Genomic DNA, 72089 nt, shown 5'->3' with positions numbered 1-72089 from the left:
TTTATATAGATATGTATAAGAATAAGTCATTAAAGAATAAGATGTTACATAAAGTGAAGAGTCTTCACTTTAATGGACCATTAAACTCATAAGTTATGAAATGAAAAGTCTTGAATAGTTTCAATACTTACCCTCAAGTTTGGAATTTGTACAGTCTCACACATTAATACTTTAATTTCCAAATTGAACCTTAGAATTTTAAAAGTTTAAAATTCAACCCTTATACTTCTATAATATTAATAGTTTAATTATTATATATATGTATAAGAATAAGTCAGTGTTACTGTTAGTAGGCCTCATTCACGAAGTCGGTCTATAAGGGGGGTATAAGGTTGTTGCCTATAAAATGGCAGCTTAATGGGTGTCTACTCTCACCCACCGCTTCCTTGACTGGTGGAGGGTCGTTAGCTGAACGGGTAGGATAAGACTTTAACTCTCATTAAAAGTATAATGAATTATAAAGTAACTATACATTATTAATTCCCAATCTTAGTTACTTTAGGAAAATGTGAAAAAGGTGCTAGCCCATAAAATTACACTTTGTACCTTACCAAGTCGTTAGTGGAGCGTGTGTGGTTAACCGGCACACTAACAAGGACTAGTAAGTGTGGCAAAGGGTAACTTGACTTTATTATAGATCGGTGGAGCGTGTGTGGTTAACCGGCACATCGATTAGGTAATATAGTGAAGGGTACCAAGTCAATTTGTATGGTTATTCACACCTTGTTTGTGATCCTCGGCATCCCAGTCACAAACTTGAGATGGCACAATCGAGATTTAAACATGCCATTGAAAAGTTCAATGTATCTCAAAAGATCTAGGAGTTTCAAATCCATTAAAACCTAATAATAAAATATTTCGTTCTTATGGTGGAAATTGGTAAATCGTCATTTACCTACCTTCAAATATTTTATAGCTTGGATTACGGCATCCCTCTTCCAACTATAAATAGTTTGTTGGATCCTAGCCTTAATATTTCATTTGGGTGACTTATTAAGGACTCTTAATCTTTGCCTTTCTTTTCTTTCAGATGTCTTCCAACAATGCTTATGGCTCAAACCCAACAGGCTCCTTTTCCCTTATGAACTTGTGTGGGAAAGTCACTTTTGATGGATCCAACTTCAATGAGTGGATCAGAAACATCAGGATGATTACCCGCTATGAGGACAAGGAGTATGTTCTCGATAGGGAGCTTAAGGTTGTGAATGAAGCCACTGCTACTCCTGAAGAGTTTGCGGAGTTTGTTGCACATGAAAAGGATGCTACTAAAGTAGCATGCATCATGATGGCCACCATGACTCCTGAACTTCAAAAATCCTATGAAGATTTCTACCCCTATGAGATGCACCAGGATCTGATGGAAAGGTACCATCAGAGTGCGCGTCAGGAGAGGTATGAAATCATCTCCTCCATGATAACAACCAGAATGAAAGATGGTGAACCCATCACCGGTCACATGCAGAAAATGCAAAGGTTCGTTGACCGGTTATTGAAGCTCAATGTGGACTTTCCTGAAGAAATGGCGATTGACATCATTCTCCATTCCTTACCTCCAAGTTATGATCAGTTTCGTATGACTTATCATATGAACAAGGAGGAAGTCACACTGAGTAAACTTCAAGGACTTTTAAGGACAGCTGAAAATGGCCTTAAGAGTAAAGCGGTTGTTACTTCTACTTCTACTCCTTCAGCAGCCCCTGTTCTTGCGATTGGGTAGGGAAAGGGTAAGAAGAGGAAAACCCCTTCGAAGGGTACCAAGGGTAAGCCCCTTGATGGTTCCTCTTCTAGTGGGACAAAGAAACGTCCCATCACTCCTTCCTCAAACCCAAAGGAAGCACAATGCTTCTATTGTCAAGAAAAGGGGCACTGGAAGCGAAGCTGCCCCAAATACTTGCAAGATGTAAAGGATGGGAAAATTAAACCCACCCATGCAAGTATTTATACAATATTGTCTAATAACTCATCTAATGCTAATTCTTGGGTGCTTGATACAGGTTGTGGTATTCACATTTGTACTGATTTGCAGGGCCTAAGAAGAAGTGAGCAAGTGGAGCACGTGAAGATAAACTTAGTCATGGGCAACAGGAAAGCATCACATGTCACCAAGATAGGAGTTTATTCTTTATTGCTAAATAATGGGTTAATGTTAGATTTGAATAAATGTTGTTACTCGCCGGAAATGGCGAGAAATATTATTTCTTTTCATGGCTTGTACAAACAAGGGTTTACATTTTTATTTGATAATAATAATGGTGCTATTAATGTTTACTACAATGATGTATTTTACTTTAAAGCATTACATTGTGATGGTGTATATGAAGCTGTGAATGTTGTAGACAATCTAGGAAATAATGTGTTGTATATTGATTCTTCGAATAGCTTGGATAAAGCATCCTTGTGGCATTGTCGTCTTGGACATGTCAACAAGAAGCGCATAGGCCAACTCCAAAAGGCTGGAGTCTTGGAATCATTTGACCTAAAGTCGGATGATAGTTGCGAGTCTTGTTTACTTGGAAAAATGACGAAGTCACCCTTCACAGGTACTTGTGATAGGGGTGAAGGTTTGTTGGACCTGGTACACACAGATGTGTGTGGGCCCTTCAGAGTTACTACAAGAGATGCTAATCGCTATTATGTGACTTTTATAGATGATTATAGCAGATATGGATATATCTACTTAATCAAGCATAAGTCAGAAACCTTTGAAAAGTTCAAAGAGTTTAAGCAGGAAGTTGAGAATCAGTTGGGTAGGAACATCAAGATGCTCCGATCCGATCGGGGAGGAGAGTATCTTAGCATTGAGTTCCTTGACTATCTTAAGGGATGTGGGATTGTCTCACAATTGACACCTCCCAGAACACCACAGTTGAATGGTGTAGCTGAGAGGCACAATCAAACCTTGTTGGATATGGTTCGTTCCATGATGAGTCGAGCTTCGTTACCAATCTCTTTCTGGGGGTATGCCTTAGAGACTGCTGCCCATATCCTTAATCTAGTCCCTACTAAAAAGGTTGCCAAAACACCTCACGAGATGTGGACTGGGAAAGTTCCCAATTTAGACCACATCAAGATTTGGGGTTGTGAAGCTTTCGTGAGGCGTGAGACTCATGATAAGCTTGAACCTCGAAGTGAGAGGTGTATTTTCATCGGCTACCCACAGAGATCCTTTGGTTACCTCTTCTACAGACCCAGTGATAATGTGGTCTTTGTAGCAAGAAGAGGAGTCTTTCGTGAGAGAGAATTTATAAGCCAAAGGGACAGTGGGAGGCAAATTGACCTTGAAGAGCTTCAAGAGTCAAGCGGTGAAGGAACCTCAAATACTATCAACCAACCTGAGGAGGAAACTCCTGTTGATCGGATAGATGAGTCTGTACCTCTGAGGCGTTCCACTAGGGTGAGGAACACACCTGATTTTTATTATGGTTATCACATCACCACTGAAGGTGATACATTTATTAGTGATAGTACACTAATAGATTTGGATGAACCTAATAATTACAGGGAAGCCATGGCAGGCCCCAAGTCTGCTAAATGGAAGGAGGCTATGGACAGCGAGATTCAGTCCATGTATGACAATCAAGTGTGGAACTTGGTTGACAATGTACCAGGTCGTAAGACAGTTGGGTGCAAATGGATCTTTAAGAAGAAGACCGACATGGATGGGAAGGTATACACTTACAAAGCGCGACTGGTTGCGAAGGGCTTTACTCAAACTCCGGGAGTTGACTATGATGAGACCTTCTCACCAGTAGCGAAAATTAAGTCTATTAGGGTCTTACTGGACATAGCTGCATTTCATGATTATGAAATATGGCAAATGGATGTCAAAACCGCTTTCCTTAATGGAAAGTTGGCTGAGGATGTTTACATGGCTCAGCCAGAGGGTTTTGTCGATGCTAAGTACCCTAATAGAGTGTGTAAGCTTGAGAAATCCATTTATGGATTGAAACAAGCATCTCGTAGATGGAATCTTTGCTTCGACGAGAAAGTCATAGAGTTTGGTTTCTCGAGGAGCGAAGATGAGTCCTGTGTATATGTCAGGGCTAGTGGGAGTATAGTCAGTTTTTTGGTGTTGTATGTGGATGACATACTACTCATAGGAAATGACGTCCCAACCTTGCAGGAAGTGAAGTCCTGGCTTGGGAAGTGTTTCGCTATGAAGGACCTTGGAGAAGCTGCCTATATCCTAGGGATAAGGATATTAAGAGATAGGAGTAAGAGACTAATTGGACTTAGTCAAAGTACTTACTTGGATAAGGTGCTGAAGAGGTTCAGCATGCAAGAATCCAAGAAAGGGGAATTACCCATCCAGAGTAATGCCAAGCTGAGTAAGACTCAGAGTCCGAGTACAGAGGCTGAGATAGCTGAGATGAGTCATATACCATATGCTTCCACTGTGGGCTCTATCATGTATGCTATGACTTGTACTCGCCCTGATGTGGTCTTTGCTTTGAGCATGGTCAGTAGATATCAAGGGAACCCTGGCAAGGCTCACTGGACTGCGGTAAAGAACATTCTCAAGTATCTGCGGAGGACTAAGGACTGGGTCCTTACCCTCGGAGGCAGTGATGACTTGAGAGTGGAAGGATATAGCGATTCTAGCTTTCAGACTGATGGGGATAATTTCCGCTCTCAGTCAGGCTGGGTCTTTATCCTAAATGGAGGGGCAATTACTTGGAAAAGTTCCAAGCAGGAGACAGTAGCTGATTCTACTTGTGAATCAGAGTACATAGCAGCGAGTGAAGCAGCAAAGGAGGCGATATGGCTAAAGAACTTCATCGGAGACCTTGGAGTTGTACTAGCTATAAAGGAGCCAATGGAGATTTTCTGTGACAGCGAAAGTGCGGTTGCTTTGGCTAAGGAACCAAGAGATCACGGGAGATCTAGGCACGTTGACAGAAAATACCATTTCATCAGACATCGAATAGAAGAAGGACTCCTCGTGGCTAAGAGGGTATCATCAGATGAGAACCCAGCAGATCCCCTCACGAAGGGACTGAGTAGGGTTAAGCATTTACAGCATGCGAGGCGCATCGGGCTGAAGGATGATATTAGTTTCAATAATTAGATTTCTGAAACTTGTAAAATGTAATTGACATTTTGATGATTAAATAAAAGTTGTTATTTATTTATGAGTAAAGTGTTACTATATTATGTTAATCGTTTACTATGGTTTCAATTTTGCATGTTTTGACTTCCAGAATAATTATTTTATTCGAACTCTCCACAGTCGGTCATATGTCGGAAGTAGATATGAATCAAGACTGTCATGAATTTGGTTTGTATGATATGTCTAAAGGGTATTAGACATAGCAATATTTGCTGCAACATTCATGAGTGCTCATAAGTTCTGAGTATTGGATTCAACCCACGCTCACTTGAATCACTTCATGGAATTTATCTCGAGTGATCGTGAGACGGTAATATCATATAAATCTTTAAACCTAGAGATATGAGTTGTTGACTATGAGTTGGTTATCCATTGATTGTACGAAAACGCATTGGTAATTCGATGTTATAAAACGTGCTTTTGTGCATAATTCAACAAGTGGTCAGTACAAGCATATGAGTCGAAGTTTATCTGTTCCTTCTAGAAATAGAAGCGATATCTGGGCCCCTCGATGATTTGGTTTTGACTTATGTACCAGGCCCGGTCAGAACCTAATTGATGTGTTCAATTTAGTTCTATGTCGAAACAAATCAGAGATCGAGAAACAAATGCTGGACAATAAGTAAGACCATGTTCCATGTGTTTGTCCGGCTGATATCTTGAGAGCAGAGGATTATATGATCACTTATCTTAAATGGCGTATCATTATTATCTCAGTTCCGAGAGACTTTGAAAGAGCTACGATTGCTAGTCGGATCCTGAAGTCATATCTGCAAATATAGTTATTAGACTTATCCAAGTGGGAGACTGTTGGATATAGTGTCTAAGTCCATAACTTTATTTGGTATGTACTTGACCCGACCCGGCATGGTCCATTTGGGTTGCATGGCATTGCAATACTTGGATAGACTAAATGAGAGAAAGGACACTTGTGATTATTAATATATTATAAGTTCTAATATATTAATAATAGTATTATTTAATTCGTATTGATCAAGTATTAATTTAGAATTAATTTGGTGATCAAAATGAGACTAATTAAATACATAGGGTTGATTATGACAATCATCTAATCTTTTATGGTGGATTCATGATCCATGGTTTATTGTGATTTGGAGCTCCATGGATATGGGAGTTACAAACCCATGGATCATTAGAAATCAAGAGTCATGACAATTAAGGGCATTCATGTGTAAACCCTAATTGTGACAACACTATAAAAGGAACCCTATAGCTAGCAAAATCGGCCACTAGTTGATGCTAAGAGGGCATAACCAATTTTGAGTGTTAGTGACATTCTCTCAAGTTATTCCAAGTCTTGTGGTGTTGTGTGAAGCATTTGAGGCACAACATTTTGTTGGGTTATGAGCATTCTAACACTCCTAAGTGTACATGCAACCCTAAATATTTTGGATCTATGTTTTCTCTATTATACATACAATTATGAACATCCAAGGTATTATCCTAATCTAGCATACAAAATAATAAATATAACAAGATAGAATACATACCTCTTTGATGTAGAATGTCTTCGTGAAGCTTGAGTGCCTAGTGCCCCAAGTGTGACACCTCAAATGGTTCACACAACACCAAATACACGTGGAATAACTTGAGAGAAACTTGAACACTCCTTGAAATCGTCTAGCCCTCACACTCACACATTAGTGCACGATTTCTTGAGCCATGGGATTCTTTTATATGGTGGCTATTAGGGTTACACCATGTAACTCATAACTTTACCCATTCCTTATGCTCCATGGATTTTAACCTCCATGGAGTATCCATGGGTCACCCCATGGACTTAGTCCAACATAAGGAATCTTGGATCACAAGCCCACATATATAAGAATGAATGATTTACACAATCAACCCATATATTTAATTAGTCTCCTTTTGATCACTTAATTAATTCCAAATTAATTCTTGATCAATACTAATTAAATAACCTTATTAATATATTAGAACTTATAATATATTAACCAACCTTAAGTGTTATTTCTTTCATTATAGTCTATCCAAATGCATGATGCCATGCAACCCAAATGGACCATGCCGGGTCGGGTCAAGTCTTACCAATTATAGTTATGGACTTAGACATTAATCCAACAGTCTCCCACTTGGATAAGTCTAAAACTATTATTGCGTATGACTTCAGGAACCGATCAGCAATCGTAGCTCTCAAAAGCTTCTGTCGAACTCTGACCTTGTCGATGAACTCTGACCTTTATCAATGACTTGTCCATTAGATAAGGGATCATATATTCCTTCATTCTAGATATCATATGGACTGAGACATGGATTATCAATCATTCTCTCTGTCCATTTGTTGTTTCCCGATTTCCGATTCATGATGACTGACTGATTGAACAAATCAAATCAGTCCTGGCTTGGCCAAGCACTCACATGTATCATCTTTAAATCATCGAGGGGCCCACAGATATCGCTTTTATCCCGAAGGTAAAAGGAATGGATAAACTTCGACTCATATGGCTTGTTCTACTACTTGTTGAATCATACACAAAGGCACGTTTTATAACATCGAGTTACCAATGCGTTTTCGTGCAATCAATGTATAACCAACTCATAGTAACAACTCATATCTCTAGGTTTGAAGAATATAAGATATTATCGTCTCATGATCACTCATGATAAAATCCATGAAGTGATTCAAATGAGCGTGCGTGGAATCCAATACTCAGAACTTATGAGCACTCATGAGTGTTGTAGCACCACTTTGTCCACCAACTTGGACCTCTACAAACCAACCCATGACAGTCTTGATTCATATCTACTTCCAACATATGACCGACTGTGGATGGTTTGAATAACTTAATCATTCAGGAAGAGCGACTTAGTTATTCTGGAAGTCAAAACATGCAAAGTGAAACATAAGAATAAATGAATCAAATATGGTATCAAACCCTATGAATATAAATAAACACTTTTATTTACCACCATACTGATTACTCATTATTCATTGTTTCGGTTTTATCAACTTTATACTTGAATTTAAAACAATAGGTGTCCCATGCTCCAAGCATGTACACTATGTTTTCTAAACACTAGTCATGCCATACACCAAGTATGCATACTATGTTTGTCTATGATCTTTACTTTGTAAAATAGATCAATTGAACATCACTCCAATGATCCTCTTTTCACAGTCCCAAATCCTTACTGCAAATGCAAGAATTCCAAATTCATGTCATTTACTGAAATCTGTTTGATTCTAAACGTATATGCATTGATCCTCTTAATGATTATGCACGAAGTCGGAAAGACTTGACAACAATCATTATAGAGCATTCCAAAGGAGATCAGCTCCTTGGAAACATCCTTCTTTCATTAAGTTTCCTAATCTTACACAGATTGAATAATTTCTAACTTTGAAACATTTCCATATTCCATTTTGACTATCACTTCTGAACAAGAGTTGCCTCCTTACAGATTATGTCAATATGGTCCTTCCAGAATTAACATTATACTTCCAACTTTCCTTGAGCAACCAATCTTTGGTAAACCTTAGATTGTCCTCGACAATTGCTTAATCATTTTAGTCATATCCAATTCTAGACTTTTTCCCTTCATAATGCCCCAGGCATTTGGAAAATTTTAGAAAGGATGAATATAGCACATGTAATCGATCCTATATCCGAAGCATGTGGGACACGATTCATGATGTCTCACATAAAGACTAAACCAGTCTTTTGCTATAATATTTCCATTTCAATTTGCCAAGTTCTCAAAATTCAGATTATGAAAAGTGATGCCGTAATCATAATCGAATTTTAGAACGCAAATAATGGACCCATATATAGAATTTCCTTATGTTGAGCCATTCCAACATGAAATTCATATATATATATATATATATATATATATATATATATATATATATATATCCTTGATTAAATACGATTAAAATCTCAATCTAAGCTTTTAGAATTGAAATGAAGTATAATTTCCTCTCCCTTAATTATAGCAAAACAACTTTTTCAACCCCTGCAACCTCACGAATTGAAACTTTTGTTTTCTATAATTAACATTGCTAACTTGCAACCTTTGTCATAATTATCATGCTCCCACTAACATGATGATTATTAGCATAACACTTATGCTCCCACTAGCTTTGACATGTACTCAGAAATCAGCTGACTTTCTTACCAAAGTTCAGATTTCTGATAGTAGATTGTTTTGATAAAACTTTATCAAAATCATACACCTCTCTTAGATAGCTCACATGTGTGTCTAAACAATTTTAGAACTATGAAAAGGGATTCCGTAATCATAGTCTCAATTGTTTAGACCTTTGCCACTTCTCACAAGTCCATGTTAGTGTGCCGGTAAACCACACACGCTCCACTAACGACTTTGAGAATGCAAATATCACAATTGCTATCTAGCTAAAATCTACTAGTGAAAGTGTTTCCTCACCATCATTTTCATGAATCGGAGAGAAACCTTATGACACTTAGATTTAATAGTGTATGTGTTCTTATCCATGTGAATTTTTCAAAACCATAATCACAAGACAAGGTTAGTGACAAATCCAAACTCATATTGATTAAACTTGTGCAATCTTAAATTCTTGCCATTTGGCAGCTCAGGTGCCTGCCATTGCTTCCAAGTAGTTGTGCAACCAATTGAGAACTCTCGGAACTCCTATGCAAAGCCAACTTGAATAGGCACAAAAATTTCAACACGATAGGTTATAAACCTCAAGTCGTGTGCTAGTGAAGGACTTTAGGTTTTATTCTTGATTAAGTCTTGAAACTTTCAAGAGCTTTAAGACTCCCACTGTCCTCTTGACATATAAGACTCCCTTGTCAAATATTCAAGAGATAGTGCGGATTCTTTATCAAGACTAACACTTTACACAATTGGCCTAAGTTGGTCTCTGTTTTATCCAAAACATCACAACTTACCAATTTCAAATGTACAAGAGTAGATAACCTTTTACTCTTACATTTGACTAGTGTTAACAAACTCTCTTTAATATATGTCACTCAAGTTACAATCTTGGAGTATGACTCTAAGAATTGTTTTGGAACGAAGTATGACTCATCTTTTTGATTTAACCATTTCAACAATTCATGACTCCTCTTCTTAGTCATAAGAATGCACTAAGATGACTTTAGAGGACCAATTGTGATATGGTATCTTAATCATTAAGATGATCATAAACATAATACTAAAGTACTCTCCCATCTTTTCAGATTTGAGAAACTTTTATCTTTCTGCCATACTTTGATTCTTCTTATTCGTTCTGTCTCACATTGAAACTTCTTCAATGCTACAGACTTATACTTAAACTTATAAGTGATGGGTTTTTGAGCATTTTAACACTTCCTAAGTGTACATGCAACCCTAATAACCTTGAATCTATGTTTTCTCTATATACATGCAAATTTCTTTTTCAAGGTTATTTCCTAACTAGCATAGCATGGGGATTACATAAAACATAAAACTAGTAGAAATACATACCTTGTTGTTGCTTGGATTCCTTCAAGACTTTGTGAGCCTAGCACCCCAAATGTTGTGCCTCAAATGCTTCACACAACACCACAAGACTTGGAATAACTTGAGAGAATACTTCTAGCACTCAAAATCGGTTATGCCCTCTCTAGTAACACTAGGTCAACTAGGTCCACATTTTGCTAGCCATAGGGTTCCTTTTATAGTGTTGTCATAATTAGGGTTTACACATGAATGCCCTTAATTGGCATGACTCTTGATTTCTCATGACCCATGGGTTTGTAACTCCCATAGACTATCCATGGAGCTCCATATGGTTAAAACCAAACCCATAAACCATGGATCATTAATCCACCATAAAAGAATTGATGATTGTCATAATCAACCCTATATATTTAATTAGTCTCACTTTGATCACTAGATTAATACTAGATTAATACTTGATCAATACTAATTAAATAATACTATTATTAATATATTAGAACTTATAATATATTAATAATCATAAGTGCCTTATTCTTTCATTTAGTCTATCCAAGTATTGCAATGCCATGCAACCCAAATGGACCATGCCGGGTCGGGTCAAGTACATACCAAATAAAGTTATGGACTTAGACACTATATCCAACAGTCTCCCACTTGGATAAGTCTAATAACTATATTTGCAAATATGACTTCAAAATCCGACTAGCAATCGTAGCTCTTTCAAAGTCTCTCAGAACTGAGATGATGGTGATACGCCATTTAAGATAAGTGATCATATAATCCTCTGTTCTCATGATATCAGCCGGACAAACACATGGAACATGGTCTTACTTATTGTCCAGCATTTGTTTCTCGATCTCTGATTTGTTTCGACATAGAACTAAATTGAACACATCAATTAGGTTCTGACCGGGCCCGATACATAAGTCAAAACCAAATCATCGAGGGGCCCAGATATCGCTTCTATTTCTAGAAGGAACAGATAAACTTCGACTGATATGCTTGTACTAACTACTTGTTGAATTACTCACAAAGGCACGTTTTATGACATCGAGTTACCAATGCGTTTTCGTGCAATCAATGAATAACCAACTCATAGTCAACAACTCATATCTCTAGGTTTGAAGATTTATATGATATTACCGTCTCACGATCACTCGAGATAAATTCCATGAAGTGATGCAAGTGAGCGTGGGTTGGATCCAATACTCAGCCCTTATGAGTACTCATGAATGTTGTAGCAACCATTGCATTGTCCAAAGCACTTTAGACAAATCATACAAGCCAAATTCATGACAGTCTTGATTCATATCTACTTCCAACATATGACTGACTGTGGATGGTTTGAATAATATGATATATACCATAACATAATTATTCTGGAAGTCAAAACATGCAAAGTGAAACATAAGAATAATACTAATCTTATATGGCCCCAACACTTTGAGTGTAAATAAAAACACCTTTTATTTAAGCACCATATTGATTACTCATTATTTATGTTTCGATTAATCAACTTTATGCTTGAATTAAAACATTAGTTGTCCCATGCTCCAAGCATGTACACTATGTTTTTCCAAACAACAATTATGCCATACTCCAAGTATGCATACTATGTTTACATATAGTCCTCTCTTTGTGAAATAGATCAATTGACAATATTCCAATGATGCTCATTTCACAATTCCAATCCTCGTTGTAAATGAAAGAATACCAAACTCTTGCCATCTACTGTAATCTGTTAGATTCTAAACTTATATGCAATTATCCCCTTGTAATGACTATGCACAGAAGTCACAAAGACTTGGCAACAGAAATTACAAAGTATTCCAATGGAAAACAATTCCATGGAAATGAAGTCTCAAATTCAAAGTACATTCCTTTGAACATCCTTCTTAGCATTAAGTTCTTTAATCTTACACAGATTCAAAGAATAACTTCCACCTATGGAGACAATTCCATATTACCATTTTGACCATCACTTCTGAACAAGAATTGCCTCTTTTCAAAATATGTCAATATGGTCCTTACTCTATACTTCTAATTGTCCATGAGCAACCAATCTTTGGTAAACCTCAGATTGTCCTCGACAACTTTGCTTAATCATTTTAGTCATTTCCAGTTCTATTCCTTTTTCCATCTTAATGCCCTAGGCATTTGGAAAATTTAGAATGGATGAATATTATAGCACATGTAATCAAACCTATACCCAAAGCATATGGGACATGATTTATGCTATAAAAATTTTTATTTGCCATGTTTTCATAATTCGAACTATGAAGAGGGATGCCGTAATCATAATCGAATTTTGAGAACGCAACATATATAGAATTTCCTTATGTTAAACCATTCCAACATAACATTCATATATATTCTTGACTAAAGTAGATTAAATTCTCAATCTAAGCTTGTAGAATTGGAGTGAAGTATAAAATCCTCTCCCTTAATTATAGCAAAACAACTTTTTCAAGGCGAATTGAAACTTTTGTTTTCTATAATTAACATTGCTAACCTGCAATATTTAACATAATCGTCATGCTCCCACTAGCATAATGATTACCAGCATAACACTTTATGCTCCCACTAGCTTTGACATGTACTCAGAAATCAATTGGACTTCTAGAAATCAATACTTTATTGACTTTCTTACCAAAGTTCATATTTCTGATACTAGATTGCTTTGATAAGACTTTATCAAAAACGTACACCTTTCCTTAGATAGCTCACATGTTTGTCTAGACCTTTTGCAATTCTCACTAGTTAGTGTGCCGGTTAACCACACACGCTCCACTAACTATATGAGAATGCAAATATCACAACCGCTATCTACTTAAAATCTTCTTAGTGGAAGCGTTTCCTCACCATCATTTTCATGAATCGAAGAGAAACCTTATGACACTTAGATTTTATGGTGTATGTGTTCCTATCCATGTGAATTTTTCATAACCATAATCACAAGACTAGGTTAGTGACACTTCCAAATTCATATGGACTGAACTTGTGCAATCTTAATTTCTTGCCACCTGGTAGCACAATGCCCACCATTGCTTCCGGGTTGTTATGCAAACAATTGAGAACTCATAGAACTCACAAGCATAATCAACTTTCAACTGGAATAGACACAGAAACAAGAATATGTCAACACGATAGGTTACAAACCTCAAGTCGTGGGCTAGTGATTAACAAAACTCTTGATTTAGTTCTTGAAACTATTTCAGAATCATTTAGACTCCCACTATCCTCTCGACATATAAGTCTTCTCTTTGTCAAGAACCATTCCTTAACAATACAAATATTCAAGAGCTAGTGCGGATTCTTATCAAGTTAAACACTTCTCACTATTGGTCTTAGCTGGTCTTTGTTTTATCCAAAACATCACAACTTACCAATCTCAAATGTACAAGAATAGGAAACATCTTACTCTACATTTGACAAGTGTTATGAACTTTCTAAAGACTATGTCACTCAAGTTACAATCTTGGAGTATAACTCCAGGATTTGTTTTTGGCACGAAGTATGAATTATCTTTTGATTTAACCATTTCAACAATTCACGATTCCTCTCCTCAGGCAACAAACACACTAAGGTGTCCTTAGAGGATCAATTGTGATATGGTTCCATAATCACTAAGATAATCATAAAACAAAATACACAAGTACTCTCCCATCTCTTCAGATTGGAGAAAATTTTATCTTTCTGCCTTATTTGATTCTTCTTATTCATTCTGCCATACATTGAAACTTTTCCAATGTTTCAGAATTACACTTAAACTCGTAAGCATAACCATATTTACTAAACTTTAGTAAATCATAACGAATAATCTTATCTATCTTTGTGGTGGACCTGACCAGCACACAACCAAGTGTACCCAATCTTTTAGTCCTTCACTTGACTCACATGTACATGTGAACAAGGAATTAGTCTTAATTTCCCAAAGATGAAAACTTCTCATTCATCATACAATACAAGTTGCATGATTCCAAGTTTCTATCTAACTGAAACTTGGGCGATGAGAATCTTTCCTTATTTGGTAAATTATGATACTACCACAAATGAAAGAATCAAATCCATTTTCAAATATTGCTATTAATGGAAACATATAATCAACAATTTTTCACAAATGCCATTGTAAGGATACTTAAAATAAATAAAATCAAAACTTTTCTTTATTTTAAAACTTTGCGGAAAACTTATCCTTACAACCCATATGAAAACCTTGTTGTTATCTATTCCTAAGCAATATGTCTCAACTCTTAAGTAATAGCTCAAAATTCTGATCACCGAACCATGCGATCAAAATCCCTCTTCGCGATCAGAATCAGCATATACTTCCTTTAAGTTTCTTCACTTTTCTTTGATTCTTAAAACATCAACATGTGACCCAGTCACATCATGCAATAAGAATCTCAGAATAGAAACTTAATAGAGTCAGACAATGGACTTTACCTGAAGTAGAGTCAAACATTTGACTTTACTATCCTTATGGACTTTTAGGTAAATTTGGCAGCTTCGCAACCAATGCCCTTCCTTTGGCAACATAAACATATGGACTCTTTGGAAACGGTACACGGGACTATCACAGACTTAGCCTTTCTCTTTACCATTTGGTCAACCGAGTTGACTATGGCCAATCCCTTTCAATTGGGAAGAGAAAGTTTTTCTGGACTTCCAATGTTACCATTGTCAATGTCCATGGAAGTTTGGGAAGTTGATCTTCCAATCAAATTTTGCTTTACCAATGCTCCAAATCATTGCTGATTCAGCATCATCAAGCAAATAGGTAAGATCATTAAGGGTCATGCCGTGATCTGTTACCAGGGAGTGACCAAGTCAACAGCCAGCTACCTTGAGACTTCGACACCCTACTCTCCCGGCTTGTCAATATGTGACTTAATCTCCAAGACCTAAGCACATATAGACTTTGTTTGCCAATAGGGATTGAGTGACTTAGAACTTATCATGTCTTGAAACTTGTGGGATAAGGAGATTTATTGGAGGAGGTGGAGGAAGTGAAGTATGATTTCCAGTCCCACTAATGCACAACAAAGGGATTGATCTTTCACCTTGGTTGCCATTTGGGATATCATCTTCATTAGGAAGCTTGTTCCTAAAGATTTGGGAAGACCATAACTGTCTAAACTAGACATCTATAATGGGAGAAATTCAAGTTAGTTGGTTTAAAGTCCTTAATATAACACCCAATATGAAATATTAAGGCTAGGACCCAACAACCTACTTATAACTGGAAGAGGGATGCCGTAATCCAAATTATAAAATAGTTGAAGGTAGGTAAATGACGATTTACCAATTTCCTACCATAAAAACGAAATATAATTAAGTTTTTAATTGGATTTGAAACTCCTAGATCTTTTGAGATACATTGAACTTTCAATGGCATGTTTGAATCTCGATTGTGCCCTCTCAAGTTTGTGACTAGGATGCCGAGGATCACAAACAAGGTGTGAATAACCATACAAATTGACTTGGTACCCTCAACAATATTACCTAATCGATGTGCCGGTTAACCACACACGCTCCACCGATCTATAATAAAGTCAAGTTACCCTTTGCCACTCTTACTAGTCCATGTTAGTGTGCCGGTTAACCACACACGCTCCACTAACGACTTGGTAAGGTACAAAGTGTAATTTTATGGGCTAGCACCAATTTCACATTTTCCTAAAGTAACTAAGATTGGGAATTTATAATGTATAGTTACTTTATAATTCATTATACTTTTAACGAGTATTTAAAGTCGTATCCTACCCGTTCGGCTAACGACCCTCCACCGATCAAGGAAGCGGTGGGTGAGAGTGGACACCCATTAAGTCACCATTTTATAGGCAACAACCTTATACCCCCCTTATAGACCGACTTCGTGAATGAGGCCTACTAACGGTAAGAATGACATATTCTTATACATATCTATATAATTAAAATTATAATAATAGTATAAGGGTGTATTTTAAACATTTAAAATACTTGGTGGTTTAATCTATTAATTAAACTATACTTAATTTAATTAAACTTAAACCATGTCTTTATGGAATTATTAACTCTTTTAATTAAACACTTTAATTAATTTAATGAAGTCCATAAAGCTTGAATTTTACCTTTAAAAAATTCTAAGAGTTCAATTTGGAATTAAAGTGTAAGGCTTTTCAAATTCCAAAACTTGAGGGCAAGAATTGAAACTATTCCAAGTCTCTTCAATTTGTAACTTATGAGTTTTAATGGTTCATAAAATGAAGACTCTTCATTTTATGAAACCTCTTTAGTTCTTTAATCATAATTAAAAGAAGTGACTTTTGGTTATCCATAACTTGAGGACAAGTTATGGACACCATCATTAGCATTAAGATCATGAATTAAACAAGCATGTAAGTTACACAAAATTCCTATGATCTTCTAAAAACTCATAAGAACAAATATGCATATCAAACAATTTCAAGGAAATCATATAAACATATACAATACTTGAAAATTGATAAAAGTCATGTAAAATGGGTTAACATAATCATTATCATTTTGAAAAACAGATTTTACAAGTCCAAAACAGATTGGGATAATGATCTTAATCCATTTCCAGCAACAAAACTCGAAAAAACTGCCCAGCACGCTCCTACTCACCGAGTGCATTATTCTACTCGGCGAGTAGAATGAATTTGTTCATGGACTCGGCGAGTCCTCCCCATGGACTCGGCGAGTCCAGTCGTCAGAGTGCAGAATTTTCGTTTTTTAAGCAGTTTTGCATCAAGTATACAGAAAACAATCCTAGGCTCTGATACCACTGATGGGTTTTTGAGCATTTTAACACTTCCTAAGTGTACATGCAACCCTAATAACCTTGAATCTATGTTTTCTCTATATACATGCAAATTTCTTTTTCAAGGTTATTTCCTAACTAGCATAGCATGGGGATTACATAAAACATAAAACTAGTAGAAATACATACCTTGTTGTTGCTTGGATTCCTTCAAGACTTTGTGAGCCTAGCACCCCAAATGTTGTGCCTCAAATGCTTCACACAACACCACAAGACTTGGAATAACTTGAGAGAATACTTCTAGCACTCAAAATCGGTTATGCCCTCTCTAGTAACACTAGGTCAACTAGGTCCACATTTTGCTAGCCATAGGGTTCCTTTTATAGTGTTGTCATAATTAGGGTTTACACATGAATGCCCTTAATTGTCATGACTCTTGATTTCTCATGACCCATGGGTTTGTAACTCCCATAGACTATCCATGGAGCTCCATATGGTTAAAACCAAACCCATAAACCATGGATCATTAATCCACCATAAAAGAATTGATGATTGTCATAATCAACCCTATATATTTAATTAGTCTCACTTTGATCACTAGATTAATACTAGATTAATACTTGATCAATACTAATTAAATAATACTATTATTAATATATTAGAACTTATAATATATTAATAATCATAAGTGCCTTATTCTTTCATTTAGTCTATCCAAGTATTGCAATGCCATGCAACCCAAATGGACCATGCCGGGTCGGGTCAAGTACATACCAAATAAAGTTATGGACTTAGACACTATATCCAACAATAAGTATAACCATATTTACTAAACTTAAGTAAATCATGACGAATAGTCTTCTTGATCTTTTGTGGTGGACTTGACCAGTGCACAAGAATGTGTACTCGATCCCTTAGTCCTTTCTTTATTCACATAAGGAATTAGTCTTAATTTTCCAAGCTGAAAGTTCTCATTCATCATACTATACAACTTGCATGATTCCAAGTTTCGGTCCAATTGAACCTTGGGTGATGAGAATCTTTCCTTATTTGGTAATATTAGACACTACCACAACCGAAAGAATCAAATCCATTTTTCCAATATTGCTATCAATGGAATCTTATAAGCAACAACTTTTCACAAATGCCATTGTAAGGATACTTAAAATAAATAAAATCAAAACCTTTTTCTTTTATTTTAAAACTTTGCGGAAAAACTTATCCTTACAATCCATATGAAAACCTTGTTGTTATCTATTCCTAAGCAATATAAATATCATAACCGAACCATGCGATTGAAATCCATCTTCGCGATCAGAATCAGCATGTACTTAATAGAGTTAGACAATGGACTTTACCTGAAGTAGAGCCAAACTTATTGACTTTAACATCCTTAGGTAAATTTGGAAGCTTCGCAATCAACGCCCCTTCCTTTGGCAAAATAAACATATGGACCCTTTGGTAATGGGACTATCTCAGACTTAGCCTTTCTCTTTACCATTTGGTCAACCGGGTTGACTATGGCCAATCCCTTTCCATTGGGAAGAGAATGCTTTTTCTGGATTTCCAGTGTCACCATTGTCACTGTCCATAAAGTTTTTGGGAAGTTGATCTTCTAATCAAATTTGCTTTACTATCGTTCCAAATCATTGTTGATTCAGCAGCACCAAGCAAATAGATATGATCATTAAGGTTCATGTCATAGTCGGTTTCATAGTAGTCCCAAAGGAACTCACTATGTGACTTAGAAAGTGATTGAACATCCAACTTTCTCAAGACTTTGACACCCAACTCTCCCGGCTTGTCAATATGTGACTTCATCTCTAAGATGTGATCACACATAGACCTTGCTTGCCATTAGGGCTTGAGTGACCTTAAACTTTTTAGGAACTTGTGGGTTAGGGAGAATAATTGGAGGAGGTGAAAGAAGTATGATATCCATGGGACATCATCTTCATTTAGGAAAGCTTGTTTCAAGAGATTTGGGAAGATCATAAATGTCTAGACCAGACATCTTTTTGGGAGATATTCAAGATAGTTGATTTAAAGTCCTTAATATGACACCCAATATGAAATATTAAGGCTAGGACCCAAAAAACTATTTTATAACTTAGAAGAGGGATGCCGTAATCCAAGCTATAAAATATTTGAAGGTAGGTGAATGACGATTCACCAATTTCCACCATGAAAAACGAAATAATTTATTAGGTTTTAATTGGATTTGAAAGTCCTAGATCTTTGAGATTCATTGAACTGTTCAAAGGCATGTTTCAATCTCGAGTGTGCCCTTCAGGTTTTGTGACTGGGATGCCGATGATCACAAAACAAGGTGTGAATAACCATGCAAATATACTTGGTACCCTTAATATTTACCCCCTAATCAGTGTACCGGTTAACCACACACGCTCCACCGATACTATGATAAATATTAAGTTACCCTTTGCCTACCTTGTTAAGTCCAGGTTAGTGTGCCGGTTAACCACACACGCTCCACTAACGACTTAAGCAAAGTGCAAAGTGTAATTTCATGGGTTAGCACCAAATTCACATTTTCCTAAGTAACTAAGATTGGGTATTAATAAGAGTTTAGTTACTTAGTATTTATCATTAATACTTTTAATGAAAGGAGAATTATAGTCCTTGTCCTACCCGTTCGGCTAACGACCCTCCACCAGTCAAGGAAGCGGTGGGTGAGAGTGGACACCCATTAAACTGCCATTTTATAGGCAGTAACCTTATACCCCCCTTATAGACCGGCTTCGTGAATGAGGCCTACTAACGGTAAGACTGACTTTACTCTTATACATATATATAAATATTATTAACTTATAATATTATAAAGTATAAGGGTTGAATTTTAACTTTTAAAATTCTAAGGGCTAACTTGGAATTAAAGTATTCATAAGTGAAAACTTTTCAAATTCCAAAACTTGAGGGCAAGTTTTGAAACTATTCAAAACTAATTAATTCCATAACTTATGAGTTTAAAGTAGTTTTAATTAAAAAAAAAAAAAAAAAAAAAAAAAAAAAAAAAAAACTCTTCAAGTTCCATATCTTGAGGACAAGTTATGGAAGACTTTAAACTAATTAATAAAAAAATAACTTTTTTTTATTGTAACTTAGGGAACTAATTAAGGTTACACTTTTTTTTTAATTTAATGAAGAGACTCTTGAACCTCCATAACTTGAGGACAAGTTATGGAGTCATAAAACCATTTAATTAGAACTAGACTCTTCATTTTGTAACCTTTGCCAACTTTTATGAGTTTTATGATTCTTAAATGTGACTTTTCATATAACTTGAGGACAAGTTACAAAAACACACTTTGGAATCAACTCTTAGATTAAAATGGATTGAAAACAACTATTTCACACAACTTTTCTATTAATCTAAGAACCTCATAAGAACAAGATAATTCAAATCATCAATCTTCAAGAAATTAGCATGAACATACAAACTAATACAAATCTTGAAATTATGACAATTATCTTAGAAATTGGATTAGCATGAACATTACCACATCAAAAACAAGTTTATAAGTCCAAAAACATCTTAGGGTAATGTTCCTAGTCCAATTCCAGCCAAAACAATCGAATATATGCATCCAACTCGATTTTTCAGCTACTTTTGCAAGTATAACAAGAAAACAAGCCTAGGCTCTGATACCACTGTTGGGTTATGAGCATTCTAACACTCCTAAGTGTACATGCAACCCTAAATATTTTGGATCTATGTTTTCTCTATTATACATACAATTATGAACATCCAAGGTATTATCCTAATCTAGCATACAAAATAATAAATATAACAAGATAGAATACATACCTCTTTGATGTAGAATGTCTTCATGAAGCTTGAGTGCCTAGTGCCCCAAGTGTGACACCTCAAATGGTTCACACAACACCAAATACACTTGGAATAACTTGAGAGAAACTTGAACACTCCTTGAAATCGTCTAGCCCTCACACTCACACATTAGTGCACGATTTCTTGAGCCATGGGATTCTTTTATATGGTGGCTATTAGGGTTACACCATGTAACTCATAACTTTACCCATTCCTTATGCTCCATGGATTTTAACCTCCATGGAGTATCCATGGGTCACCCCATGGACTTAGTCCAACATAAGGAATCTTGGATCACAAGCCCACATATATAAGAATGAATGATTTACACAATCAACCCATATATTTAATTAGTCTCCTTTTGATCACTTAATTAATTCCAAATTAATTCTTGATCAATACTAATTAAATAACCTTATTAATATATTAGAACTTATAATATATTAACCAACCTTAAGTGTTATTTCTCTCATTATAGTCTATCCAAATGCATGATGCCATGCAACCCAAATGGACCATGCCGGGTCGGGTCAAGTCTTACCAATTATAGTTATGGACTTAGACATTAATCCAACACATTTGGGGTGCTAGGCTCACAAAGTCTTCAAGGAATCCAAGCAACAAGAAAGGTATGTACTTCTACTAGTTTTTATATTACATATTCCTCATGCCATGCTAGTTAGAAAGTAAACCTTGAAAAATCAAATTTGCATGTATATTTGAGAAAACATAGATTCAAGGTTTATAGGGTTGCATGTACACCATAGGAGTGTTAGAATTCTCAAAACCCATCAAACACAACCATCAACCTGAGATTAGCCATGAACCCAAAACATGCCACTACTGATGCTTCACGTCCTCGAACGAGATAATATGATCTCCAAACTTTGCTTATCTGATTACAGCTGCCCAACGACCATTATTCCTTGCGTAAATTCTGGCTCATTCCATGATTAGAACTTACTATCCACTTGCTCTCGGCATACTATTCAAAGTTGACCCGTATTGGGAATATTCTGATTAATCCCATGCGATTTTCCCCCGCTTGGAATCATCTACACCCTGCCAACCTCGTATCCATTCGAATTTCCAAGCCATCTATGATTTCACTACTCCGAACTGCCGTCAACCTGAGCTTTGCAAGAATTAACATTTCATGACCAACCGACCTATCGCACACATATTCCAAGAATCTGGATGAAGACACCCCAATATCCTAATGAAAACTCGTTATCTCCAAGCATCTTCCACTGATACAACTTCAAAATCCTCGAGAGACTTTAACGGATGACGAAGAACGAATAATCCAACTATCGAATCGGCTAGATAACCAATCCAACGACCTACTTACCATGGAGAAATTCCCATGCGGACATGCAATCAATCAACTTGAAGGTATGAATTTGACAATAACTGATCTTACACCCGCGATTTGACAAGTCCTTCATTGCATCACAATCACGGACGATCCATATGAGTCCTGTATTCAAATCCGACACGCTCATGCTACAACTTCCTCATAATCCTTGCTGAAACCATCAAAATCAAATCGACTACTGGTTCTCCAAGTATAACACTCAGTCTTCCTCTACTTAAGGTTTGCTTTGACGTTGGTCGACATCTCCTACCTCGAAGCCCTAAACCAGCTCATCCAAATACCCTCTAAACACGAATCTCGATATGAAAAATGGCATACGAATATTCTTGAAATCTAATAACTAGACCGTCACAAGGAAAATCCTGATTTCTAGGTGAAGACTTAACTAAACCGAATACAGCGTCTCGAACACACAATCACATAATCATAAGCATAAATAATAATATAAGCATGAAGGGAGGAATGCACTACATACCTGTGATGCCAGCTGATGGAATGTGAATCTCCTCAACCTGTGACTGGAACTCTCGGCTCCTCCCTATGGCAGCCTCCACTCGGCCCACACAACTATCAGTAATCCTGCTGGTGTCCACACCGCTCCACCCGTTAATCCCGGATAATCGACCTTCTTGTGTCCCACTTGGTTGTAGTGGAAACATATCAGACTCGATCATTGGGGGCAATCCATGCTGACATGACCAATCTCGCCACACTTGTAGCAACCCATACCCCAAGATCGACATAACCTATCGTGCTGTTACCCGTACTTGTCGCAATGGCACCGACCCCGCTGGCCTCTAGCTCGTGACTCGAAAATCTTGGGCTTCTTTGATGAAGCCTCAGATGTCTACACCTGCTTTTCCTTCCTCTTCGAGAGGTGCTCCAAGTTAATCTCCTGCTCTCAGGCTCTAGCTATCATGTCCTCCAATGTCCAAAAAGATGAAAAGCTAACAAACTCTCTGATATCCGCCCTCATCATGTCGTGGTACTGAGTCTTCTTCATCTCCTTGTCAGCGAAGTACTGTGGGACCAACAAATCTCTCTCCCTAAACTATGGTGATCTCCACCATAGTCTCAATTGTTTGACGTAGGTCCTAAAACTCCATTGCCAGTTGTTGTACCTCGACATTCGGTGCAAACTCAGCTAGAAATCGCGTTACAAAGTCAGGTCAGGTAATGGCCTCAATAGCCGGTGCTCCTAGAGCATATCCGACCTCCTCCCACTAATCCCGGGCTTGCTCCTTCAAAAATTCTACAATGAATCTTACCTTTTACCCCTTGGAGCAGAAACTCGTCATCTGAGCACACTCTATGTTTGCTATCCACCGCCTGGAGGCAATGGGGTCTTTCACGTCGAAGAACTCTGGTGCCCCATATCTCTGGAAATCCTTAAACGTGAGAGTACGGGCTCTGTACTGCCCGATAGACATATTGACTCGATAAACCCGAAGGCACTCCTCCGTCATCTTGATAATCCCTTCCTTAATTATCCTGAACATCACCGGGGTCACATCAAAGATACATCGCGTAATCTCCCACGCGATGAACTCGCGTAATCCCTCATCCATTGGCTTGGTACCAGAGCCCGAACCAGAACTAGACCCCGAGCCTCCTGCTCCACCACGTGTCATCACCATTCAGATAAGCAACCATACAATGATCAAAACATACCCAAATAATCCTCATTCCACAGGCTTCCTAGATTATCTGTGACTTTCCTCGATTCGAGTATGGATCCTGTGCTTTCAGTAGTACGGGCCCGATACTACCTTCCACATCTATCCATACTTTCCTCAAGAATCATCCTGAGTCCTCTAAGTCACCTTCTCAAATTGGTATTCCATGTACCCGCTAAACAGTGCATCCAAACCCACTAAAACACTTCCTAGGCTTTCCTAGGTTCCTCACCCCACCCTACCATCAGCTTCTGAAGAACCTCTACTAATGTTAGATAACTACTTCATGAATACAACTACATGCAACAAGGCTTAGATAATCCTTCGACTAAAGGACTCAATCTTACAATGGTTAGAATCAAACGAGAGTTGCGTAATAGGGCCAAATCAATCACTATGAGATTAGCTAACCTTTGCAGCATGTAACTTGACATATTCATGAAATAATTATCTCACATCAATATGAGTCCCACAAAGAACAAATCAAGCAACATTCGGGCATCGAGTAATATAAACCAGCGCATCACCTAATCATGTCATTCTATCCAATCATCAGATATCCATACTAGCATGCAGTTCCAAAAGCTCAACCAACAATCATATAAAGGCATATCTCCTAGAATTCTATCATGCAATCCTAAGCAAATCCTTAGCCCTAATCTAGCATGTAATTCATATAACATAACAACATGTATGAGTATTTTGGGAATCACTTATTTGAGCTCGGCCGATTGCAAACATCAGACCCATATTTATTTATAAAACTCTTTTAGGAAATTCATTTTCTTTCAAAATATTACCAATTCTCAGTTTGATTTCAGACACACCCAAGAGTGTGTCCGAATCCCTCAAACCAAGGCTTTGATACCAACTTGTAACGTCCCAAAAATCCATAGTAAAATTTTCATTTTTAAAACAATAAACCATACAAACGAGCTGTTCCAAAACCAACCAAGTGAAGATATCATTAAAACATCAGAGTAAAAAACAAAAATAGGCAATGCATAAAACTATGGGGGATGTTGTGTAGTCACGTCAGGCCCTTTCCTTTGGAACCGGAAGTACCTGAAACCATAAACATGAAACTGTAAGCACAAAGCTTAGTGAGTTCCCCAAAATACCACATACCATACATAGAATAGAGATTGCCATGTGCCAACTGTAGTCTTACAATTATTATCATGCCATGAGCCGTATCATGGTCTTTCCTTGCCAAGCCGGGGGCCAAAACCCAGGTCTTATAAACAAGTGCCAAGAGCCACCTCATGGTCTTCCATGAAAGTATCATAAAGACAACTAGCATCCTACATATAACTGCCAGGGTCCAAAACCTAGTCTAACATACAATTTGTCGGGATCCATATCCAGGTCTTTCATACAATTTTTCAGGAGCCATATCCAGGTCTTTTATACAATTTCCAAGGGCCACCACATGGTCTTCCTACATAACATAATCTAGTGGACCGACATTAGTTCCTTCGACCCACAAGTACAATGAGGAGACTCGCCTAACTCACAATGCCGACTAAAACTCAACTCAATACCATGCCGGCCACAACTAACAATTCTCGCCGCCAAAAGATGGGTGCTAAGCACCTCCTACAATCCACACAAGATAAACCCTAAGTGTTCCTTCTAAAAATAATTTTTTTTACCAAAACGTCAACACATGCCAAAAGTCAATGGTCAAAGTTAAAGTCAACAACCCATAATGTCAACCAACGATCCTCACATCGTGACCAAACCTTGGTCACGTCGTGAGAGTACACTCGACCCGATTCCAACTCGACTCGCTCTAACTCAATCAACTCAGCCACGTACAAACCTTTGGGATGACCTCACTATGTGAATATCCCTCTGTCACGTCGTTAATCCTACAAAACTCAGTAGAAACAACATCTTTCATGGCCACGTCGTGACACACCTTGTGTCACGTCGTAACTACAGTCTGAAGCATAAATCCAAATATTTAAGTCCTTAATCCCTTAAGTCTTTCACTCTAACTTTTCCAAAAGCTAAATGGGACTCTAAAGGTCCATAAAAATGCTTACTTGATGGACAAGCATGCCTCATGCATGTCCTCCATCCATTTTATGTAAAAAATGAAGAAATTACACCAAAACTCATATGCATGGACCCAATCATCAACCAAATCCTAGATCTGAACATTATCATACTCAAGGGACCCTTAGAATGCATAAAGTTGCCAACTTTATGTGTTCCTTCCATTCAAACTTGCTTTAACATGAGAAACATGGGACAACAACTTAGATCTAACCACTTTAACTAATAAAGTTTGAGCCTTTGGCACTCACAAAGGTCCAAAAGCAATATGATATGATGATGTTTTTGTTTCCTTGCAAGTTCCACCAATAGAACACCTTCTTCTCTTTCTTCTCTTCTTCTTCAAGCCAACAAATGAAAAAAGGCCAAGAATCACCAAGGGAATTAGGGTTAGGGTTTTTTATGAGGTAAATAGATGTTATAGGTTGGTTATGAACCATAAAAATGACTTAGAGGGGCTTAAATACGAAGGAAACCCTAAAAGATCATGGGCTTGGGCTGCAATAGGGTTCACGTCGTGACACCTTGTGTATCACGTCGTGAGGATGATCCGAAGCGTGTTTCTCGCATTTTTCCCTTGTCACGTCATGACCACCCAATGGTCATGTCGTGACACTCGATTTTCTCCAAAAAATCAATCTTTTGACTCCTTGAAACCCTAAATCGATCCATCCGGGAAAACGGGTGTTACAAGTACTTACACTTTGGATTTTAGTTAATACTGGCACCATCACACTCGATTCGAACGATTGTTTTTTCATCCTTTTAACCTTATCTAATGAAAAAAAAAATTCAAAATTTTCCACCACAAAAATCAAATCAATTTCTATTTAAACCTTATATGTGAGTATGGATAAGAGCATACAAGGGTAGAAGTGTCAATAATCACAACAGAAGAATAATACATCTACATTTGAATTTTCATTATATTGGGTATAAGTCTATACATACATATGTATTTATATTTTCGCTGTATTGGGTAATATTTAAGGTTAAAACCTTTTATTATAAGGTAAATTGCACATTTTTTTAACGGAGTATCAAAATTGGAGAATATTGAAAACTTAATGTAAAAATTGGAAAAGATTGAAAACCTAGCGTCAAAATCGAAAAAATGAAAACATACTGTCTTTTGTGTAATTTTTTTCGCTTCTGACACGTCATCATGCCACGCAAGTGTCATATGACCAAATAGCGTCGAATTAGCATGACACGTCGGCATGCCACGTTAGCTGTGGCAACTGGTTGACCTGAAGCAAACCGGTCAACTGGCCAAAATTGCAACAAATTGAAAACATAGCGACTTAATTATAACGAAAAAAACGCAGTGTAAAAATCATAAATAATTGAAAAACTAGTGACTTTTGTGTTATTGACCCTAATTTTATTGTATAAAACTCGACGAATTAAGCAACCCCATGTGTGCATATATATAATTATATATCATAAATTAATTGAGGGTTATGAACATGGTTCTAAAAAGCTCGCCATGGCTCCGCCATGGCGCGCCATGGCTCCAAGGCTTGTATGTGCCGCCAAGCTTTACCAAAACGCCGCCTTGACTTATATATATGTATAAAAATGAATAATAGTAGAAAATACATATAAAAATATGAATTATATACAAAATTGCCGCCTTAAGTCACGCCTTACAAACGACGTGGCTCGCCAAGGCTCGGAAAAGCTTGAGGTTTGACATTGCCGCCAAGTCACGCCTTACGTTATTTAGAACCTTGGTTATGAACGAAGATGACCTCAATTCGTTTGTAAAACTAGATGCAAAATAGCAACCGAAAACTCATTGCTGCTACCTCTCATCAAAACTGGATTCATTTTTCCAAAGATGCTTTATTTATGAGTGAAGAAGGGAGAAAAATTGTATTTATAATGTGGGATATGATCATGGCTTTTATCGATGATAATTGTGGCTGAATTTGCTTTTTTAATTCATAGCATACCCCTCATTTTTATGTACTTTTTCAATGATTTCTTCCTACATATCCTCCTTCCTATTTTAAATGGTGACATGTGTCACACAAGTATGTTAAAATATTTTTATTTTCATTAGACATGACACATGTCATCATTTAAGATGGGTAGAAGGATATATAGGAAAAAAATGTAGGAGAATATTTAATTTCTCTTTTGCAATTTAACCTAATAACCAATTGTAATAACCAATTGGTGTGCGAGAGTTGCTTTGGATGCGTGTTAGGCGTGGAAGGGTGGTTTCATGGAGACTTTGTTTTAAGGGAATGTTGATAAGGTTGGAGAGACGTATGATTGGTGTCGAATGTGATCCATTTTTACCTGTCAAATGTACCTATTTCTCTTAGATCTACCATGTCATGGGGTCGTGTCTTTTAGGGTGTTCGACGATTCACATCTTATGTTTTTTTTTAATTGATCCAATCCAATCCAATATAATCATTCATTAGACATTGAATATTTTTCGAACCGATCCAATCCAATTGTCCGTGTTGAAACAAACTGGACTGTTAGAAATAGATTATGGATTGAATCAGTTTTATCAATTAGATATTTACTAGTACTATTGATTTACGTGGTTGGATCCATCAAATGTAATCTTATCTTTTTAATTTTCTTTATAAATATTAAAAAAAATATAAATGAATTATTTAATGAGTATAATATTTTATTTAGATTGGAATATCGAATGATAACCGTATGTAGTTGGTTGATAAGTAGATATATCCAATAGCAATTTGATATTATTAGTTCAGTTTTTAATGGATCTAGATTGTATATTCAAGAATAGACCGATCAAATTTGGATATTGAAGTTTTAGATTTGATTTGATCTAATTGCAATTAGATACCCAATGGTCACCTCAAGTTAGATCAATCGGTTTGTATTAGATCGATTAATTTCTAAGCAGCCATATTGTTCTTCATTTATCCTAAAGCGGCACACCACTTCATTACCACTTTATTAGAACTTCTAAAATGTCACTTGACAACCTAGAAGCTTTTGTGATCCCCTTTGTCACCAAAAATTCATAATGCTTAGAAAATGATTAGTTTATTTAAGTTTACATTTAGTCCCTATTTGATAGACATATTTTTAGGTCTAAAACAAATCTTTCTGGCTGAATGGGCTGAACAAACTGTTTGATTTGCACAAAAAAAGAGTCTTTCTCGGTAAGACATGTCTTTCCCACAAAGCCCCAAAACCATATCTTTCTGGCTGAATGGGTCGGAAAGACGATTGTGCCCCAAACCTCGCCTCTTTCTTTATTCTCTTCGACGCTTTTCATCAGACATCATCGCCTCCTCACCAAGCTCTCTACTTCCTCGTCGGTCAGCCTCCTGTTGGGCTAGTAGAGCCTTAAATAACATAGTTCAAGGGCCAATATTGAAACTTTACAATTACTTTATTCACGTGTGAAGAAGTAAATTGGTGAATGTCGGCAGAAGGAAATTTCTACGATTCATTTATTGGTGCATGGTCAAAAGGGATTCATGTACGGCAAGTTTATTTCAATAATTGTGGCTTTGTATTTCACATATATGTGAATCAAAATTAAAGTTACGGCTCTTGTTAGTATAAATATGTGCACCAACAAGCAGATAAAAAATATAACATCATAGAGAATAGATACACATAAATTAGTAAGGTATAAATTTTTGTGCAGAGCCTTAATTTTTGGGAGCCAAAAATTATGAGTGATATCTTACAGTGAGTGATCAGATTACAAGGGAAGATTTTAGCCTTGTATGATTGTAATTTCCTTGGTGTTAATAAAATCATCTCTCTCTCGTTCGCCCGTGGATGTAGGTCAGATTAGACCGAACCACGTTAAATATCGTATTCAGTTTCGTTTGCAATTTTTCAGTAGATTTATTCCGCGAATGTTACCAAAATCATTTATCATTTTTCGAAGTGCTTAACTTGTCTTGTTGCATTCCCAACAAACTGGTATCGGAGCTATGGCTGAAGATGGGAAAGTTAAGATCGAAAAATTTGATGGTCAAGATTTCGGTTTCTGGAAAATGCAAATCGAAGATTATCTCTACCAGAAGAAGTTACACCAACCTTTGTCTAAAGACAAAACAGAAGCAATGACGCAAGAGGAGGGGGACTTATTAGATCGGCAGACACTCGGTGTGATAAGGTTGTCATTGGCAAATAATGTAGCTTACAATATTGTCAATGTGAAGACAACCTACAATCTGATAAATGCGCTGTCTAATATGTACGAAAAACCTTCGGCGGCAAATAAGGTTTTCTTGATTTGGCAGCTTGTAAATCTGAAGATGAAGGAGGGTAGCTCAGTGACAGACCACGTGAACGAATTCAACTCAATAAAATCAAGATTGATATCTGTTGATATTGGATTTGAGGATGAAGTCATGACATTGCTACTATTATCACCGTTGCCTGAAAGTTGGTCTGGCACAGTGACCGCCGTTAGCAGTTCAACCGGAGGTGCCAAGCTATCATTCGAAGGTATTCGCGATTTAATCCTTGGTGAGGATGTGCGCAAAAGGAGTGCCGGAGAAGCTTCCAGTAGTCTTCTAAGTATTGAAGATAGAGGAAGAAAGACCAACAGAAGAGGTGGTGGTAGAGGAAGATCGTAGTCAAGAAAGAGAGGTCAGTCGAAGAACAGGAAAGATATTACCTGTTGGAACTGTAATGAGAAAGGTCATTTCAAAATTCAGTGCCCAAAGCCTTTGGCAGACAAAGGAAAGAAGCAAGTAAATATGACAGCAAATTATGAGGATGATGCGCTCATTTATTGTGTCGAAAACTCAACTGAATCTTGGATCATGGATTCTGGTGCGTCGTTTCATGCTAGTCATTCCAAAGAAGCAATGCATAATTTCAAGCAGTATAAAGGGAAAGTTAGATTAGCAGATAACAAGAGCCTAAATATTACTGGAGTTGGGGATGTGGTCCTCAAGTCAACTTTGGGTACAAAGTGGACTTTGAAGAATGTCAAGTTCATTCCAGACTTGAAGAGGATGTTAATATCTGTGGGGCAGCTTGATGATGAAGGTCACCATGTTACATTTGGTGATCATCAGTGGAAAGTGACAAAGGGAAACTTAGTTGTTGCTAGAGGTCAGAAACGGGGTACACTTTATATGGTGGAAGTTTCTGATGTTGAAGCACATGCTGTTGAAGAAGTTGGGGCATCCACTCTATGGCACCAAAGACTTGGCCATATGAGTGAGAAAGGAATGAAGATGCTAGCCTCCAAAGGAAGAATACTAGATCTGAAGACTGTGACAGTTGACTTTTGTGAGCCGTGTATTTTGGGTAAACAAAAGAAAGTTACTTTCACAAAGATAGGTCATCCTTCCAAGTCCAGAAAGTTGGAGTTAGTTCATTCAGATGTTTATGGTCCCACTTCAGTTTCTTCAGTGGGAGGGTCTCGATATTATGTTACTTTCATTGACGACTGCACAAGGAAATTTTGGGTTTATTTCTTGAAGCATAAGTCTGAAGTTTTCAGCACATTCAAGAAATGGAAAGTTATTGTAGAGAATGAAACAAACTTGAAAATCAAGTGTTTAAGATCAGACAATGGGGGCGAATACAGTAGCAAAGAATTTGTTGATTATTGTGCTGACCAAGGAATCAGAATGCAGAAGACGGTTCCAGAGACACCTCAGCAAAATGGAGTAGTAGAAAGGATGAACCGAACATTGAACGAGAGGGCTAAAAGCATGAGACTACATGGAGGTTTACCCAAGATGTTCTGGGCAGATTCGGTCAACACAGCTGCATATTTAATCAACAGAGGACCCTCAGTCCCCATAGGGTTCAAGATTCCTGAAGAGGAATGGCAAGGTCGGGAGATTTCGCTCAAACACTTGAAGGTATTTGGTTGTGTCTCGTATGTCAAAGTTAAAGACTCGGAGAGAGACAAGCTAGAGGCAAAGGCAAGGAAGTGCACCTTTATAGGTTACGGGTTGGATGACATTGGGTACCGCTTTTGGGATAATGAGAATAAGAAGGTTATCAGAAGTCAGGATGTGGTGTTCAACGAGAATGCTCTATACAAGGATGAACTTGCAAAGAGCTCAAATGGTGACAAGCAACCAGAAAAGAAGGATCAAGTTGAGTTAGAAGAAATCTCAGATGATGACGTTGTAAAACCTATTAGTACTCTAGAGATAGGTGAAAGTTCAGGAAGCAGTGGGAGCTCTGATGTATCTGAAGATAGTGGGAGCACAGTGGATAGTAATTCAGAGGATGAGGTTGCAGATGATGCAGAAACCGAAACTCCTATTATCCGTATATCCACTAGAGTACGAAGACCTCCAGTCAGGTATTCTCCTTCATCTAATTACTTGTTGTTGACTGAGAATGGTGAACCCGAGTCTTATCTAGAGCCCTTAAGGATGAAAGATTCCATACAGTGGAAGAAGGCTATGGAAGATGCGTTGAGCTCACTTGATAAGAACCATACTTGGTCCTTGGTCAAGCTCCCGGCAGGGAAGAAAGCACTGCAGAACAAATGGGTGTTTCGGGTCAAAGATGAGATTGATGGCACCAAACGATACAAGGCAAGGCTAGTAGTCAAAGGGTTTCAACAAAAAAGAGGAGTTGATTACAATGCGATATTCTCTCCAGTTGTAAAGATGACTACAATCAGAATGGTCTTGGGTATTGTAGTGTCTGAAGATCTCCATCTAGAGCAGCTAGATGTGAAGACAGCTTTTCTCCATGGTGACCTGAAAGAAGACATCTACATGACACAACCAGAGGGTTTTCCCACAGTTGGTAAGGAAAATATGGTGTGTAAACTAAAGAAAAGTCTGTATGGATTAAAGCAATCTCCAAGACAGTGGTACTTGAAGTTTGATAACTTCATGCAAAGGAGTGGGTACAACAGATGTGAGATGGATCACTGTTGTTACTTGAAGAAATTTAACTCCTCATACATCATCCTTTTATTGTATGTTGATGACATGTTGATCGCTGGGTCCGACATGCAGGCGATCAACAAGCTTAAGAAGCAGTTGTCCAGAGAGTTTGAGATGAAGAACTTAGGGGCTGCTAAGCAGATATTGGGCATGAGCATAGCCAGGAACAGAGTTATCAGTACACTAAAACTTTCACAAGCTAAGTACATCAAGAAAGTTTTAGAAAAGTTCAGCATGGCAGATGATAAATCCAGAAGTACACCTTTGGGAAGTCAGTTGAGACTCTCAAAGAAGAAATCCCCAAAGACAGAAGAAGACAAGGAACAGATGACTAAAGTTCCCTACGCATCTGCAGTTGGTAGCTTGATGTATGTTATGGTATGAACCAAACCAGACATTGCTCATGCAGTGGGAGTTGTGAGCGGGTTCATGTCAAATCCAGGAAGAGAGCATTGGGAGGGAGTAAAGTGGTTGCTACGCTACTTGAAAGGAACATCTGAGGTTGCCCTATGTTTCAGAAGAAAGGGTGTGATCTTAGAAGGGTTCGCTGATGCTGATTTGAGTGGATGTGTGGATTCAAGAAAAAGCACAACAGGTTATGTGTTCACGATTGGAGGTACATCAATCAGTTGGATGTCCAGGTTACAAAAGAGTGTTGCTCTCTCAACCACAGAAGCAGAGTACATGGCTATTGCAGAAGCAGCCAAAGAGCTTATATGATTGAAGAACTTTCTATCAGAACTTGGAATGCATCAGGAGAATTGTGTATTGCATTGTGACAACCAGAGTGCAGTTTACTTGGCAAAGAATCCAGTGTTTCATAGTAGAACGAAACACATTCAGATGAGGTAGCATTTTATTCGAGAATTAATTAATGACAAAACTCTAAATCTGAAGAAAATCCTTGGAACGAAGAATCCAGCAGATATGTTCACCAAAGTGGTTACCACTGAAAAGTTGAAGCTTTGTATGGCTTCAACTGGCCTTTCAGAAGTTTTAGAAAAAGGCATGGCAGAGACCGAGAGAGAGAGAGAGAGAGAGAGAGAGAGAGAGAGAGAGCGAAAGAGAGTGATAAGGAATGTTGCAATAAATGGATGGCAGAAAAAGACTATGTTATTCAAGTCTCAAAGTGGGAGATTGTTGGGCTAGTAGAGCCTTAAATAACATAGTTCAAGGGCCAATATTGAAACTTTACAATTACTTTATTGACGTGTGAAAAAGTAAATTGGTGAATGTCGGCAGAAGGAAATTTCTACGATTCATTTATTGGTGCATGGTCAAAAGGGATTCATGTACGACAAGTTTATTTCAATAATTGTGGCTTTGTATTTCACATATATGTGAATCAAAATTAAAGTTACGGCTCTTGTTAGTATAAATATGTGCACCAACAAGCAGATAAAAAATATAAGATCATAGAGAATAGATACACATATAAATTAGTAAGGTATGAATTTTTGTGCAGAGCCTTAATTTTTGGGAGCCAAAAATTACGAGTGATATCTTACAGTGAGTGATCAGATTACAATGGCAGATTTTAGCCTTGTATGATTGTAATTTCCTTGGTGTTAATAAAATCCTCTCTCCCTCGTTCGTCCGTGGATGTAGGTCAGATTAGAACGAACCACGTTAAATATCGTATTCAGTTTCGTTTGCAATTTTTCAGTAGATTTATTCCGCGAGTGTTACCGAAATCATTTATCATTTTTCGAAGTGCTTAACTTGTCTTGTTGCATTCCCAACACCTCCTCCTCCTTCCCCCTGTCGGAGCGCTGCTGCAACCACCATCTCCGCCCCACATGTAACCATCTCATCTCTTATTTATTTATTCATTTTTTTTCTGATTTGTTTCTTCTAATTGGAGAGTAGCAGATGTGAACCTTCATATGTTTCATCTTATTTTATTTCTTCTGATTTTCGAGCATAAGATTTAGGAGGACCATTTCATATATAATGTTTCAATCAAAAATTTTGATTTTAACATATATTTTGTGTAATTTTGATTTTGTATGACAATTTGTGTTTGAATTTTTAAATAATTATCATGTAATTTTGATTTTGAATGACAATTTGTATGTTTTTATAATTATTCAGCAACTTCATCAATCATAATATAGAACAACAAAGTAATATTGTTATTTTTCATCATTCAATATAGTCAGTTAGATGTACAATCAAACAACATGGTTTTTTTCTAAGTTAGTGAACTTTCCTAACAAGCACTTTCTCAGATATCACTTTCCCAGACAGCAACTATCAAACGAGTCCTTATTTTGACATGATATATTTTATGCAGAAAAAATATTGCTAAAGAATGTGGAAAAATATATATGGTTGCTATTGTAAATATACAATTGAGTATATTAGATTGATATGTGACGAGACTAAGGTGCTGTTTGTTTTTTCTGAGGCAAAATGTCTGCAGTCTGCGGACCACATCTGTAGAGCTCTACAGTAGAAGAGGTGGACCAAATGTCTGCAGTCTGAAAAAAGAAGACTGTTTGTTTTTTTAACATCTGCGAGCTACTAAAATAAACTGAAATCTAAATAAACTAATTTTTTTAAACTTCAAAGTGATTTTTTAATATTTTTATGACTTTGTTATAAATAATTAACGAATCTGGATCAACTTTTATGTGTTATTGTATAAAAAATAAAAATAAAAATGGTAAGAATTAACGTATATATTTGATAAAAACCAACAACTTTGGTTGCAAAGTTATAACTAAACATTATAATTAGTGATCAAAGAATTTGATACATAAATGGATGGAAATAAACTTCGATTTTTTCAATTAAATCCATTAAAAACGTACCATAAATATTTTCTCGAGAAATTGACGATACTGTATTAAATAATGTTTTACAAAATTTGGCAAAAAAATATAAGAATATATTATGATTTTTTTTTATATTTACATAAACAATTTCAACGACTATTATTGTAATAAATCTTTATTTATAAATTTGTCAAAAATATCATGTTTGTATCGTCGAACGTTTTTTTTAAGTTTTGTATTTTTTTTTCATATTGTTTATCATTAATAAAGTTGGAAAAAATATAAATTAAAAAAAACTTAAAAAAAATAAAGATATATATGTTTTTTTAGGCTAGAAGATGTTAGAAGACTCTGGTCCACATCTGCGCCAAGAAGAGGGCGCGCAGACATTTTTAGGTCTGCAGTCTTCAAAAAAACAAACAGTCTGTGAAGGCTAATGTCTGCGCGGCGCAGACATAAGAGGACACGCAGATCTGCAGACAAAAAACAAACACTACCTAAGTATAGTACTATCTAAGTAATTTACCAATTTAAGGACCAAACCCGCCAAGATATAAAGTTATGGGGCAAATTGTAAATTTACTCAAAACACTGCTATGTATACAGAAAGAGGTCAACAACCCTTCTTATTCAACCCCCTTCTCTCGATTTCCACTTCAATACCAAACAAAACTCTGACAGAGATTTCTTGATCGACGATGACTCATATCCTTTCAAAGGGTTTTGATTGTGATTGTTCGTTTGTTATGTTTTGTTTTTTTAATCGGTTTCCTATTCGATCTGATTCAATCTAACGAGAATTCTAGGTATTTGTTTATGGATTTTAATCTTCAATTGATTTCGTGTCTATAAGCATGTGAATCTTGTATGCTTTCCTTAATGGGGGATCTAACGCGGCAACCAGAGGGAGAAAGATCGTGAAAGAGCCAATGCTCGTAATGGCGGTAAAGGGAAGACCAAAGACGACGGATTGACCCCTGAACAACGCCGTGAAAGGTTTGAATTCTTGCCCTAGTTTTTTTAGCGATTTCGATTTGGTTGTTAATTCTTGTTAAGTATTGCGACGATTTAGTTAATCATTGAGTTTTATAGTTCAATTTAGCTTTTAATACAATAAATTTGGGATCCCTCTTCATGAGTCAACAATTAATTGTCTGGAATCGATCTATCGTTTGTCATGAACAATTAGACTATAACCTAAAAAAATCAACTTTTTCTTTTATGTTCGAATATATAAAAAAAAAATTAATCTGCAATAGTTCAAGACTATCTTTCTGTTTTTTCTTTATAATTCCATTGATCTTTTCATCTCAGATATCTTATCAGTTTGATATGTGTTTCGACTGTTTGAAACCACGATTAAAGCCTCTAATATGCTCCTCCTTAAAGTCTCAATCAGATATTAACTCAACCTGCAACTATCAATTCAATCTATTTTACTTTGTATTTTAGTAATTTTATTTATTAATTTTTCAAAAAATTGTAATTAAACTTGTGAATATACAGGGATGCAAAAGCACTCCAAGAAAAGGCTGCAAAGAAGGCATCACAGGCTGCAGGGAGTGGTGGTGATGCAGGAGGTAAAAACACCAAGAAATAACAGAGAGAGTATCATTTCATTTTTCTTTTCTTTACTGAGTGATTGTATTATCTATATTTAACATTTTATATTACTTGACATTATGGAAAAGTTTATTCTGCAGATTTATTATCATCTGAAATAAATATTCTTCTTTTGTCACATGTATTTTGTCTGCTTTATAATTTGGCCCCTTTCTTGTGTTTTGCTTTCCATGCTTTTGTATGCTTTTGTGTTGCTTCTTTCACATGTTTCTGTTTTTGTCGTGCTAACTTATTTTTTGACATGCTAGATTATAAACTACAAGTTAGTTTTTAATATATGTTTGTGTAAAGCTAGTTTTTATCTATATAAGGAAGCTATTGGTAAACAAAGAATTATTTTCATTCTTATTAACCTACAAAGTGAAGGATAAAGTTGCAAATGTAGTTAGACAAACTCATTTGTGTTAAAATTTAATTGAAGTATCAAAATAAGCAAGTCAAAAAAGTTTGGTTGTTCGGTTTAGTTATCAATAATACCATCTAGGGTAAGTTTTAATAACAAAACATCAAATGTAATTCATAGAATATAAGCCAATGTCTTATAATTATTCACAATAAGTTTTATTATTATGAAAACAATATTTAGTGGTATTGTTGCTAATAAGGCCATGCGGTGCATTGCGGGAAGCAAAAGCGGGAACGGATCCTGCACCTCGAAACACAACACCGGGCAATGTTTTAAAAACCGGTTTGAACCGGCCGATCGAATCGGTTGGACCGGGAACCGAGGAAGAGAGCAGTTCAACTATCACCGGTTTTACACCAATTTCTGAACCGGCCGGTTTTTAGAAAAAACCGGTTGTACCGGTTAAACCGAATAAAAACCATGAAAAATAACCATTTATATAATAAATTTTGGTGATTTTTTTTCAAATCTACTTTGTTTTCTCTAAATAAAAATATATGGTAAATGTTATAAAGTTTTTTTTATGTGTTTGTAATCATCTAAAACTATATTTCGTTTCGGTATTATACTTTATTTTTTTTTCACATATATGGATTAATGTAAAACATTAAAACTTATGGTTATGTGTTATTTTAATATATTTGGATTCATCTCCAACTTAATTTGATGTGTATTTTTAATGTTTGAATTTGTAAACATCAAATTCATGATTTATATATGTATGTATGTGTAAGAAAATAGAAAAAAACAAGAAAAATATAGAAAACCGGTTCACCCGACGGTCGAACCGGTTAAACCGAGAAGCGGTCATCATACCAGTTCAACTAAAAAACCGGTTTTTAAAAACATTGACACCGAGGGTGCGAGAATGGGTGTGTGGGACAGGAGGGCTTCCAGCGTTCTCTCTCCTGCTGTGATTCGTCCATGCTGTTTTCTTTTTTTCTTTCTTTTTTTGGTTGTAGCCGTTAAAAAAGGTAGACATGTAATTTTTTTTTTCACTTTTCTATATATATATATATATATATATATATATATATATATATATATATATATATATATATATATATATATATATAGGATTAGGAGTAGATCAAATGAGAACACCTAAAAGGTTGAGAACGCGAGAACAAATCACAACCTTGTAAATAATTAGATCTATGGCTATTATTAACTGGACCATTTATGAACATTTATAAAACTGATGTGCTAAATATGTAACTTTGAAATGAAAAGAAGGTACAATAGGAAATCCATATAATTTAATTAAATAGAAATTCCTATAATCTCTCTCTCTCTCTCTCTCTCTCTACTTAACTAGAAAACCCTAGTCTAATTATTTTGAAAAAACCGGCCGCACACCCCCACCTTCTTCACCACTGTTTACGTTCATCGTATTCCGCCATCCTCCATCTTCGACCATCTTTGAGCACCATCTTTGAGCACCATCTTCTACCTAGGGTTGTATCAATAAAATCGTATCCTCCTGCTCATCATCTCACGCCGCAACACTCCCTGGTATACCATCGCTGCCACCTCTATCTCGGTAATCCCCCTCCCCCTATATATTTGGTTTAGGGAGTTCTTGCTCTCTATACCTTGTATATAACATTTGTATTTGTTTAAAGTTTCTATTACGAATGTATAATCTGAATGATTATCATGCTTATTTTTCATGGATGTATCTTATGGCATATATTTCATTCTTGATAAGCAACTATTCTTTATGCTAATGGTTGAACAGTAGTTTAGTTTAGCTCTCAAATTTGACATCAACTTAGACACTGAGTAGCTCTAAATGCTTTTGCCAGCCGTGGTCGTCTCCTATCTGGTACATATACATATATAGTATTCTCTCATATGTTTTTGTTCTTACATCCATTATACATCAATTTCAGTTTACTTGGATATAACTGATTAATTTAAATCTATTTTTGGGAGTTTTTTTTTGCCCATTTGGTGTTTGATAAAATGCCACAATGAACTCATTTTAGGATTGGAATGATGGTCTCTTGTTTTCTTTTCCTCTCAGGAAATTTGAAGGGTAGTTTTGTGGCAAGTCCTATATAAGTATATATATATATATATATATATATATATATATATATATATATATATATATATATATATATTTTTATCACATCTGAAGTAGTTTGTTGTTTCACTTGTTGAATGTTACAGGTGCACTATGTGTCTTTAGGTGAAACTTCTAAAGCAAGATTAAAGTATATTCATTCAAGATATGAACAACAATCACAATGGCCGCCGCCGCTGCCGGTGGTGATAATGAATGGGAGGTCCCGACCAGGAGGCTTGCTAGTCCAGAAGCGAGATCCGAATGAAGAACAGACCCGTATAACTCCACCTACCTTAAAGTTCAGTTTTTTTTAATAGTTTCCTGCAATCAGATTATGAACACCATTTGCTGCTATCCAACCAGATTAGGAACACCAGGTTTGTTTATTGGGTCAAAAGACAAGACATATGAATTTGTTCATTGATCTATTCATCAATGAATAAGTAAAATTGGCTTAAGACGTTAAGCTCTTTTTTTAATTAACACCTTATTCATTTATGAACACTGAATATCATAGTCTGGCTTATTATATTACATTATTTTTTTCACTCATGTCTTATTCATTTATAAATATTGGGTTTTTATATTGATACAGATACAATAGCTTGATCAGATAAAAATATACACATAGAAAGAATGCTATGGAAAAGGGAAGTCGGGTGACACAAAAGATTAAGGCGGTCTGAGAAAAATCATCGCCGGACTACCGCGCCTCTGTGAGCCATCGGAGATCCACAACGAATCAATCTCTTTAACCGAGGAAGCCAAAGCCGATACCATATTAGAAATTTTTTGTCTCTTAACAGTGTTTTCTATTCATTTATGACTAAATGTGTATTCATTAGTGATTAAATGTGTATTTAAATGTATTCATAAGATTAAATGTATATTCATTAATGATTGAAGCAATTCATATTTAGATGTTTTCATTTATGGTGATGTTTCTTTAATTGTGATTTATTCATTTATGAATATAAATTAATTCATCTATTCATTCAAGATTATTACCGGCTTCATATATGACTACAAATATATATTTATTCATGCATGATTACTAATATTCGGATAAAATGATTAATGCGTCAGTATTTTTGATGTGGTTGGTAAAAAAAACTTAAAGCAAAAAAAATAAAATAGCGTTTTTATTTTAAATTATGCTAAAAACGTTTTTTAAAATCATTTTATTGATTTTGTTAGTTAAAAATAGATTATATAAGTTCTTAATATTTGGGTAAAAAATCTATTAATCATATTAAATCCCATGACTTTAAAAATTAATTAACTACTCATAAATTATCCATAATTAATTATATTGTAAAATTCCTTTTATGCCCTTATATGATGATTGGTTCACAACTGTTCTCGCGTTCTCAACCTTTTAGGTGTTCTCATTTGATTCTTTCCCTATATATATATATATATATATATATATATATATATATATATATATATATATATTACCCTTTAACACATCTATAAAAACCTACATAAACCTTCAAACCGACACCTTCTTCTATCATTTTCTTTCTATTTTCTTCAAAAAATTGAATACCAACAATTAAACTCCAAGCTCCGATAGAAGAAAAAAAAACCAATGTTTTGAGTTCAAATGACCCAACTCGAAACATTTTCGCTAACGATACATCTCAAGGGGTTTATCGTCCCTGATTAACTAAATGCTCCCATTCAATCGCCTCTACAATTCCAATATCAAAATTTTAGACAATTCTACCCGGTGCAAGTTCCAAATGTTCCTCCAAATATGTTTTCAAACTTTGTTGTTTTTCCCGATCAACGTTCGCCAAATCAACCCCAAACCCAAATCCCACTCCACCAATCTCAAACCCAAACCCAAACACAACCCTCTCACTCTCAACCACAATACCAAAGCATCGATGAGTCGGATGACGAGATTGTACGGGAAAATCAACCTACACCACCCCCAATACTGCAAAGGAAAATAACAGGTGTAAGAGGGAAGGCAGAGGTCGATATCATGGACAGGGGTGGAGCCAGTAGGGGGCTAGTGGGTGTTGTGCCCCGCCTAACTCATTTGGTATTAGTGTATTGCCAGTCAAAGCTCACCCGCAACTATATGCTCCATCTCCTTCGGTGTGCATTTAATTGTAATTAGTGTTATTGGATATTAATGTTTTGTTATACATTATTCATTATTTATTATTTAACTTTTTCAGAAAACATCAAACTTATAACGGTACAAGTAACATTCCAGTATGTATTATTACTTTCCTTATTACAATCTTTTTTTATGATATAAGACTATAAACTCACGTACATGATATAAATTACCATATTGGCATATATCTCATTCAAATGGTTTATATATATATATATATATATATATATATATATATATATATATATATATATATATATATACAATACGATGTACGTCTAAGCACCCGCTTATCTAAAATTCTAAATCCGCCAAGAAGAGCTAGTTTTGACGAAAGCTGGATTGGCATTTCAGAGGATTTAGTGACGGGAAATGCACAGTCAACAGATCATTTTTGGCTTCGCATTCTTGAGAGATTCCGCGTGGAGTTGGGAAAAGATGACGACTAGCGTACTAAACATCAACTAAATTCAAAGTTTCGAGAAATAGTTAAGGTCGTTTAAAAAATGAACGGGTTGTACAACAACCTAAAAACCCGACGGAGAAGTGGGCAAAGAGATGAAGAAATTCTTCAAGAAACTTTGTTTTTTTTTCTAGAGGAAACGAGAAAGTCATTCAAGTCGCACGATTATTGGAAATTGTTGGTTCAAATTCCAAGTAGAAAAAAATACAAGCAAGAGTTTATACTAGGAGGAGGACAATCAAAAAGAACAAAAACGGGCTCTAGTGGTTATACAACTTTCTCCGATGCTCGAGTCGGTCTAGATTTAAATGAGGATGACGAACTCGAGCTAGAAGAAATTGTCCGACCGATGGGTAGGAACAAAACAAAAAGGAAGGGAAAGGGGACTTCTTTGGGTGCATCGGATTTCAGTATGGAGTATGGACATGGACGAAATGCGGAAAATGACGGAGACATTTGATCGATATAATCTTAATTTCGCTGAACGTTTGACGTTTGATAAAGAAAAAAAAGCCGAAAAAAGGAGCGCACAGAGAGGACAGAAATGGATGATATGTGATTCTTGATGGAAAAAATTGATCATCTTTCAGGACAGGCTCTCGAGCTAGTTTTGAAGAAGAGGGAGAAGATTATGAAAAAAATATTTTCCGTAGATCGTTTCGTTTGTTTTTTAAATGTAGGTTGTTGTTGGTTTGTTTTTTTTATTTTTTTGGTTGTTTTTCTAATTATTTTAATCTTAGTTTTTTTCAATGTAATTTTTATTTTAATTAATGAAGCGGTGTTTTAATTTTAATTAACTTTTATGTTTATTACTAATTTAAAAAAATTATAAATCTTAAAAATCAATTACTTTTATTTAAAAAAATAAAGTGAAAGATTGTTCCGTTACACACCCTGGGTTTTGGTGAGGGAAAGGCTGACCTGACAGACAAAAAGTGAAAGATTGTTCGTGTACACACCCTTGGGTCTAAGAGTATCCACAATGCATAGTTCAATGAAAGAGTTGAATGTGGTGGCATGCCTAATTGACATCCAATGGATTAAACTCTACCATTATGAGATGCCATGTTGGTATTCAATGGATATAGAGTTCAAAGGCCATTGAACTCTTCAATGGAAAAAATAAAACCTTTTAACTATTAAATATATATTTTATTGAACTCTATTGAGTTTAATGCATTGTAAGAAAATTAATATAGAGTTGTATAGTAAATAAAATAATGATGTGTCAATCCATTAAACTCTAATAAGTTTAATGAATTGTGGATATCCTAACAAGGTTAGAATGAATGGTGTCATTTTTGTCACACCTTTTTGTCTGCCATATTAACAACGTCATGTCATACTTGTCACACCTATTCAAAAGTTTGCAAATAACAATGTTAAAATAAAAAATTATAGACGTATTTGATTCGATATATACATGATGAAGTTATCATTATATAAAAAAGTTATCATTATATAAAGACATATGATAATTGTTTTCAAATAAACAAAAATCATCAACTTTTATCAACCTTTTAAATCTACTGGCTTTAAATCTATTGGCTCAAAATCAGATCGGAAGGGTAAGATCCGAATAGGAGAATAACCTCCATAAGACTTTCGGGCTTTACTGATACAACCACCTTCTTTAAAACTGTAAAATACAAGTGTCTTGAACTCATTCATAACCCACGTGTCTGCATCATATATCGCCACTAGTGATAATTTTGCAATATCTTTTTTCATGTCCAAAACGTGAAGTTTCTCCCATGATTGAACTGTAAGAACCCAAATCTCCCAAGAATGAAGACTTGGTGTCATACAAGCGAACCCCAACTTGCCTTGATACTTTACGAGTTTCCTCAGTCGAGGATTTTCTGAAAAAGGATAGTAGAGGGTTTGAATAGGTGATGAAAAGGTTGTCCATTCTTCAGAATATGCATCAAATTTCAATACTTCTTTGTTCGACAATAACATGTAGATTGAGCCCCTTGTGGTGATCCATTGATAGTTAGATATGATGTAGACAGTATAAGGCAATATTACATGATCTTTTACTCTCCATGTCCATTCCCTTGAGTCGAAAATTTCACAATGATATGATGTGCATCGCCCATTTCTTGAACAAAATACAAACAAGAATCACAATTAGAGTAATTAGTTAATAACTCAGTAAAAAGAAGTACCCACAATTCCACAAATAAAACTATAAAATCTATGCAACTAACACCGAACATACCCATAATCAGTATCGCTTTTATGTTCAGATAATCTAACGATTTTGTAATGTAATGGCTTCGAACCCACCACAACCATGTAAACATTATCGGTTATATAACTGTTTTTTGGATATGGCAATGGCAAAACCTGCTTAGATGAAGGTTTACAAACATGGTAAACAATGGAGTCTTGAAGCTGTGGATGAGGACTCTCGAACACCATGATTCCTTGCTCTGAAGATGCTAGAATTCTAGCATCGTGTGGTAGAAAACCAAGATCAAGATTGTTTGATTCGGGTCCTGGTGCAAACTCGTAGCCATTTCCACCCGTTTGTATTAGAAAACCGGATACGATTTTGTTTCGTTTCTTGTAAAAGTTGAGAAAACCTGGGTCGTATGTGAGTTTTTCGAATTGTTTGTTGATACAACGCGTTATATCAAGAGTCTTTAGGGATGTTCTTGAAAGAATTTCCATGTTCACGTCGCAAGAAAATTTGGGATCCATTGGACTGCATGGGCCAATTCTTTTACAACAATTATAATTATACTTTAATGACAATAATTAACTAATAGGTAATAAAAATTTTAACAACTAAAATAATAAAATACTATACTTCTTTATCAAACAAAATCATCCTAATTTCTAATTGATTTTTCGTAAAATTTATGCTGGTTATAACATTGTGTAATTCAACCTTGTTTTGTTTTGTTCCAGGCTTTAAAGACTAATAGATAAAAAAAAACAAACAAAACAAAACTTACAACTCCGACGATGAGTACTTTGGACTTTGGAGTGGAGAGACAAAGAACAAATAGAGGTCAGCACAAGTCCGGCGGCGCGTAGAGGAAGCACCAGAGAATGACAGTCGGAGTAGTAAACGGCGCCGAACGATAGAGAGGGAAGACCGCAGGATTTCAAAGATTGAGTTAGAAAATTGTAAAATAAAACAGTTTTTTGGTTTTTGGTATCCTAATATATTTAATTTTGATTTTTTCCTTAATTTTCTGTTTTTTTTAATAACTTATCTAGTTTCCTAATTTATTAATTACCTTTTGATTTTCTTGTTTTGTGTATAATGAATGAACGTGGGGGAAGTGAATTCAAAATCATGAAAACCATTACGAGAACATAAGGTATGGGCATCGGATATTAAGGAGGAGCTGATAAAGTGATAAGCTTTTGGGATTTAATTTTAAAATCACCTATCAAATTCAATCTTATCATCGTAATCTTTTGAATTCAAAATACTGAATAATGTTATATTTTCTCAAGATCCTTCGATGGATAAATCAGGGGCCGAACCAGAAATTTTCCGCAGGGGTAGCACACATTTTTTTTACAGTAATATATAATAAAATAGCAAGAATTAAATATTACGATTTCATTCTATATGAGTTTAGGCGTAGCTAAAGTTGACACGACACCACGAAAATACAATAAACAAAACAATATTGAAATGAAATGGAAATTTGAATTCATGTTTGTGTTGTCTTGTATAAAAAAACCAATGTCATATTTTGTCGTGTTCAAATTTTGAGACGAAAATTAACACGATACGACACAGAAATAAAACTCGATAAACACAACATATAATGATTTATACAGGATGTATACACAATTAAATATTACCTATAAAATATTTTAAACTTAAATAAAACGATTTATTTCACTTGATACAAACCATGACACTTATTCGAATTTCCTTATAATTCCAATGCCAAACACACTAGAAACTTCAATCGATATGTATTTATATTTTTTATAATTCTAATAAGTGGGGTTTGTAACTTATAATATGTAATCACTCCTTCATATAAACAAATTCTAATAAGTGGGGGTTTGTAACTTATTGTATATAATCACACCTTCAAATAAACAAATAGGGCTATGCTTACTCAATGTTGCATTTAACTGGACCCACATATTTTCCACATATTTCATAAAAACATTTGATGGACGTCAATGGGCTTTTAGCCTCTATGGACTTTAAAATGAAAACATTTGATGGACCTCAATGGCCAATGGGGTTTTAGCCTCTTTGGACTTTAAAATGAAAACATTTGATGGAGGTCAATGGGCTTTTAGCCTCTTTGGACGTAAAAATCATGCTAAATAGAAGCACCACAAGTTCCGTAAATAGAAGCACCATAAGTTCGGTAAGCAATAGAACCTTAACTAAACTTTTAGAAAAAAGTTGTAAAGGATCCATGATTTTTGAGGGGTAGCACGTGCTACCCCTGCCAACCATATAGTTCCGCCCCTGGGATAAATAATTATGTGTTATTGATTCAACAATGTTTGTGAAATCCTTACAAAATCTTTTTGAGAAATTAAATATCCTCATATTTTTTCTTCCTACTCATCCTTCTACGATATCAAATGTTAAGATGTGTTCCATTTAATGACACATTTAATGAAATTAATAATAATTTAATCTATTTGTCACCATTAGGAGCATAGTAGGAAGAAAAATATTTAGAAAGAGCTAAAATTTCCAGGTATGTTAAATTAAAAAAAAATTAAGAATAAATTTCATAAATTAAGCTTTTAAATAAAGAAAAAAAGTTATAATTATGAAAACAAATATTACGTCACTAGGTGTAAGACCCATGTATTACATGAGTTCATTTTAAAGAAAAAAAAAATATTAAATTTTAAACATTTGAGAAGTTTGAATTTATAAGAAAAAAATAGAAAAATATTGAATTATTAAAATTAAATTGTTTGTTTTTCTTTTAAATTAAACAAAAAATTTAGATAAATAAATAAAGAAAACTAATAAACTTTAATTTAGAACTTTTAAAATTAGAAGGAAGTCAATTAATGAAATTGATATGCATTTATTATTACATTTATTGCAATTATTATATTTAAATATTATGTAAAAATTAATAAAATGAAAAAAACCACAAAATGCCATGTGGAAAAAAATTAATTAAAAATAACCACAAAATGAAATGCGGCCAAATCAATAAGAATGTGACATGTGACAAAAAAGTTCTTTATTTATTAGGGATGATTAAAACAAAATAAAACTAAATTAGGAAATACACAAAATGTGGAGATGCTTCAAATTGGAGATCCAAACAATGAACGTCCATGTATCCAACGTATGGATCAAAATCATACTTCACCTCGACTTCTCAGGGCAACCAACTTCTTATTGAATAATGAATAAGTTTTGGAAAGCTTTAATGTGTTAAGTAAGTACTAGATATTTAAGCAAGATCTCTTTCATCCCCTTTCCCTATTTCACCAAAACGAGATGAGAGAGAAGGGTGTGACATATGATGCTATATCAAAAAAAAAAAAATTACTTTTTAATTTATAAAAATCTCATGAAGTATACTTATATTAACAATTAACAACAAGTAGTTATCAAAAGGACCGCATAAAAGAATTATAATACAATGATCCGGACCAGCCATTACTCTCTCTCTCTCTTCTATAATTTGTTTCTTCTTTAATGAGTTTATCTGAAAGACATATAACAACAAAATGTAAGCAACAAAGAGTTTAGTGAGTAACATCGACAACATTGCACGTAATAATTACATAAATCAATTATATTCGTTTATTCAACAACCTAATAAAACCCCATAGCGCCTTTCAAACTACTCAGTAAATACTCATAGTAAGTATTACTACACAAGTTTCTTAAAATTCACAGTTAATTACACCGAATTAACTAATATTATATAAGTCACACCTCCCACTGTTTTTCAAAGTAACTCCACAATTTATCAACAATGTATTTCTCTATGAAGGCACGCTACAACAATTTTATGACATTTCCCAGGTATTACAGCCATGCAGGCTACTACTAATATACAAATTCCTAATGGTGATATTAAATATTTATCAATACCAATGGCATTTTACACGAAATGGATAAGGGTTGGCTAAATGGACACCCCATTTTACCATTTAGACATCCTATATAATTTTGAAGGTTTTTTCATTAGATATTGCCTCGAGACATCGTTATAAGGCACATTAATACACCAACTAATGTCACAAATAGATATTATGTAGTACACCATATGTCACTTTACACGTAAGAGATATTTAACCTCTATTGCACCTTATACATAAATACTACCATAAGACATCTATTATGGTATATGGAGACCATCCAAAGTTTATATATATATATATATATATATATATATATATATATATATATATATATATATATATATATATATATATATATATATATATATATATATATATATATATATATATATATAAGCTTAGGTTATTCTATTCAAACTAATTATTGTACATCTATCGTATGCTATGAGAATTACTAAGAGAATAAGTTGTTTAGCAATGCGAATACGTTCAACCTTACAAGAATATCGTCAATTTCATGCATTCTTGTTAATTATTATTTTTTTTGTTCTCATACATCGTTTTTCACTCATTTTCATTCTAACAGAATACGACCCAATAAAACATTATGACAGAAATGAGAATAATAATAATAAGTGAATAATAACCTTATAGACGATTTAATTAGTGAGAATGTGTGTTAATGACAATAGTTATGTAAGATTGAACATATTTATAGTATTTATATTATCAAACAACATATTTTCTTTATCATTCTTATAACATACGATAGATGTACAATAATTAGTTAGAATACTTGAACCTAGCTCTCTCTCTCTATCTCTCTCTCTCTATATATATATATATATATATATATATATATATATATATATATATATATATAAAAAGGTGCAATAGAGGTTAAATATCTTTTAGGTATAAGGTGACATATGGTGTACTAGATAAATACTACCATAAGACATCCGTTATATGGTATATGGAACATCTTTGGATTTAGACCATCCAAAGTTTATATATATATATATATATATATATATATATATATATATATATATATATATATATATATATATATATATATATATATATAAAACTTTGGATGGTCTAAATCCAAAGATGTTCCATATACCATATAACAAATGTCTTATGGTAGTATTGGTTAGGTTATTCTGTTTTACGTAACTATTGTATGGACGAATGAACCAATGAGAATGCAGAAAAAAAAATTGGACCAATTATTTAATTAGAAATTTCACAATTAAATTGTAATTAATTAATAAATCAGATTCTAAAAATAATGCTATAAAGGTATTTCAGTCTTTTGTGAGAGAATTTGTAACATTCCAAAAACTAGGGTAAAATTTTCATTATTAATATAGTAAAAAACACTAAGTTATCCTTTATTAAAACATTTAGAAGTATTTCAAAATAAAAACAATTATCAGAGTACCTGAAACCATGGGTTTATGTGTTGTGATCAAGTCGGACCCTTCCCTTTCGAACCGAAAGTACCTGAAACCATGGGTTTATGCTATGTGCCAAACATAGTCTTGCCATTATGCCACGGGCCGTATCATGGTCTTTCCTTGCCAGGCCGGGGGCCAAAACCCTGGGTCTTATAGACAAGTGTCAGGAGCCGCCTCATGGTCTTCCATGCAAGCATCACAAAGACAACTAGCATACAATCTACAATTACTTATCTAATTAACTACCAGAGTTCAGACTCTGGTCTTGCATACAGATTGCTAGGAGCCACCTCCTGGTCTTTCATACAAAATGCCAAAGGCCACCCCCTGGTCTTCCTATATTACTCAAACAAAATGGGCTGACATTGGTGCCTTCGACCAATAGTACAGTGAGGAGACTCACCTCGACAACTGAACCCACGAATAATTCTCTGACTGTGGAACCGCTAAAATCCCAACGTTATCAAACAAATAACACCCAATTAGCAATTGAGTTCCAATCCAAACCCAACAATCCATATATGGGGTAAAAAGACCATTTTACCCCTCACCTAGTTTGGTCAAAGACTATGGCCTAAACTCCCAATCATAAAGGCCTACAAACCAATAACCATCCAAAGCCCACTTATGGCCCAATTTTCCAAATTGGGCCCAAACCCTTACATGGGCCTTACCCTAAAGCCAAACCAAGAAAAAGGATGAGAGAGGAGAGAGGAGGAGAAGCTCTTAGAAATTCGACTTGTAGCACCTGGTTCCTGTTTGAAGAAGAGAAGGAAGCTTGGAAGATCAAGAGAAGACTAGTAGATCCAGAGGTTTTGATTTATTTCCATCCCATTCAAGGTAAAAAGCTTCAACCTTGACTTCTCATTTTATAGATCTCTTCTAGGGCTTAGATCTTATCATTTTGGGGTATTTCTAAGGCCATATTCAGATTGAGTGTGTATCATGGAGTTACACTTCAGATCTTGAACCATTGAGGGTTCCTATGGCATAAAGGTGCCAACTTTATGGCCATAGGAAGCCCATGCATCTTATAAACCCCCTTTTCATGGATTTTGGAGCAAAAAAACCCCATGCATGGACATCAAGTTCTTAGCTTTACGTATGAAATGGACCCTAGGAGGTCAGATCTATGGTTTTGATGCATTAAGACCCATTATAATCAACATTATAGTTTTGGACTAGGAGGGACTCGACGAGTCGCTTGGGTGACTCGGCGAGTCGGGACACATTTTTCCCCCAAACGTCTTCTGGAATTGGTTTTGGTTGAGTGGAAGGAACACTCATCCTGATAGGAGTTTGTTTTGGACCTGGAAATCATAGGACTTGGCGAGTGGATGAACAGACTCGGTGAGTTCAAGGCAATGTCCCAACCTCATGAAGGCGGACTCGACGAGTTCAAGGAGAACTCAACGAGTCATATACTAGACTCATTCATTCGGATGAAGATGAACTCGACGAGTTCAAGGACGAACTCGACGAGTCGGTTGAAGATGGTCCCGATGTTATGGTCGAAGGAGAACTCGTTGAGTAGAGTCGGGGTCTTAACATTTTGTAGAAGTGGGGACTCGACGAGTTGGTGGACCAATTCGGCGAGTCGAGTCAACTGGACGTTGACCTTGACCAAAGTTGACTTTTACAGGTTTTGAACATGACTTTGACTTGGATTTGGGTTGACCCTTGTAAAGGGGTTATGAGCATGTACTAGTAATCGAGAAAGGTTGTTGTGTAGGGATTGAGGAGTAGAGACAAGTTGATTCCCGTGCCGAGGACTGTACAGATACTACACGACATCGAGGTGAGTTACCTTCCAGTAGTAGTGGGTCTACGACCACAATGCCGGCCCACTAGTAGGAGTTGGTTGATAGATGATTGTTTTTGTGATAATTATCTAGGTTTGCTACTACTGATATGTGTTATGTGTTAACATGATATGATAATTATATGCTATGTTATTATGTGGTAGTGGTAGGGGGTGAGATAGTCCCCAGTTTACCGGTTGAAAGATACCGAAGGGAGGTTAGTTCCCGGCTACTGGTTGAAAGATACCGAAGGGGAGGTTAGTTCTGTTGGGTTTTGAGCATTCTAACACTTCCTAAGTGTACATGCAACCCTATTAAACCTTGGATCTATGTTTGTCTAAGATACATGCAAAATATTATTTTCCAAGGTTTATAACCTATCTAGCATGGCATGGGGTACTTTTAACCATAAAAGAACTAGATGAATTACATATCTTTTGTTGATTGTTGATTCCTTGGAGTTTGAGAGCCAAGCACCAATAATGTGAATGCCTCAAATGGAAATCACAAATCACCACAAACTTGGAAAATGTATGAGAGAGTATACTAACTCTTGATTTTGGCCACCACACTTACATACACCTTAGTGTCTTTTTCATGCAACATAAGCTTGTTTATATAGTGTACATGGTTAGGGTGAAACCCTAATAACCCATGTCTTTTCCTCTTCCAAGGATCCATGGGTAAAAGCTCCATGGATCATCCATGGACTTCCATATAAGCTTAGCCCATTCCCAAATGAGTGTTAGCCCACACTATATAAATATAATAGCCCATGATTTAATTAGTCTTCCTTTTAATCACTAAATTAATTCATAATTAATTCAAGATTAAAACTAATTAAGTAACATGACTTTATATTAATATATTATAACTTATAATATATTAATAAATCGTAAGTATACAATTCTCATAAAATTATCCATAACTAGTTCGGGTGAAGTGCAACCCAAATGGACCATGCCGGGTCGGGTCAAGTATATACCAAATAAGTTATGGACTTAGACACCTTATCCAACAGACTCCCACTTGGATAAGTCTAATAACTGTATTTGCCTATATTACTTCAGGAACCAACCGGCAATCGTAGCTCTCGAAAACTCTTGTGAACTATGAAGCGCCATTTTAGATAAGTGATCATATAATCCTCTGCTCTCATGATATCAGTCGGACAAATACATGGAACAATGTCTTACTTATTGTCTAGCAGTTGTTTCTCGATTTCCGATTTGTTTGACAAAGAACTTAACTGAACACATCAATTTAGTTCTGACTGGGCCCGGTACATGGGTCAACACAAAATCATCGAGGGGCCCAGATATCGCTTCTATTTCTAGAAGGAACAGATAAACTTCGACTCATATGCTTGTTCTACTACTTATTGAATTGCACACAAAGGCACGTTTTATAACATCAAGTTACTGATGCGTTTACGTGCAATCAATGCACAACCAACTCATAGGTAACAACTCATATCTCTAGGTTTGAAGACTAATATGATATTACCGTCTCACAATCACTCGAGATAAATTCCATGAAGTGATACAAGTGAGTGTGGGTTTATTCCAATACTCATAACTTATGAGTACTCATGAATGTTGTAGCAACCATTGCTATGGCTAAACACCTTTAGTCATCTACAATCCCAATTCATGACAGTCTTGATTCATACCTACTTCCGACATATGACCGACTGTGGAGAGTTTGAATAAATTAATTATTCTGGAAGTCAAAACATGCAAAAACTGAAACAATAGTAAATAATTGACAATGATAGTAACACTTTACTCATAAATAAATCACACATTTTATTCATCATCAAACGTCGATTACATTTTACAAGTTTCAGAAAAATTATCTAATCTGTAAAACTAATATCATCCCTCAGCCCGATGCGCCTCGCATGCTGCAAATGCTTAACCCTCGTCAGTCCCTTCGTAAGGGGATCCGCAGGGTTCTCATCTGACGATACCCTCTTTGCCACGAGGAGTCCCTCTTCTATCTTGTGTCTTATGAAGTGATATTTTCTGTCAATGTGTCGGGATCTGCCATGATCTCTTGGTTCCTTGGCTAAGGCAACCGCACTATTGTTGTCACAGAAAATCTCCATAGGCTCCTTAATAGCTGGTACAACTCCAAGGTCTCCGATGAAGTTCCTCAGCCATATCGCCTCCTTTGCCGCTTCACTCGCTGCTATGTACTCTGATTCACAAGTCGAATCAGCTACAATCTCCTGTTTGGAACTCTTCCAAGTGATTGCCCCTCCATTTAAGGTAAAGACCCAGCCCGACTGAGAGCGGAAGTTATCCCTATCAGTCTGAAAGCTAGCATCACTATACCCTACTACTCTCAAGTCATCACTCCCACCAAGGGTAAGGATCCAATCCTTAGTCCTCCGCAGGTACTTGAGAATATTCTTTACCGCAGTCCAATGAGCCTTGCCAGGGTTCCCCTGATATCTGCTGACCATGCTCAAAGCGAAGGCCACATCAGGACGGGTACAAGTCATAGCATACATGATCGAGCCAACAGCAGAAGCATAAGGTAATCGACTCATCTCAGCTATCTCATCTTCTGTACTCGGGCTCTGAGCCTTACTCAGTTTGGCATTGCTTTGGATCGGTAATTCTCCTTTCTTGGAATTCTACATGTTGAACCTTTTCAACACCTTATCCAAGTAGATACTCTGACTAAGTCCAATTAGTCTTTTACTCCTTTCTCTTAATATCCTTATCCCTAGGATATAGGTAGCTTCTCCAAGGTCCTTCATAGCAAAACACTTCCCAAGCCAGGACTTAACCTCCTGCAAGGTTGGGATGTCATTTCCTATGAGTAGTATGTCATCCACATACAGTACCAAAAAACTAACTATACTCCCACTAGCTCTGACATACACGCAGGACTCATCTTCACTTCTTGAGAAACCAAACTCTTTGACCTTCTCATCGAAACAAAGATTCCAACTTCGAGATGCTTGTTTTAATCCATAAATGGATTTCTCAAGCTTGCACACTCTATTAGGGTATTCTGCACTTACAAAACCCTCTGGCTGATTCATGTACACATCCTCAGCCAACTTTCCATTAAGAAAAGCGGTTTTGACATCCATTTGCCATATTTCATAATCATGAAATGCAGCAATGGCCAGCATGACCCTAATAGACTTAATCTTTGCTACCGGTGAGAAGGTTTCATCATAATCAATACCCTGAGTCTGAGTAAAACCCTTCGCAACCAGTCGAGCCTTATAAGTGTGCACCTTCCCATCCATGTCGGTCTTCTTCTTGAAGATCCATTTGCACCCGACTGTCTTACGGCCTGGTACATTGTCAACCAAGTTCCAAACTTGATTGTCATACATGGACTGTATCTCGCTGTCCATAGCCTCCTTCCACTTAGCAGACTCTGGGCCTGCCATGGCTTCCTTAACACTGTTAGGTTCATCCAGATTTACCAGTGTACTATCACTGATAAATGTATCACCTTCCGTAGTAATATGAAATCCATAATAAAACTCAGGTGTGTTACTAACCCTTGTGGAACGCCTCGGAAGTATAGACTCGTCAGCTGGATCAACAGGAATTTCCTCCTCAAGTTGATTGCTAGTGTCTGAGGTTCCTTCACCAATCGAGTCTTGAATTTCTTCAAGGTCAATTTTCCTCCCACTGTCTCCTTGGTTTATAAATTCTCTCTCTAGAAAGACCCCTCTCCTAGCCACAAAGACCACATTCTCACTGGGTCTGTAGAAGAGGTAACCAAAGTATTTTTGTGGGTAGCCGATGAAAATACACCTTTCACTTCGAGGTTCGAGCTTGTCATGAGTCTCGCGCCTCACGAAAGCCTCGCAACCCCAAATCTTGATATGGTCCAAATTGGGAACTTTCCCAGTCCACATTTCATGAGGTGTTTTGACAACCTTCTTTGTAGGGACTAGATTAAGGATGTGGGCGGCAGTCTCTAAGGCATACCCCCAAAAAGAGATTGGTAGCGAAGCTCGACTCATCATAGAGCGAACCATGTCCAACAAAGTTCGATTGCGCCTCTCAGCTACACCATTCAGATGTGGTGTCCTGGGAGGTGTCAATTGTGAGACAATCCCACACTCCTTAAGATAGTCGAGGAACTCAGTACTAAGATACTCACCACCTCGATCGGATCGAAGCATCTTAATGTTCCTGCCCAATTGATTTTCTACTTCCTGTTTAAACTCTTTAAACCTTTCAAAAGTTTCTGACTTATGTTTGATTAAGTAGACATAACCATATCTACTAAAATCATCAATAAAAGTCACATAATAGCGATTAGCATCCCTTGTGGCGGTTTTGAATGGTCCACATACATCAGTATGTATAAGGTCCAACAAACCCTCACCCCTTGCACAAGTACCCGTGAAGGGTGATTTTGTCATTTTTCCAAGTAGACAAGACTCACAACTATCATCCGACTTGAGGTCGAACGACTCCAAGACTCCATCCTTTTGGAGCTGGCCTATGCGTTTCTTGCTTACATGTCCAAGACGACAATGCCACAAAGATGCTTTATCCAAGCTAGTAGAAGAATCAATACATAATACATTATTTCCTAAATTATCTACAACCGATACAGCTTCATACACACCATCACAAGGTAATGCTTTAAAATAAAGAACATTATTAAAGAAAGCATTAATACTACCAACTTCATTATCAAAAGAAAAGGTAAAACCTTGTTTGTACAAAGCATGAAAGGAAATAATATTCATCGCCATTTCAGACGAGTACACACATTTATTCAAATCTAACTTTAACCCACTATCTAGCAACAAAGTATAAACTCCAATCTTGGTAACAGGTGCAACCTTCTTGTTCCCCATGATTAAGTTTATCTTTCCGTGTTCCACATCCTCACTTCTTCTTAGGCCCTGCAAGTCACAACAGATGTGGATACCACAACCTGTATCAAGAACCCAAGAATTAGAATATGGTGAGTTATTAGACAATATAGTGTAAATACCTGCATGGGATGGTTTCACTTTCCCATCCTTGACATCCTGCAAGTACTTTGGGCAGTTTCGCTTCCAGTGCCCCTTATTTTGACAGTAGAAGCATTCAGCATCTTTAGGGATGGCAGAAGGAGTGATAGAACCACCTTTGGTTCCAGATGAGGAGCCTTCAAGGGACTTTCCCTTGGTACCCTTCGAAGGGTGCTTCCTCTTCTTCCCTTTGCCTTGCCCGATAGCCAAAACAGGGGTAGTAGTAGGAGTAGGAGTAGCAACCGACTTACTCTTAAGACCACTTTCGGCAGTCTTCAGAAGTCCTTGAAGCTTACTGAGTGTGACTTCCTCCTTGTTCATGTGGTATGTCATACGAAATTGATCATAACACGATGGCAAGGAGTGCAAAATGATATCAATTGCCAACTCCTCAAGGAAGTTCACATTCAGTTTCATTAGACGGTCCACATACCTTTGCATTTTCTGCATGTGGCTCGTGATTGGTTCGCTATCCTTCATACGGGTAGTGATCATGGAGGAGATTATTTCATACCGCTCTTGACGAGCACTCTGATGGTACCTTTCCATCAGATCCTGATGCATCTCAAAAGGTAATAGTCCTCATAGGACTTTTGGAGTTCAGCTGTCATGGTGGCCATCATGATGCATGCCACCTTGGTGGCATCTCTTTCATGTGCCTGATACTCAACGACCTCCTCAGGAGTAGCAGTGGACTCATCAAGCTCCTTTAGCTCCTTATCGAGGACATATTCCTTGTCCTCGTAACGAGTAACCATCCTGATGTTCCGAATCCAATCCATGAAGTTGGAACCATCAAAGATGACCCTCCCACAAAGGTTCATGAGGGAAAAGGAGCCAGTAGGGTTAGAGCCCGAAGCATTGTTGTTGGAAGACATCTGAAAAGAAGAAAATAAGTTTAGATTAGATATATCGAATCCTTAATAATACACCCAAATGTAATATTAAGGCTAGGATCCAACACAATATATTATAACTTAGAAGAGGGATGTCGTAATTTAAGCTATAATATATTTGAAGGTAGGTGAATGACGATTCACCAATTTCCACCATGAAAACGAAATGAATTATTAGGTTTAATTGGTTTTGAAATTCCTAGATTCCTTTGAGATTCATTGAACTTTTCAATGGCATGTTTCAATCTCGATTGTGCCCTTCAAGTTTTGTGGCTGGGATGCCGAGGATCACAAAACAAGGTGTGAATAACCATGCAAATTCACTTGGTACCCTTAATATTATCACCTAATCAATGTGCCGGTTAACCACACACGCTCCACCGATCTATGATAAACATTAAGTCACCCTTCGTGATCCTTACTAGTCCAAGTTAGTGTGCCGGTTAACCACACACGCTCCACCAACGACTTGGTAAGGTACAAAGTGTGAATTTCATGGGTTAGCACCATATTCACATTTTCCTAAAGTAACTAAGATTGGGAAATTATAAAAGGTTTAGTTACTTTATAATATTCATCATACTTTTAATGAGAATTTATAAGTCCTTGTCCTACCCGTTCGGCTAACGACCCTCCACCAGTCAAGCAAGCGGTGGGTGAGAGTGGACACCCATTAAGTTGCCATTTTATAGGCAACAACCTTATACCCACCTTATAGACTGGCTTCGTGAATGAGGCGTACTAGCGGTAAGACGACTTTGATCTTATACATATATATAATAATTAACCATTAATGTTATAAATAGTATAAGGGTTGAATTTTAACTTTTAAAACTCTAAGGGTTTGGAATTAAAGTATATTAAAGTGTGTGTAACTTTACAAATTCCAAAACTTGAGGACAAGTTTTGAAACTATTCAAAACTTTTCATTTCATAACTTATGAATTAAAGGTTCATAAAAATGAAGACTCTTCATTTCCATGTAACTTATGTGTTTTAAGTGTGTGTTTAAAAGAAGTGACCTTTGGATATCCATAACTTGAGGACAAATTATGGACTCCATTAAAACACATAAATGATCAAGAATTAATCCTAAACAATTCAACAAATAATTCCTATCATCTTCTAAATTCATAAGAACATGAACATGATCATCAAAGTTTCAAGAATTATATGAACACATACAAAGCATGAAATTTTGATATAAGCTATTGTAAATGGATTAGAACAACCATTACACCAACTAAAACAAGTTTTAAAACACCAAAACAGTTTAGGGTAATGTTTCTAGTCCATTTCCAGCAGCAAAAGTCGAAAATCTGCATTCTGAGGCTCCTACTCGCCGAGTGCACGAACCTACTCGCCGAGTAGGATGAGTTTACTCATGAACTCGGCGAGTCCCCCCATGGACTCGGCGAGTTCATCAGGCAGACAACAAAAAATTCGACCTTTTTTCACTATTTTGCATCAAGTATCAAACAAACAAGCCTAGGCTCTGATACCACTGTTGGGTTTTGAGCATTCTAACACTTCCTAAGTGTACATGCAACCCTATTAAACCTTGGATCTATGTTTGTCTAAGATACATGCAAAATATTATTTTCCAAGGTTTATAACTTATCTAGCATGGCATGGGGTACTTTTAACCATAAAAGAACTAGATGAATTACATACCTTTTGTTGATTGTTGATTCCTTGGAGTTTGAGAGCCAAGCACCAATAATGTGAATGCCTCAAATGGAAATCACAAATCACCACAAACTTGGAAAATGTATGAGAGAGTATACTAACTCTTGATAGGGTTGCAATTCTCATAAAATTATCCATAACTAGTTCGGGTGAAGTGCAACCCAAATGGACCATGCCGGGTCGGGTCAAGTATATACCAAATAAGTTATGGACTTAGACACCTTATCCAACAAGTTCCCAGTTACCGGTTGAAAGATACCGAAGGGGAGGTTAGTTCCCGGTTACCGGTTGAAAGATACCGAAGGGGGGGCCGCTCCCAATTATGCCAGGCAGATATCAGTTGAAAGATATCGAGGAACAGGCATTAGGTGGTATGTGGTATGATGGGGGAACTCACTAAACTTTGTGCTTACGGTTTTCAGTTTTGGTTGCAGGTAGCTCTTCGTCGAAGGGGAAGGAGCCAGCACGGTGGCAACGCATCGCACACACATGATTTCCGTATTTTGAGATTCTTGGGATTTGTACTTTGTCATTATTACTACTTTCTGTTATGATTTTTGAGATATGTGATGACTTGAAATGATGATGATGTTGTTTGTCAGTAAATGGTTTTATGAGTATTATATTTAAAAAAAACGAAAATTTTTGGTCTTGAAAATTGGGATGTTACAAGTTGGTATCAGAGCCCTGGTTTGAGGGATTCGGACACACCTCCGGGGGTGTCTGAACTGAAATCGAGGGTATGAAATATTTTTTGCAATAAATAGTTTTTCTAAAACTTAAAATAAAAAGTTTCGAGAAAGAACAAGGTGTGTGATGTGTGCGAACGGCCGAGCTCAAGTAAGTTTTCCCCAAGATACCCATACATGTTATGATATGATGTGATATGATTATAAGAATCGCATGCTAGATTAGGGCTAAGGATCTAGAAATGATGCCTTATATGCTTATTGCCCTTGTATGAGAACTGCATGCTAGATTAGGGCTAAGGATCTAGGAAGATGCCTTATGTGCCTGCTGTATGTGCCTATTGAATTATATGCTAGAGCTGATTAATCAGTAATATGATGGCCGGAATAGGATATGCTTAGTATGGTTACTCAATGCTCGAATGCTGCTTGCTTTGTGCTTTTAGGAGTTCTAGTTATCTGTAGCTAACTAGTGAACGAATACGTTAAGTTACATATTGCGAGGACGAAATAATTTCAGAAGGTTAGGTCTAGCACTACTGAGTAGCTCTTGTTTGAGTCCAACCGTTGTAAGGTAGGACCTCTCATTAGAAGAATTATATGGTCTTAGTAAGATGTAATGGTATTCGCAAGCTAGTTAGGTAAAGAAGGTAGGAGTTCCTTATGCAACTGATGGCGGAGAGTACGTCGAAGAGTTACCCTAGGGTAAGCCTAGGATGAGATTAGTGCAGCAAGCATTAGTAGTGAAGGGGACTTGGTGAAGTCAAGGCAATCCTTGAGGAAAGTACGTGTGACATCCCCATTTTCACGGCCAGAAAAGACCGATTTTGTTTATGATTTATAAAAATCAGAGTACCGCTTTTAACAAAAATGTTGCGGAATTTGTTCCCAGAAAAACATGATAAATACGTTATCAAAGCATTTCCGAAGAAATGTATTTTTATCCATTTTAAAACATTTGGGATGTCATCGTCAATACAGAAACATAATCATAAACAGATTTACATTCATTTACACTAGTGATCTACATCTCTTTTAAATCCCTCAGTGTAAAGTAGCTTCATATCGACACCTGTGATACAAATAAGCTTGAGTGGGTCAGGTTGGGAAACCTGGTGAGTACATAGGATTTTCAACCCACAATAATATAATTATTATGTTAAACATCAAACAATCAACCCAATTACCCATCCCCATTGTAACATCCAGATTTTCGGGTATGTTATTTTTAATTACTTATTTTGAGGATCATTGATCTACTCGACGAGTTGGTGCTATAACTCGTCGAGTAGAAGCGGGGTAGCCACGTGAGTTTAATGAACTACTCGACGAGTCCAAGAGTAGACTCGCCGAGTAGGCGCTGTAAGTGGAAACCCTAAATCCCCGAGCCTGCACCCTATTTAAAGGACCTTATGGCCCTCATTTGCGGCTACCTTCATCCTTGAGAGTACCAGAGCCTCTACGAGTCTTGTGAGTGAGAAAGGAGACCATTGTTCACCATTTCTTGTGTGTTTTAGCAAGAATGAAGGATGAAGGACAAGCTAGGCGGGTTGGGGAGCTTGGACCTACTTCCATTTGATCAGAGGAAGCTGTTGGAGGTATCAATCTGTGCTTATTCTCGTATTTTTGATGATTTAGTTGAATCTAGGGTTTCTTTATGCATTATTTAGCTTGAATCTGGAGTGTGTGAGGTCCCAAGGTGAAATGATTCTTAGATCTGGACCTTAAGAGGTCCAGAGAGCCCCTATCACTCTGCTTTATGCCATTCCTTTGAAGTTATGAGCCTAGGTGGCCATTTTAGTAGTTATTTCACCAAAACAAGCCTTGGGTGCGTTGCATGTGAGTCAAGATTCGACCTTTATGTGGTTATTGGTTGTGGGGAAGTCAGATCTATAGTTTAGAGAAGCAGATCTGACCTCAGAAGGTCAGTTGAGTGTTGTCATGGGAGCAACTCGCCGAGTTCATAAGTGGACTCGACGAGTCGAGTCGGGGTTGCCCCGCGATTCATTGCAGAGAAACCCGGCGAGTGGAGGAGGGACTCGACGTGTCAAGTGAGGCTTAGAAGGATTCAGAGGACCCGCGTGGACTCGCCGAGTCGCCCGGATGCACTCGACGAGTCTGGTCAAAGTTTGACCATTGACTAGAGTTGACTCCGTTGAGTTTTAGGGTTGAGTCAATGTTTGGACTTGTAAGCCAGTGGAGGGGTAGAATGGTCTTTTACCCTTCTTAGAGAACTTAGAGAGGGATTAGCCTAGTCTTTGAAAATCGTATTAATTAGAGTAATTATTTTATGTGATTAGGCGAAGGCTAGATCAGTATTTCCGAGTTCGAGGTTTACTGAGCTATCCGAGGTGAGTCTTCTCACTATACTTTACCTTGAGTGGTAAGTAGGGTTATGTGACAGAGTATCTTGTATTCTATGTATATGTTGCACTGCATTATTTCTATGTGATTTATGCTGTGTGTATTCCAGAGTTCACAGAGTTAGGACCAGAGGGTCCACAGAGTTAGGGCCAGTGGGCCCACAGAGTTATAGCCTCGAGTGGCTAATATGTGTTATGTGTGGTATTTTGGGGAACTCACTAAGCATTTATGCTTACAGTGTTTTGTGTTATGTGTTTCAGGTACCAGTGAGGATCGCGGGAAGGCACCGGCATGATCAGTACACACTTGTGGAGTTTTTTATGTATTGTGATCTTGGGATGAATTTTATGGATTTGATATGTGATACATGGAGATTGATAAACGAAATTATGTTTTTTTAAAGTGAAAAATTGTTTTGGAATTTATGATGTTACAAGTTGGTATCAGAGCCTTGGTTTGAGGGATTCGGATGCACCTTCGGGCGCATTTGAACTCAAACTGAGGATTTGAGAAACTTTTCGAAATAAAACAAAATTTTTCTAAAGAAATAAAAGGTTTTGAAAAAAGCAGAGCAGAGCAGTGTGTACGATCAGCCAGCGCCCGAACGGTGATTTCCCAAAATACCCTTATATTATGTATTATGAGATATGATATGATATGTTATGCATGCTAGGGTAGGCTAGGTATTCTTATTAGGACTAGAGTGGCCTGATTCGTGATGCCTTAGCCTAGGGGTTTTACTGCTGGGAGATGCTTGAGAGTGAGTAGCTAGCAGCGAGGAACTTATGAGAGGTCTGCTAGAGAATAGCCTATGCATAGTGAGAGTAGAGTACTTGGGATTTAGGATCCTAGGAGGAGGACTTGGGGTGAATACTGATGCGGTGTGGACGGTAGTATTGGGCGCGTACTACTGAAGACATCGGATCAGTGCGCAGTCCAAGTAAGAATCCTTAGGGTACTAAGGAACAAGTAGGGCTGAGTTGCCGAGTGTGAGTATGCTCGAGCGAGTCTCTGATATTTCTTATGTTGTATTTCAGAGACATCATGGTTGGGACATGCCACAGACCAGAGACCAGCAGTGTGAGTGACGAGGAGCTTCGTCAGATGATCCACGAGGAGGTGGCTGCGGCTATCCGCGTAGAGATTCCGGAGATGTTTGGGTCTATTAAGACCACATTGATTGAGACCTTTGAGGAGAGATACGCAGCGGTTACTGAGGCTGCAGCCACTGCAGCTACCGCGGCTGTTGCTGCTGCTAGACCTCAGGGTGGAGATGCGTTACTGTTCTGGGAATTCAGCAACACGAAGCCACCAGAGTTTGATGGGACGCAGGATCCGATTGCTGCGATGAGATGGGTTTCTGACATCGAGGGATGCTTCTATACGTGTTCTTGTCCGGAGCATCTGAGAGTTCGGTTCGCACTGAACCAGCTTCGCTTGGGAGCGAAGGACTGGTGGAAGTTTGTGACAGCGCACTATTCTTCTGCAGAGCTTGTCGCAGTGACCTGGGAGAGGTTCACCACTATGTTCCGTGATGAGTACGTTCCCCCGGTGGAAAGGGAACGGTTGGCCCAGGAGTTCTTGACCCTCAAGCAGGGTACTGAGTCTGTTACTGTGATCACCAGGATGTTCCATGAGAGGGCGATGTTCTGCCCTGAGCACGTGCCTTCCGAGCAGGCACGCATGAGTCGGTATTTGAGCATTTTGAGGAGAGACATCCGCGAGTTCGTGGCGAACTCGTCGTACCGGACATTTGCCGAGCTTCAGGCGAATGCTCGGAAGAGGGAGATAGAGCTTGAGACTCAGGCTAGGGAGGAGGCAGAGTCTCCGGGGAGGGATCGGCGACCGGTACAGTCCCAGCCGGCAGCCAAGCGGGCCAAGCCCGCCAATTCGAGATCAGGGAACCAGAAGGGCCGCACTTGTGGAAAGTGCGGCAAGGGTCATGAGGGGATTTGTAGAGCAGGGTCTTGCTACAAGTGTGGCAAGGAGGGCACATGGCCAAGGATTGCCCCAAGGGGTTTGCAGTCTGTTTCCACTGCAACCAGACCGGACACCGGAAGGCCGAGTGTCCGCAACTGCGGGGGTCAACACAGGGAGCATCGCAGGGATCTGCCCCTGCTACTGTACGAGCTACCGAGAGTCAGCGGGTGAAGGCCGAGGCACCGAAGGCACGAGGGAGAGCCTTCCAGTTGACAGCGGAGGAGGTTCGCGCAGCACCCGATGTCGTGGCTGGTATGTATTCTTTCATGTATTTATTTTGAGTTTGAGATATTGAGCTTATATTATGTTATGCGTAGGTACTTTTCTTGTGAGTTCTGTACCTGCGTTGGTGTTATTTGACTCGGGTGCGAGTCGATCTTTTGTATCATTAGCCTTTAGTCAGCACATCAGTATCCGCCGAGAGTTGTTGAGTCGACCTCTGCGAGTTTCCATAGCTGACGAGAGAGCGGTTTATGCCACTTATGTAAATGGAGGATGTGTACTCGAGATCTTCGGCGTTGAGTTTCCGATTGATTTGGTCCCGATTTCGATGGGAGATGTCTGTGTCATCGTGGGCATGGACTGGTTGAGCAGATTTGGAGTGGTTATCGACTGCGAGCGACAGCTGGTGACCATACGAGACCCTAGTGGGGGAGTTCTTACGGTGTACGGCGAGGGTACCCGTTCTGGGTCAGCATTTTGTTCGGCCGCTAGAGCGAGGCAGAGCTGTAGTGGGTTTGTGGCTTATGTGATGGATACGAGGTTTGATGCGGAGAGGCCGAGATCGGTCGATGAGGTTCCGATAGTGCGTGAGTTCCCAAATGTTTTCCCCGAGGAGTTGTCGGGTGTGCCTCCCGAGAGGCAAGTAGAGTTCCGTATCGATTTGGTTCCGGGGGCAGCGCCTATCGCCAAGGCGCCCTATCGCCTTGCGCCACTAGAGATGCAGGAGTTATCCTCGCAGCATCAGGAGCTGTTGGGAAGGGGTTTATTCGGCCGAGTAGCTCGCCATGGGGAGCGCCGATCCTTTTTGTAAAGAAAAAGGATGGTTCACACCGGATGTGCATCGATTACCGGGAGTTGAACAAGTTAACGGTCAAGAACCGTTACCCCTTACCGAGGATCGATGATTTGTTCGATCAGTTGCAGGGAGCGTCTTGGTTCTCCAAGATCGATCTGAGGTCTGGATATCATCAGATGAGAGTGCGTGATGAGGATATCCAGAAGACGACGTTCAGGACTCGTTATGGGCATTACGAGTTCGTGGTGATGCCTTTCGGGCTCTCCAATGCACCAGCGGCGTTCATGGACCTCATGAACAGGGTGTGCAGACCGATGTTAGATCGTTCGGTGATAGTGTTCATCGATGATATATTGGTGTATTCGAGATCCAGGGAGCAGCATGAGGAGCATTTGAGAGAGATCCTTGGAGTTCTGAGATCGGAGAGGCTTTACGCCAAATTCTCCAAATGTGATTTCTGGTTACGAGAGGTCCAGTTCCTGGGACATCTCGTTAACCAGAATGGGATATTGGTCTATCCGGCCAAGATTGAGGCGGTGATGAGTTGGGAGGTGCCGAGATCCCCCACCGAGATCAGGAGTTTTCTGGGGTTGGCCGGCTATTATAGGAGATTTATTAAAGATTTCTCCAAGATTGTTGTTCCTCTCACCAGGTTGACCTGGAAGGGCGTGGCTTTTAGTTGGGGCCCAGAGCAGCAGGCCTCCTTTGAGACACTTTGCCAGAGATTACGCGAAGCCCCGGTGTTAGCCCTTCCGGAGGGGATGGAGGATTTTGTAGTGTATTGTGACGCGTCGATATCGGGATTGGGTGTGGTGCTGATGCAGAGAGGGCAGGTGATAACATACGCATCGAGGTAGCTGAAGCCTCATGAGGCGAGGTATTGTAGTGTATTGTGACGCGTCGATATCGGGATTGGGTGTGGTGCTGATGCAGAGAGGGCATGTGATAGCATACGCATCGAGGTAGCTGAAGCCTCATGAGACGAGGTATCCTACTCACGATCTGGAGTTGGGGGCTGTGGTGTTCGCCCTCAAGATTTGGGGTCACTATCTGTATGGGGTCCGGTGTACCATATACACGGATCACAAAAGCTTGAAGTATTTGATGGATCAGCCCAACCTGAATATGCGCTAGAGGAGATGGTTGGATGTGGTAAAGGATTATGAGTGTGAGATCCTGTACCACCCGGGCAAGGCTAACGTTGTAGCCGATGCCCTGAGTCGTAGGGCGGAGAGTGCCCCGATACGTGATGTTTGTCTGAGGTTGACGGTGATGACTCCAGTGTTGGACACCATTCGGGAGGCTCAGGTTGAGGCCATGAGGCCAGAGAACCGCAAGAGAGAGCGGGTGATCGGGCAGGTGTCTGAGTTCGTTGCCGATAGCCGAGGGCTTATGACCTTTTAGGGTCGGATTTGGGTGCCATTTGAGGGCGGGGCACGTACCATTATGATGGAGGAGGCGCACAGATCGAGGATTCTCGATCCATCCCGGGGCCACTAATATGTATTTGGACCTAAAGAGAGACTATTGGTGGCCCTGTATGAAGAGGGATGTTGTGTGGTTCGTGGAGAGGTGCTTGACCTGTCGCAGGGTTAAAGCCGAGCACCAGCGTCCGCATGGCAAGTTGTAGCCACTTGAGGTTCCCCAGTGGAAGTGGGAACAGATTTCCATGGATTTTATCACCAAATTGCCGAGGACTGCGAGGGGTGTCGATGCAATTTGGGTGATCGTTGACCGACTGACGAAGAGCGCTCATTTCCTGGCCATCAGTAAGAGCTCTTCCGCAGAGAGACTGGCAGAATTGTATGTGAGAGAGGTGGTATCGCGGAATGGAGTACCGATCTCGATTGTGTTAGATCGAGATGTGCGATTCACTTCCAGGTTCTGGAAGAAATTCCATGAGGAGTTGGGTACGAGGCTGCATTTCAGTCCCGCATACCATCCACAGACGGACAGACAGAGTGAGCGGACGATTCAGACGCTTGAGGACATGCTTCGAGCATGTGTATTGGACTTTGGAGGAAGTTGGGACACGTATTTGCCGTTGGCTGAGTTTTCTTATAACAACAGCCACTATTCGAGTATCGGTATGCCTCCCTTTGAGCTTTTATATGGGAGGAGGTGTCGGACTCCCATCTGTTGGGGAGAGGTAAGGCAGCGAGTGATGGGTAGCACTGAGATAGTGCTTAAGACGACTGAGCAGATACAGCAGGTCAGACAGAGGTTACTGACAGCCCAGAGCCATCAGAAGAGTTATGTGGATAGGCGGCGATCCGAGCTCGAGTTCCAGGTCGGAGATTTCGTACTCCTGAAGGTATCTCCTTGGAAAGGAGTAATCCGATTCAGGAAGAGGGGCAAGCTGGGGCCCCGGTACATTGGTCCGTTCAGGGTGACCGCCAGGGTGGGCAGGGTAGCATATCGTTTGGAGCTACCTGCGGAGTTGGGTCAGATTCATGATACCTTCCACGTGTCTCAGCTGAGGAAGTGCATAGCCGACGAGTCGGCGGTTGTGTCGTTGGAGGATATTCAGGTGAATGCGAGCTTGAATTATGTTGAGAGGCCAGTTGCGATTATGGATCGAAAGATCAAGGTCCTGAGAAACAAGGAGGTGCCCCTGGTTCAGGTCCAGTGGCAACATCGGAGAGGGTCCGAGCTGACTTGGGAGCCGGAGTCGGAGATGCGGGAGCAACATTAAGAGTTGTTTGCAGAGCGAGACTTCGAGGGCGAAGTCTGATTCTAGTGGGGGAGAATTGTAACATCCAGATTTTCGGGTATGTTATTTTTAATTACTTATTTTGAGGATCATTGATCTACTCGACGAGTTGGTGCTATAACTCGTCGAGTAGAAGCGGGGTAGCCACGTGATTTTAATGAACTACTCGACGAGTCCAAGAGTAGACTCGCCGAGTAGGCGCTGTAAGTGGAAACCCTAAATCCCCGGGCCTGCACCCTATTTAAAGGACCTTATGGCCCTCATTTGCGGCTACCTTCGTCCTTGAGAGTACCAGAGCCTCTGCGAGTCTTGTGAGTGAGAAAAGAGACCATTGTTTACCATTTCTTGTGTGTTTTAGCAAGAAGGAAGGAGGAAGGACAAGTTAGGCGGGTTGGGGAGCTTGGATCTACTTCCATTTGATCAGAGGAAGCTGTTGGAGGTATAAATCTGTGCTTATTCTCGTATTTTTGATGATTTAGTTGAATCTAGGGTTTCTTTATGCATTATTTAGCTTGAATCTGGAGTGTGTGAGGTCCCAAGGTGAAATGATTCTTAGATCTGGACCTTAAGAGGTCCAGAGAGCCCCTATCACTCTGCTTTATGCCATTCCTTTGAAGTTATGAGCCTAGGTGGCCATTTTAGTAGTTATTTCACCAAAAGAAGCCTTGGGTGCGTTGCATGTGAGTCAAGATTCGACCTTTACGTGGTTATTGGTCGTGGGGAAGTCAGATCTATAGTTTAGAGAAGCGGATCTGACCTCAGAAGGTCAGTTGAGTGTTGTCATGGGAGCAACTCGCCGAGTTCATAAGTGGACTCGACGAGTCGAGTCGGGGTTGACCCACGATTCGTTCCAGAGAAACACGGCGAGTGGAGGAGTGACTCAACGTGTCAAGTGAGGATTAGAAGGATTCAGAGGACCCGCGTGGACTCGCCGAGTTGCCCGGATGCACTCGACGAGTCTGGTCAAAGTTTGACCGTTGACTAGAGTTGACTCCGTTGAGTTTTAGGGTTGAGTCAATGTTTGGACTTGTGAGCCAGTGGAGGGGTAGAATGGTCTTTTACCCTTCTTAGAGAACTTAGAGAGGGATTAGCCTAGTCTTTGAAAACCGTATTAATTAGAGTAATTATTTTATGTGATTAGGCGAAGGCTAGATCAGTATTTCCGAGTTCGAGGTTTACCGAGCTATCCGAGGTGAGTCTTCTCACTATACTTTACCTTGAGTGGTAAGTAGGGTTATGTGACAGAGTATCTTGTATGCTATGTATATGTTGCACTGCATTATTTCTATGTGATTTATGCTGTGTGTATTCCAGAGTTCACAGAGTTAGGACCAGAGGGTCCACAGAGTTAGGGCCATTGGGCCCACAGAGTTATAGCCTCGAGTGGCTAATATGTGTTATGTGTGGTATTTTGGGGAACTCACTAAGCATTTATGCTTACAGTGTTTTGTGTTATGTGTTTCAGGTACCAGTGAGGATCGCGGGAAGGCGCCGGCATGATCAGTACACACTTGTGGGGTTTTTTTATGTATTGTGATATTGGGATGAATTTTATGGATTTGATATGTGATACATGGAGATTGATAAACGAAATTATATTTTTTTAAAGTGAAAAATTGTTTTGGAATTTACGATGTTACACCCATTATCTTCTTTACTCTTAAGGATCTACCCTAAGAATTAGCTATTCCTCGTTCATTCATTCCTAAGGATCATCCTAAGGAATCGACACGAAATCCATCGTTGCCAGGGTTTAATCAACAGGCACTAAGTCGCATAGTCGCCGAGGTTTATACAACAGGCACTAAGTCGTATAGTCGCCAGGGTTTATACAACATGGTATATCTGGTGAACACGCAGTTCAAAACATCTGGTGAACACTTAGTTCAAAACATATCGTGAAAACTTAGTTCAAAAATACCTAGTGAATACGTAGTTCAAAAACACCTACAAGTTACGAGCCTGCTAGTGTTCCACTGGACTGTCTAGAATAGTCCGTGGTCGTCATCTATACTCTGCTAGATGGCTAGATCATCTTAAACATTGAGGCCTCTCATCATTTTATCACACATAAACTATTTCATCTACCCATGTTTTACCCAACATTTTCGTAGATATAAAATACATATACAGTTTAAATAATTTAAAACATGTATAAATCGTTCATCCCTCATAGATATCAAGAACACCGATAATATGCACACATAGCACATAATTTATATTAAATACTTCATATCTATGTGTAAGATGAAAGTAACTATGCACTCACTTGTTAAAGTGACGGCTCGAAATTCGAGCAGCGCTTCGCTTCTTAACAATATGATTTCCTTCGACGAAACCTAGTATTATTAGCACTAGATTTTAGTCTAATATTTATTGCGACTAATTATTAGTCTAGATTAATCATTAACTCAAAGTCTACTTTCATGATCTATCAAGTAAGGAAGAACCAGGTAGGATCATATCGGAGGTAGGGTCCGTTTGGTATACGAAGTATACTGTTTGGAAATCCCACTTTAAACACCTCACTAAATCACAGCCTAGACATCATTCCCGTAAGTAGATCAATCAGTATAACGACTTTGAATCACTGATAAATCTTATTTATAGGTTCATAATAACGATATTATATTTATATATAAGCTATATTTAAAGTATGGTAGACATATCTCACTTACAACGGGTTTTTATTAAAAACCGGGCTTCGCTGGAGTAGCGTTTCCGAGCCGAAAAGCTCTTCTTCTCGGAGCCTTCGAGCCCTCCGGGGCTTTCTTCTAGCGCTAGAGAAGTTTCCTAGGCTTTAGGGGGGTTTAGGGAGTCTAGAGAGAAGTTAGACAGAGAAAGAAAAGCTTATGGTGTGAAGAAAATATGAAGAGTTCATCTCTTATTTATAGGGGTTTTCTCGTAGAGTAGGCCCTAAGTTTCGTCCGTATCTTCCGCGTACGAGCTCTGTTTTCTAAGTTCTTTATATACACACATTGTTATTTACGAGTACTACAACTTTCATTTAGACCTCGTCGGCTAATTCTCATTCTATCTCCGATTTGCAAAACTGTATCGAATTTATCGCGCTCGAAGAGTAGGGACTAAGTTTCGTCCATATCTTTCGCATACGAGCTCTATTATCGACGTTCTTTATATCCACGCATTGGTATTTACGATTACTACAACTTTCATTTAGATCCCGTCGACTAATTCTCACTCTATCTCAGATTTACAAAACTGTATCGAATTCGCCGCGCTCGAAGAGTAGGGACTAAGTTTCATCCATATCTTTCGCATACGAGCTCCGTTTTCGACTGTATTTTTATCATTGAGCTCCTATTAACAAGATCTTCAATTCTCGTTTAGACTATTTTGGTTAAAAATCGACCGATCTAAAATTCGAATTTCGGGCTGTGCACTACTATACTAAATTTTAGAAAAATCATAACTTCCTCATACGAAGTCAGATTTGGACGTTCTTTTTATGCACACTCTTGGTTTAACATATACTACGACTTTCGTTTAGATCGCTAAGGCTAGAAAGTATTTTATCATAAATTCACTTTTTACGATTCCTGGTGTCGTGCCGGTTTTGCCGTAAAACTTCGACGGGTCATAACTTCTTCGTTATAACTCGGATTTTGGCGTTCTTTATATTTACGGAACCCTTGTGACATATACTATAACTTGGTTAAGATTAATCCTTCTAAATACTCCTCCATTAAAAAGTCAT

At 37.7% G+C, this 72089-nt stretch overlaps 2 protein-coding genes across 2 annotated transcripts; one reads left to right on the top strand and one right to left on the bottom strand.

Annotated features, from left to right (window-relative positions):
• The first annotated feature begins 36574 nt into the window (after nt 1-36574).
• LOC145106783 (uncharacterized) lies at nt 36575-37720 on the top strand. Its single transcript, XM_079043714.1, has 3 exons — nt 36575-36682; nt 36871-36973; nt 37484-37720. The coding sequence occupies exons 1-3, from the start codon at nt 36676-36678 to the stop codon at nt 37575-37577; spliced, it is 204 nt and encodes a 67-aa protein (XP_078899840.1). The 5' UTR covers nt 36575-36675; the 3' UTR covers nt 37578-37720.
• A 6472-nt stretch (nt 37721-44192) lies between these two features.
• Nucleotides 44193-45359, bottom strand: LOC145121253 (uncharacterized). The gene is made up of 2 exons (XM_079057037.1): nt 44905-45359; nt 44193-44784 (listed from the first exon to the last, which is right to left on the bottom strand). Exons 1-2 carry the CDS (start codon nt 45357-45359, stop codon nt 44193-44195), a joined length of 1047 nt encoding a protein of 348 aa, XP_078913163.1.
• Nucleotides 45360-72089: the final 26730 nt, after the last annotated feature.

Source organism: Lactuca virosa, chromosome 1 (genome assembly GCF_052849685.1).
Source record: "Lactuca virosa cultivar CGN04683 chromosome 1, Lactuca_virosa_CGN04683_v6, whole genome shotgun sequence".
In the NCBI taxonomy this organism is placed as follows: Eukaryota; Viridiplantae; Streptophyta; class Magnoliopsida; order Asterales; family Asteraceae; genus Lactuca; species Lactuca virosa.
This window is presented reverse-complemented; position numbering and strand designations above follow the sequence as displayed.

Coding starts and splice junctions, on each gene's coding strand:
- LOC145106783 (XM_079043714.1), top strand. Junction 36,974..37,483: donor CCTGAACAACGCCGTGAAAG/GTTTGAATTCTT, acceptor GTGAATATACAG/GGATGCAAAAGCACTCCAAG.
- LOC145121253 (XM_079057037.1), bottom strand. CDS start 45,359: ATGGAAATTCTTTCAAGAACATCCCTAAAGACTCTTGATATAACGCGT. Junction 44,785..44,904: donor AAAAGCGATACTGATTATGG/GTATGTTCGGTG, acceptor ATTTTGTTCAAG/AAATGGGCGATGCACATCAT.